This window comes from Muscardinus avellanarius (assembly GCF_963383645.1).
Source record: "Muscardinus avellanarius genome assembly, chromosome: 14".
NCBI lineage: Eukaryota > Metazoa > Chordata > Mammalia > Rodentia > Gliridae > Muscardinus > Muscardinus avellanarius.
The window spans coordinates 81,729,347-81,800,205 of NC_137800.1; the positions used below are offsets into that span (position 1 = coordinate 81,729,347).

The window sequence follows — 70,859 nt, forward strand, 5'->3', positions numbered from 1 at the left end:
GCTGATTTATGGTGATTATGTGCCAGAAATCTATTCTGAGTTAGGTTGCAAGTTCTCTCTCTCTCTCTCTCTCTCTCTCTCTCCCTCTCTCTCTCTCTCTCTCTCTCTCTCTCTCATTTTATTTTTTGGTACTGGAAATTGAACCCAGGGGTATTCTATTTTTTAGCTACACCCCAATTCCTTTTTATTTTTTTATTTTTATTTTTTGGTGGTACTGGGGATGGAACCCTTCTACATCCAGGCTACACTCCCAGACATATATATATATATATTTGTGTGTGTGTGTGTGTGTGTGTGTTTGTGGTACTGGGGGTGGAACCCAGAGGCTTTCTACCTCCGGGCTATACTCCCAGACCTTTTTTATATTTTATTTGGAAACAGGGTCTCACTAAGTTGCTGAGAGCCTCACTAAATAGCTGAGGCTAGCTTCGAACTCGTGCGATTCTCCTGTCTCAGCCTCCCAAGCGCGGGGATTACAAGCGTACGCCACCACGCCCGGCTTATATATATTTTTAAATTGGAAACAGGATCTCTTAAGCCAGAGAGCTGGCTTCAAACCTGCGCCATCCTCCTGTCTCTGCCTTGCAAGCGCAGGGATTACAAGCATGTGCCACCATGCCCAGCTTTTTTATTTTGAAACAGGGTCTCAGTAAGTTGCTGAAAGCACTGAGTCTGGCATTGACCTTGCAATCTTTCTGTCTTAGCCTCCCAAGTACTAAAATTACTCAGCTTGTTCTTGTTTTTCCTTCTTGATTTTGTTTATTGGGTTGGTTGGCTGAATGATTTTGTCCTTTAGTCTATTACCTCATCCTTATTAAACCCACTGGAATATTTCATTTGGACTTTTTTCTAATTTGCTGAGTCTTTTGCTTTGGGGTTTGTATTTGTGTGTGTGTTTAGTACTGGGGATGAAACCCAGGGGCCTTCTACCTCCAGGCTACACTCCCAGACCTATTTTATATTTTATTTGGACACAGGGTCTCTTAAACCAGCTGAGGCTGGCTTCGAACCAAGCATGGGGATTACAAGAGTGTGCCACCATGCCCGGCTTATTCTTCTTTTTTTTTGAAGCAGGGTCTCACTGAGTTGCAAAGGGCCTCATTAAGTAGCTGAGGCTGTCTGGCAACCGCAATCCTTTGGTCTCAGCCTCCTGAATGCTGAGATTACAAACATGTCACCATGCCCAGCTGCTGAGTTAAGTCCTATTCTACTTGAAGGTTTCTGTGAGTCTTCAAGTCTTCAGGTCTATAGCTAGTTGGGTTTTGTGGGTCTTTTTTGCTTTTTTTTTTCTTTCTTCACAAAAATAAAATTCAACAGGAAGTACTAGACTGAAATGAGTATTTAATATCCTGTCTTTGGCATAAGTTTTTGGGTAGGCTTAACAAAGGAACCACTCAGCAGAAGTTTGGAAGATCACTGGGCATGTGAAGTCGGCCAGGACCAGTCATCCACACCTTCCTCACATCAGTATTACCTTTAATCAAAGACTCTTTGAAAAAGAGAATATAATAGGAAGAGTCTGGATGCAGGATGTTTTGGAATGTCCTTCTGATGATGCATATATGGAGGAGATGATATTGTTATTTTAAACATCTTGGGTGCCTTCAGATCTTTCTAACAGGTGACCGAGGGGAGGCACTGTACACAGTCACCCAACTGAGCCTCTGAGAGGTAAATGTCTCCAAAGTGGACAAAGGTTGGCTTTGTAAAATCACTCTATCTACTCTGCTCAAAGCAGCTCCTATGGTAGTGACAGCTGCAGACTCTCCCTCACTGTTTGTGCAGGGAAAAGAAACCATGACATAAAGCCCTGAACTAGAAGAGGACAGTGTCTTGAGGTCCAAACAGTTCTTAAGACTGAGGCAGGTTTCTGTCCTTGTGCTGGTCTAGAACTTCAGGAGGCCAGGGCCACTGAGGAGGTGGCCCAAGGAACAGAAAGTGAAGCCCTAGGCCTGCTGGTTTCAGGTTGGACAAGACGTACCCCTCAGAAATGAGACAATTGAAGCTTCTGTCAGAATAAATCAAGCATTTGTTTTTTTGTTTTTGTTTTTGGCGGGTCTGGGAATGGAACCCAGGGGCATTCGACTTCCAAGCTACACCCCCTGCCCTATTTCTTATTCTTTATTTTGAAACCGGGTCTCACTAAGTTGCAGAGGGCCTCGCTAAGTAGCTGACGCTGTCCGCGAACCGCCATCCTCCGGTCTCAACCTCCTGAATGCTGGGATTACAAGCGTGCAACACCACGCCCAGCTTAAATCAAACATTTCTAGCAGAAAAGACTGAGTGTGGCACTGGGAAGGGCAGGTGGGTAGAGCAGGGAGAGTGCATGTAATGCTGTCTTTTGCTCTTTGGGATCTCAGTTTGCTTGGCATATGGGTCTCCTTGTGCTCCAGGATCAAGGTTCTTTTTTCTTCCCTTTATATTTCCTTTCCTCCTACCTTCTTCCTCTGGCCATTCTTCTTGTCCTTCCTTCTTTCTTACACAGAAAGAGAACTGTAGAAATGCATGGAACTTGCGGGTTCTGTGTCCCTGGGTAGTGCCCACCTGCTTCTCCTCCGTGCTGTAGCTCCCACCACCAAGAGCTGATCTTCTAAATCATGGTGGCTGAGGTACCATTGCCATTTTAGCCAACCCCTGGTCCTCCTCCCTAGGCCTGGGCTCTAAGCCCCTAATCGAAATGAAAGGCCATGAGGATGGAGGCATCCGACTGGAGTGTACATCTGGAGGGTGGTACCCAGAGCCCCATGCAGTATGGAGGGACCCCTACGGTGAGGCTCTGCCTGCCGAGGAAGAGGCCTACACTGCCAATGAGGATGGCCTCTTCACAGTCACCACTGCCGTGATCATCAGAGACTGCTCCGTGAGGAACATGACCTGCTCCATCAACAACACTCGGCTCGGCCAGGAGGTGGAAACTGTGATTTTCATTCCAGGTTAGCCTCTGCTCTGTGCACACTCATTGTGTGAAAATAAGATTCTCTGCAGACAGACTGAGGCGTGGAGTAGTGATAGAGGACAGGAATATGGGTGGAAGGGTCCTGGCTGGGAAGAGCTGGGCTACGTCCTCTTCCTCTGTCACACGGGAAAGTCAAGGAGTTGGAGAATACATGAGTTTGGAGCTTCTCCTCCAAAAGAAAACGTGATCCATTTTTCTCTAAGGTCTCTGTGCTGCAGCAAATTTTACACAGTAAGAGCAATCATTAACTGAATACTACACGGGCCACAGGCACACTTCAGCTTTATTCTGAACGAAACAAGAAGCATTTGAGGGTCTTAGCAAAAAATCAACATGCTGTCTAGCTCCTCTGTTGAGGACAGACTGCCTGCCTGAGAGGCTGTCAGGGCAGCATCATGGCCACTTAACTCCCGGAGCTCCCCGCACTCATGTAGCTCTGGGAGTTTCTGTTTCCTGCTTCCTGGGTCCCAGCCATTGTGTAGCCAGCCAGTGTCTTTCCTCCTGGGGTTTCTGCAGAATAAGACCCAGCCAAGAGGGGCCTGCGCAAGCTCTTCAGATGTGCCACCCCCACTCCCGTCCTTTTTCTCTGTAACCGGGCTTCTCCCTTTTCAGAACCCCTCGTGTCCAGCGTGTCTCCCTGGATGATGGTGTCCCTGGTTGTGGTCCTGCCTATTCTGGTCCTCCTCATGTCTGGGAGCATCTGTCTCATCAGGAAACGTCACAGGGAAAAGGAGATTCCATCCGTGGAAAAAGAGACTGACCACGAAGAGAAAGAAATTGCACGTAAGGAAACTGGGGAAGAATGTGTAGGAAAAGAAAAAGATGTCAAATAAAAAGTAAAAGAACTTGGGCGTGGTGGCACACACTTGTCATCCTAGGACTTGAGAGGCTGAGACAGGAGGATCGCAGGTTCGTGACCAGCCTCAGAAACTTTGTTGAGACCCTGTTGCAAATAAAGAATAAAAAATTGGGCTGGGAGTGTAGCTTGGAGGTAGAATGCCCCTGGATTCAATCCCCAGCATCACACACACACACACACACACACACACACACACACACACACAGAGTAAATAAAAGGAAAAGAAAAGAAAGAATGGAAAGAAAGGAAACCATTCCAATGGCCAGTGGCGGGGGCTTGGAATGCCTACATTCCAGTAATTAACCTCTCAGAGCATTCTTTCCTCCATCCCAGCACCATTGCACCTGTTACCTGGCAGAAATAATGCTGCTACTACCCTGCCATCTGGTTTCTAATTTCTGAGGGTTCCCAGAAATTAGCATGGGAGGAAGGCTGACAGAAAGAGTCAGTCCTTCATATATATCCAAACTCTACTCAGAACATTATTTCATATCTGTTTCTTTTTCAGAGCAACTTCAAGAAGAACTGCGTAAGTTTCATCTTTCCTGACCTACTCCTTGCACAGTTTGTGTTCTGCTTGGTTAGCTGTTGTCTCATGGCCTTCGCCTCTCTGTTGCTTGCAGGATGGAGAAGAACCCTCTTACATGCTGGTGAGTGCCCCTGGCTCCTTTAGACCCTCAGCTTTCTCCTAGAGCCAGCCAACAGGACTCTAGTGGTGAACAAGGCCCACGGCCTTGGGGTGGACTGCAGGGCGGTTTACCAGCAGGCGACTCAGTGCTGGCCCTTTGCCTTTCTGTCAGAAAATCCTCCCAGTTTTTAATGGTCCCTATAGTTTACCTCCCACAGTCTCCCCCCCCCCCCCAGTACTGGGGATTGTACCCAGGCTCATTCCACCTCCAACCTATACCCCTAGGCCTATTTTTAATTCCTTATTTTGAAACAGGGTCTCACTACATTGTAGAGGACCTCACTGAGTAGCTGAGGCTGGCTGAGAACCTGCTGTTCTCCTGTCTCAGCCTCCCAAGTACTGGGATTACAAGAGTGTGCCATGCCTGGATTTTTTTTTTTTTTAACGATGGTACTAGGGATTAAACCCAGGAGTATTCTACCTCTGAGCTTCACCCCCAGCCCTTTTTAATTTTTTTTTTTTTTTTTTTGTCTTGAAACAGGGTCTCCTTAGGTTACTGAAAGTCTCACTAAGTTGCTGAGACTATCCTTGAACCTGTGATCCTCCTGTCTCACCCTCCCAAATACTGGGATTACAGGCATACACCACTATACTCACACACTCCTTCCTTTTTAAAAATAACAATGCCTAAACCGGGGGTGGTGATGCATGGTTGTAATCCCAGCATTCAGGAGGCTGAGACCTGAGGATCGCGGTTCGAGGACAACCTAACTACATAGTGAGGCCCTCCGCAACTTAGTGAGACCCTGTTTCAAAATAAAGATTAAAAAAACAGGGCAGGGGTGTAGCTCGGAGGTCAAATGCTCCTGGGTTCCATTCCCAGACTCACAAATATTAAAAATAAAAAATAAATAACAATGCCTAGCTGGGGATAGTGGTGCATGCTTGTAATCCCAGTACTTGGGAGGCTGAAACAGGAGGATTGCACAGGTTCAAAGCCAGCTCAACTACTTAGTGAGGCTCTCAGAAACTTAGTGAGACCCTGTTTTCAAATTAAATATAAAACAGGTCTGGAAGTATAGTCCAGAGGTAGAAAGCCCTTGGATTCTAACCCCAGTACCACACACACACACACACACACACACACACGAATAACAATGCCTGATTACCAAAGGTCTCCCATACAAAGCATACCTGCTTAACTTAGATCCTGGATTAGCGTGAAAGAAGGCAGGCTGTTTTGGCTATAACCTGGGAGATGGTTAGACTCTGCACAGTTGAAATCCTTCAGGGGAAAACACAATAAACTTCCTTGCCCTTCCTCAATGGTGCACAATTAGGTATCAGAAATGCCTCCTTCTGGACGAGCACTGTATCACCTCTGGGACACAATCATAGCTTGTCACAGTCAGACATCATTTCAGCATAATAAGAAAAGTAGACAGAATAAGCAACAATAATACAAATGGGAGAGAGTGGAGTTGGAAACATTTTCTATTCCCAGAGATGAATTACTGTCCACTTCAGAGCTGTGTTGTTAAAGCAAAAGCAAATGAAAGTATCTCTCCCCTGCACTTTCTCTCAGGCAGCAGGTTAGCTTTGGGGGACATCTGCCTGCCTTCTTCATCCTATGGAGGGTGCGCATGTCCATCATTTCAATCAGCTGTCACCTGATTAAAGAACACAGGGGACCAATAAAAAGACCCTGTATCACTGAGGACTGTATAATGAGAATCCCTAAGTATTAACTGATTCTTGTTTGGGGAGAGTAGGAGATAAAGCCTCTTTGCTGGTTCAAGCCAAATTGGATGGTTTCTAACTAAACTATCCCAGAGGTCATATATTGTGAATGGTCAGGCAGATCTGAGGATGGTAATGAGAAATAGGAACCATTCCTATTGTTCAGTTGCTAAACTGGGTTCTGTGGAGCCCCAGCTCCACCGAGGGCAGTGTTCTTCCCCTAAGACATGCAGCTTCAGTAAGGCTCAATCTATGAACTGCCCTTGATCAAAGGGCGTTTTTGTGGAAAAGGATGCCACCCATCAGCTCTCCAGGATGCTCTGGGGACCAGAAGTCTTAGACCTCCAGGGATCCTCAGCCCCTGGGACTAACTCTGAGACTTCTCTGCAGCTGATGTAGTCCTGGACCCAGACACAGCTCATCCCGAGCTCTTCCTGGCAGAGGACTGCAGAAGTGTGAGGCGAGGGTTCCACCGGCAGAGCGTGCCTGACCACCCTGGGAGGTTCGACTGTCGGCCGTGTGTCCTGGGCCGGGAGGGCTTCTCCTCAGGGAGGCACTTCTGGGAAGTCGAGGTGGACCATGTGATGGTGTGGGCTGTGGGGATTTGCAGAGACAGCGTGGAGAGAAAAGGCGAGGCCTTGCTGACTCCTCAGAATGGCTTCTGGACTCTAGAGCTGTTTGGAAACCAGTATCGTGCCCTGGCCTCCCCTGAAAAGATCCTTCCTGTGAGAGAGCGCCTTCGCCGAGTGGCCATCTTCCTGGACTACGAAGCTGGTGATGTCTCCTTCTACAACATGAGAGACAGGTCACACATCTACACGTGTCCACGAGTGGCCTTTACTGGGCCTCTGAAACCCTTCTTCAGGCTGGGTTCAGATGACTGCCCCCTATATATCTGCCCTGCACTCACAGGGGCACGGGGCCTCACAGTACCTGAGGGTGGCCTGATCCTGCACAGAGCCGGGACCCCCCACCAGGCACTGGACCAGTTCCTTGATCTCAGAGCCATGTAGGGAAGGCAAGGATGCTGCACAGCATCCCTTGGTGGGATACAGACCCCTCCTCCTTCTGGTTGCTAAGGACATCTTAGCTGCTTCCTTTACACCTAGTTAGATCCCATCCTGTTCTTGAGTTTACTGGGCTGGGTTAAGTTGCTCATTTGTTTGCAAGTGTAGGGCAGTGCCCAGTCTAAGGGAATAGGTGCTGGGGCAGCCAAGAGAAATGTGTGAGAGGGCAAAGGCAGGAGATCTGTCAAAACAAGGTCGGGGCACACACACTGGACACTGTGGATTTGGGCCAGGGCAATTGGATACACCAGGAAGAAGAAGGCAGGAACCACAGAGCTCCTGAGAGAAGAACCCCAAACAGAGGTCAGAATTAAGGAAGGAATCAAGAGAATCAAGGAGCCACTACCCAGTGGTTGAGTGCAGTAGAGGTGGGAGGGTCAGGATCCAGGCTGGGCAGATGAGGCTGGACCAAGTTAACTGCAGGACTCAGAACCAATGAGAAAGCTGGGCATGGTGGCGCACGCTTGTAATCCCTGTGCTTGGGAGGCTGAGACAGGAGGATCGTACAGGTTCAAAGCCAGCCTCAGCTACTTAGTGAGGCTCTCAGCAACTTAGTGAGACCCTGTTTCCAAATAAAATAGAAAAAGGTCTGGGAGTATAGCCTGGAGGTAGAAAGCCTCTAAGTTCCACCCCTAGTACCACAAAAAAAAAAAAGAGAGAAAGAAAGAAAGAAAGAAAGAAAGAAAGAAAGAAAGAAAGAAAGAAAGAAAGAAAGAAAGAAAGAACCATTGAGAACCAAAGTCTCAGCTCTGGCTTCAGGATGCCTGCAGATACTTAAAAATTATTGATGGAATTGGGCGTGGGACTTACGCCTGTAATCCCAGCATTTGGGAGGCTGAGACAAGAGGAAAACAGGTTTGCAGACAACTTTAGATACTGAGTGAGGTCCTTTGCAACTCAGTGAGATCCTGTTTTAAAATAAAGAATAAACTGGGTGTGGTGGCGCACGCTTCTAATCCCAGCATTTGGGAGGCTGAGACAGGATGATCTCAGTTTGCAGACAGCCTCAGCTACTACTTAGTGAGGCCCTTTGCAACCCAGTGAGATCCTGTTCCAAAATAAAGAATAAAAATTAGGGCTGAGGGTGTCGCCCAAAGGTAGAATGCCCCTGAATTCCATCCCCAGTAACGCAAAAAGAAAGAAAAGAAAAGATTAAAAATAGGACTAGGGGTATAGCTTGGAGATAGAATGTCCCAGGTTCCATCCCCAGTACTGCAAAGAAAAATAAAATTATTGAGGGAGCTGTGTGTGGTGGCTCACTTGTAATCCCAGTACTTAGGAGGCTGACACAGAAGAATTGCAAGTTTGTGACCAGCCTCAGCTACTTACTGAGGGCCTCTGCAACTTAGTGAGACCCTGTTTCAAAATAAAAAGAAAATTTAAAAAATAGGTTTGGCGGTATACCTTGGGGGTAGAATGCCCCTGGGTTCAATCCTCAGTACTGGGGGAAAAAAATGAGGATTCCAAAGATCTTTTGTTTACTTAAATTAGTATCTGTTATTTATGCATTTGAGATTGAAGTTGAGAAGCATAAAAAAGCTATTTATTAGCTGGGCATGGTGGTGCATGTTTTTTATTTTATTTTATTTTTTGGTGGTACTGGGGTTCCTGGAAGCCCTTCTACCTCTGGGCTACACTCCCAGACCTATTTTTACATTTTTATTTGGAAACAGAGTCTCAAAGCACGGCTGGCTTCGAACCTGCGTGATCCTCCCGTCTCTGCCTCCCAAGCACGGGGATTACAAGCGTGCGCCACCACGCCCGGATAATGGTGGTGCATGTTTTTAACCCCAGTACTTGCGAAGCTGAAATAGGAGGATTGCAGGTTTAAGGACAGCCTCAGCAACCTAGCAAGACTGTTTCAAAAGAAAAAAATAAGCTGGGTGTGGTGGTGCAGGCTTGTAATCCCAGCATTTGGTAAACTGAGACAGGAGGATCATGGTTCAAGGACAGCCTCCCCTACTTAGGTTCTTTGCAACTCAGTGAGGCCTTGTTTCAAAATAAAGAATAAAAAATAGAGCTGGAGGTATAGCTGGGAGGTAGAATGCCCCATAGTTCCATCCCCAGTACCGCAAATAAATAATAAATAAATAAATAAAACATTAAATTAAATTAAAAGGGCATGTGGGGATCTAGCTTGGAGACAGGACACCCCTGGGTTCGATTCCTGGTGCCACAAAAATGTATTTATTAATTTATGCTGAAACAACAACAATAAACCAACTATTGACTAATCTAAATGACATGTCTTATGAAAAGTAAAATATTTTACTGAGAAGTGTGAAATTCAGTTTTTGCAAATCTAATACCTAGCTTAATAAAGATAGCTAGATTCCTGTATCTGACCTTCATTTAATCTGTTGTCTATCACAGGACTTACAGGATCTAGGAAACTAGTGTACACTAGGGAGAGAATGAATGAGGACAATATCTTAATATTATATGAAAAGCATATCAAGTCAGGCACAATGACACATCTGTAATCTCAGTATTGGGAGGCTAAGACAGATAGATTTCAGGTTCGAGGACAACCTCAGGAAAGAAATAGCAGCAACCCAGCCAGATTTTTTTCAAAACAAAAAATAAAAAGGTGTAGCTCAGAGGTTGCATTCCCCCTGGGTTCAATACCCAGTACCACATAAACACACACAAAAAGAATAACAGATTTGCAGACTGGAAGTGGTATCAGAGATCCTCCGAGAACCAGGATAAAGAATCCTGGAGACAAATCAAGCATCAAAAAAACGCTGGTTTAGCCGGGCGTGGCGGCGCACACTTGTAATCCCCGCGCTTGGGAGGCTGAGACAGGAAGATCATGTAAATTCGAAACCAGCCTCGGCTACTTAGTGATGCTCTCAGCAACTTAGTGAGACCCTGTTTCCAAATAAATTATGAAATGGGGCTAGGGGTATAGCCCGGAGGTAGAAAGCCCCTGGGTTCCACCCCCCAGTACCACCAAAAATAAAAAGGGGAGGGGGAGAAATTAAAATCAAGAACATTTCCTTATTTTTTGTGGAGACCCTGTTTCCAAATAAATTATAAAATTGGTCTGGGAGTATAGCCAGAGGTAGGAAAGCCCCTGGGTTCCAACCCTCAGTATCACAAATAAATAAATAAATAAATAAATAAATATAAAAAGCTAGCTTAAATGGTAGTATTTTGGATTTTAGACAATTCAGTTATCCAGTTGTAAAACTAGGCTTTAAAAGTTCTTATTAGTCCAATATTTTATTATTGGCTAAAAATGAATACAATGTGGAGAGTCTTGAAAACTGAAATAGCTGATTTGTGAACAGGGTTGTTTATACTTATATGCATGTCTTAGTTCATTCAAGTTGTTATAACAAAAAAAAATAAGATAGGCCTAGTGGCTAATAAATGTCAGAAATTTATTGCTTACAGTTCAGGAAATAGGAAAGTCCAAGATCTAGGTGCCAGGAGATTCCGTGTCTGTTGAGGACTCACTTTCTCTTTTTGCTGTGTCCTTAAAGGGCAGAAGCTCTCTCTGTTTGTGCTCTTCCGCATCATTGCACTTTCACCACAATGGAAGGACGGTGTAAAATTAAGTTTGACCTGACGATGCCTCCATACTTGAGACTTTACGTAAAAATTTGCAGCCTCACTGCCTGAACGCAAAGCCTGAAGTAGGGGAACCTCAGGGTTGACAGAGCGGAGCTCCGGCCAATCACGGAGGCAAAGCCCCAGCCCATCCCCTCCTCTGAGTTTCAACTAATCCCAGTGGCCGAGCTCCAGCCAATCACAGAGGCCCCTAGCCGCAGGCTTGCAAGCTGGTGGCACTGGCCCCACTACACGCTTCCGCGTAGTCACGTGGCGGCGCCTGGCTCTGCATTGGATTCGCTGCATTGGATTTTAAGCTTCTCTTGTTAAACTGCTGGAAGTAATTTTCATGAAGTTCTTACCCTCCCAGTGGCGGGCTGTGGGTGGCCTCTGTTCCACGAGAGTTGAAATGAAGTTAGGAGTGAGTAAACCGGAGAGGGTTGCGGTGCCTGGCAGGAGAGGGGCCGAAGACCTGGCTCGCACACCGGAGGAGCTGGCGCTGGGGAAGTGTGCGGGGAGGTGGCAGTGGGCAGGAAAGGCTAAGGACAGGAGCCTTCAGGGTTTGGGATGGTGACATGAATGAAATAACTTGTCGGCTGCGTGCTCTTAGGAACTAGTAATGGTCAGAAAGGAGTTAACAGCTCTTCCAGTATCTCCTAGTCATCTTCGGGAGTATATTCCAAGAGATTTGCTTTAAAGATGCATATGTATATTGAAAACTTCAAAGCTCCACATTTTCCCAATGCCAAGCTATTAGTGGCACTGGTTCCTGCCACAAGTTTCCCTTTTTGCCCACCCCTGCCTGTGATCTAGTGACCTCATCTTTTTTTTTTTTTTAAACTGGAGATTAAATCAAGGGGCATTCTACTTTTGAGCTACACCCTCAGCCTTTTAATTTTTTTTTTTTTTCGTACTGGAGATTGAACCCAGGAACTTTCTACCTCCGAGGTACACCCCTAGCTCTATTTTTTATTCTTTATTTTGAAACAAGGTCTCACTAAGTTTCGGAGGGCCTCACTAGCTGAGGCTGTCCTGAAACCTGTGATCCTTCTGTCTCAGCCTCCCAAGTACTGGTACTATAAGCGTGCACCACCATGCCCCCCCCTTTTTTTTGTGGTAGTGGGGATGGAACCCAGCAGCATTCTACCGCTGAGCTATACCCGATTTTTTATTTTGAAACAGGGTCTCGCTGAGTTGCAAAGGGCCTCTTTAAGAAGGAGCTGAGGCTGTCCATGAATCATGATCCTCCTCTCTCCTCAGCCTCCCAAATGCTGGGATTACAACTGTGCACTACCACACCCAGGGCTCCACCATGCCCTTTTTAAAATTATGAAATCGGGTCTCTCTGTGGTGCTGAGGCTGAGCTTCAACTTGTAATTCTTCTGTCTCAGCCTTCCAGGTACTGAGATTACATACGTAATCTCATGCCCAGCTGCTTCCTCCCATCTTTTAACCTTGTTTTCTCTTCTAATTCACACCTTCACCACTGTCTCTTCTACTCACACTCACTTAACATAAGAATCATCCTAACAGCAAGTATTGAATTATTATAAATAAAAGGAGGCTGTCTTTTAGTGCAGGGATTCCCTCAAATACACAGACAGGTATACAGTGACCTACAGGATACTAAACCTCCCTCCCATCTGTTTTGCAAAGACTGCATATTCGTTTTGTTGTTTTGTGAATGTTCAACTAAACTAATGAAGACACTTAATGATATAATGTGCTTGAAAAGTGAGGAGAAATTTTTCCAATACAAAACAAAAACATTTAATGCAAAAGGGCCTAGTTTATCCTTTTGTGAGTGCTGGGCCAAGGTAAGGGAGGGGAGGGGAGGTGCTATGGTGGTGTGGACTGAGAGTCTTCCGTAGACAGGATGAACAGAGAGGCTTCAGCTGCAAATAGCCAGAGCCCTCCAGGGTAGCAAGAACTGCTAGAGGGTTGTGGAGAATAGAGGGCGTGGGAGCCCATGGTTTTCTCTTGATTTGTTCTTCTCTAGGCTGAAGCTCCTGGCAGACTCATCAGTATCCTGCCGCCTCAGAAAGGATGTGAATGGCAGTGTCCCCAAACTTTCCTCATGTGTCTGCTCACCCTCCTTCTCCTGCATCTGCCTCAACTGGATACAGGTAGATCTCTTCGCTTCCCCAACCCCTACCACCTCTGCTTGCTGGGTTAAAGTGTTTCTATAAATATAAATAATCACATAGTTCTTCCTGGCAGTCCTTACTGGGATTATTCCTGAGGTGAGAAATAAGATGTGTGAAGGAGTCTACCTTTTGCCTGGGCCTAGTCCCTGTCTCGCATCCTATCAGATCCTGCTCCTCATTTTCTAGCAGGTCACTTTGAAGTCCTTGGACCTCTAGAGCGCATCCTGGCTTTGGTGAGTGCAGACTGTGCTGCCCTGTCACCTTTCATCCAGGGGGAACCCAGAGCACATGGAGCTACAGAGGTTCCGGAGCACCTTCTTCCCGGCCATGTTAGCATACCATACCATCACGAGCAAGAGCAGAAGGAAGACCAGATGCTGCGTACCATGGAGAGCGATGCTGGTAGAGGACATCATCTCTGCAAGATTTGCCATGGTGAGCATTCACAGCTTCAGGGCCTTTGACGGAGGGGTATATGGGTCTTCCTTCAGAGATAAACAGTCCATGGAGAAGGACTGCAAGTTTCTGGTGAGTGGATGGATTTTGACCTCTTCAGTGACACCAACAGTATATGTGAAAGTGCTTTATAAACTTTAAAATCATAACAGCATTTTGAAGCATTATCACTATGCTAGTAATGTGCTAAGAAACAGAATCTGTACATACCTTAGTACCTTTTGATATTTGTCTTTACTTGATTTCTAATTTGAAAACTATCTTGATGAAATCAGGATCTTTGATCCAGAAAAACGGGCCCTTGGTCGGCAGCAGTGTGTGTAGCTCACAGGTTTTTATATGTAGTGAAAAAAATTATCACGGAAATTACTTCTGAAAGCCTTAAGGTCTGTTAACTCTTGAAAGAAATATACGTGTGTGTGTGTGTGTGTGTGTGTGTGTGTGTGTGTGTCACACACACACACACACACACACACACACATAAATTTGACCAAATACCTAATGGCTTTATTATGAAACTCCATACATGGTTTTCTATGCCCCAAGTACTGGAATTACAAGCATGCACCACCATACCTGGCCCTCTATTTGTGTGTGTGTGTGTAGTACCAGGGATGGAACCTAGGGACATTCTACCTCCAAGCTACACCCTCAGTCCTATTTTTTATTCTTTATTTTGAAACAGGGTCTCACTGAGTTGCAAAAGGCCTCACTAAGTAGCTGAGACTTCTGCGAACCAGGATCCTCTTGTCTCAGCCCCCCAAATGCTGAGATTACAAGTGTGCACCACCACGCCCAGCTCCTCTATTCCCTTTGAAATGTCTCTACTCCCAAATTTTTATGGGCTACTGTTTTTCTCCCTATAAATATTATAGCCTTGTAAGGCTCCCAGAAGGATACCCACTGAGAGATTAAGACCAGCCTCTCTCTCCACAGCTCTGGACTCTGACCCTCACATCAGTATGGAAGTTCAAGAGAGTGGCAAGATCCTGCTTCACTGCGTCTCAGTGGGGTGGTGTCCATGAGCCCTGATGAGGAAGGCCTGTTCACTGTGGCAGTTTTCATGATCATCAGAGACAGTGCCATAGAAAACGTGTCTTGCTGCATCCAGAACGTTCTTCTTGGCCAAGAGAAGGAAGCAGGATTTCCATACCAGGTCAGTGGGACCAACGCTGGATTCCTATGTTGACACAGCTTCAGGGCTGCAGGACCTGAGACACTTGCCCAAACATAACTGCATGGAAGACTTGTCCACTTTTCCATTCAGTTCTGCAAAGTCTGCTGCCCACTGTCTTGAGGGAAGTCCCACATATTTCACTAGGTGTATAAGGATTCCGAAGGTTTAAACTTCATATAGATCTCAAAGAGATTCCAGCTTTTACTGGAAAATAATACTCAGAGAATATAATAGCCCTACCACATCCATTGGTTTTACATCCATGAATTCAGACAATTATGAATAGAAAATATTCATTAAAAAATTTGCATCTAGCTGGGCATGGTGACCCACGCTTGTAATTCTAGTACTTGTGAGGCTGAGACTAGAGGATCCGGGTTCGCAGCCAACCTCAGCTACTTATGAGGCCCTCTGCAACTTAGTGAAACCCCGTTTCAAAATAAAGAATAAAAAATAGGGCTGGGGTTATACTTCAAAGATAGAATGCCACTGCTTTCCATCCCCAGTACCATACACCAAAAAAAAAAAAAAATTTTTTTCCATCTAGCGGCGTGTAGTGTGAATGCCTGACATTCCAGGGCTTGGGGAGCTGAGACAGAAGAATCACAGGTTTGCGGCCAGCCTCAGCAACTTAGCAAGACCCTCAGAAGCTAGGCATGGGGACAGATGCCTGTCATCTCAGTAATTGGGGGGCTGAGACAGGAGGATCATAGGTTCCCAACTAGCCTCAGCTACTTAGTGAGAGCATCTTCAATTTAGTGAGACCCTGTTTCAAATTAAAGAATAAAAAAATAGGGCTGGGGGTGTAGCTCAGAGGTAGAATGCCCCTGGGTTCTATCCCCTGCACACCTATAATTCCTGTACTTGGGAGTCTGAGACAGGAGAATCCTAAGTTTGAGGCCAACCACAGCAACTCAGTGAGACCCTGTTTTGAAATTAAAAGTCTGACTTTCTCAAAATTCTGTAAGTTAACTCTTGCTTACAGCTATCCTATTCAAGAAAAACTGTTGAACCTTAAGAACAGAAAATTCTGTCAGTGCAATGTGCCCTATTCCATAACTGTTCCACGACTCCCAGCACCCACTGCACCTACTGTAGATGTGGCCCTGGGCTTCCAGTTCCCGGGTATAACTAAGTCTTTCAGCATGTAAAGCCAAAAGGAACTTCCTGCAGATTTCAGAGAACAAACTGAAAGAGTATGTTCATGGCGATTTTTCAGTAATCAGATATCCACAGAAGAGAACAGTTGTTTCATTGTATGCTTTATTCAGGTATTCCAGTTTCCTTCTAGCATCTTTAATATAAATGATAATTGGCATAATTTTGTTTTCTAAGGGAACTCAGAAAAGGGCTTGAAAAACTGAGTTTTGGTCTCCGATGTTCCACAAACATTTCTTACACCACCTCTCGCTGCAGAACAGGAGAGGAACAATCGTGTGTTGGCTCTACACTTCTTAGTTTACTTCCCAAGCATCCAAAGCCTCAGAATACATGAAAATGAGAAATCCTTACAGCCTCGCCATTCTTTTTTTCCTTTTTTTTTTTTTTTTACAGCTCTGGGAATGGAACCCAGGGGCATTTGACTTCCAAGCTACACCCGCTGCCCTGTTTTGTTTTTTTTTTTGCTTTTTTTTTATTCTTTATTTTGAAACAGGGTCTCACTAAGTTATGGAGGGCCTCACTAAGTAGCTGAGGCTGTCCGCGAACCGTGATCCTCCGGTCTCGGCCTCCCAAATGCTGGGATTACAAGCGTGTGCCACCACGCCCGGCTCTCTCCATTCTTGAAGGTGGAAAGAAAAAAGAGATGGTGCTCATTTGTCACCTTCAAGACCCTGACCCACAGAGGGGCAGGATTTCAACTTCCTTGCCCTTCCAAGATCATTCTGATCTGGGAGTTTCTAGCTCTACACAGTCACTTGGAAGAGTCCCCAGCAAAACAGAGACCACAACAGTAGCCCAGATATAAACACACCCTTTATTGTTTCTTTCCTGTCTCATTTCAGTCCTTCACAGTGGTTTCTGGGATCACTTCCTAAACAGTTGCATCTGAATCTTTATCTCAGGGTCGGTTTGGGGGAAGCCAACTAAGAGAAGCCATGATTAGGGAACAGTGACAGATTTGATAAGAAAGCAGGGTGACATCCATCCCAAAGTGAGTAGATAGGCTGCTCCTAAAATGTCCCAGTTCTGTTCCTGTCCCACTGTGCATTCCTCACCCCTAGAAGGATACACCCTGCCGGAATGGAGTATCTCACTGGGCCATAGGCAGAGAAAAAAGGTAGGACAAACAGTGATGGAAGATGTCCAGAGGCTGCAGTGGTGGATTCTGGGCTGAACTGAGAGGAGTCCACACAGTTCTGGTCTTCCTCCAGTTCCCCTAGTCCCTCCTAGCTCAGTTCAACCTCATTTTATTGTTGCCCATAAGGTCCCTGTCCATCCTCTTCTTTGTTCTAGGAACCCTCCATCAAGAGTATTTCTAGAAAGCTGACCCAGAGCTCAGCCTCCTGATCCTCAAGGTACATTTGACCTTCCTCTACCCCAACTAACTCATCTTCCACACACACATCCCATGCTATCTCCACACTTCCTCTCCACCCACCCTTCACATGAAAACTCTGCTGTGATATAACATGGTGTCGCCTTGACCTGGGCCTGGTAACAGAAATTATTTCAGTATAACATGGAAATGTCATTAGGTCATTTCTGGCTGTTGCTGGCATGGCACTTGTGCGTGCCCCCAAAAAGAGCCGTGACCACAAGCTCGGGAGCCAGCCACAGAGCACAGCACTAGTGATGCCATTCACTCCGCAAACAAGTGGGATCCCGAGCAACTTAGCGAGACCCTGTTTCAAAATGGAAACCAAAATAGGGTGGGGGGTGTAGTTCAGAGGTAGAATGCCCCTGGGTTCAAACCACAGGGCCAGAAAAACATGTAGATAAGTTTCAGATAAAACAAGCATTTAAAGAGGTGATTTCTGGGGAATGAGGAGGCATATGTAGGAAGTGAGGCTGCACTTTGCTTAAGGTCTCTTACCCTGTTTGGGGTGTGTGTGTGTGTGTGTGTGTGTGTGTGTGTGTGTGTGTTTCACTAAGCATTCTACCTCCAAGTTACTCTCTTAGCCCTATTTTATATTTTATTTTAAAACACTGTTTTGCTAAATTGCTGAGGCTATCTTTGAACTTGCAATCCTCTTGTCCCAGCCTCCCAAGTATTGAGATTACTGGTGTGTACCACCATGCCCAACCCATTTGTTTGGTGTGTGTGTGTGTGTGTGTGTGTGTGTTTACTGGGGAGTGTATGTGTGTGTGTGTACATGTGTGCATGCTTTTTACTGAGGACCGAACCCAAAGGCATTCTATCTCTGAGCTAAACCCCCAGCCCGATTTTATTTTTTATTTGGAAACAAGGCCTCTCTAAGTTGCAGAGGACCTTGCTAAATTGTTGAAGCTGGCTTTGAACCTGTGATCCTCCTGTCTCAGCCTTCCAAGTACTGGGATTACAAGTGTGTGTCACCACACCCAGCTTTTCTATTTGGCTTTTTAAGTTCTCTCAAGATAAATTTTGCCCATCCCATAATGAGAATATAAAATAACAACCCTTGGTGTTAGAGGGATTAGGTGAGAAGGACACATCATTGGACAGTGGGCCGGGCTCAACATTTTAAATTTTATTTTGTGGTTTTTGGGTATTTAGCTCAGAGGCATTCTACATCAAAGCTATACCTGCAGCCCTGTTTAAGGAATCGCTGACTGTCCTATCACAAGTTGCTTTGGGATAGGACTCAGCAGGGAAACGGCTTGGCCTCACCAGGAGCTAGTGGATTAGGTCACTGGCACAGAAGCTTCCATGGGCACAAGGAAGGAGACGGCTGCATGGCAAACCTGAGGCTGCTGCTGTGACCTCGACCCTTTCACTCTTCAACCCCCAGAAATAATAACAATAAAAATTTACCTTCTGTTTTTCTACCCCTCAGAAACCCCCTCCTTCCCAGAATATACACACCAGGCCACCTGGGGGCTGGCTTTCCTGAGAGCACCTCCCCTTCCTTCTCCTGCTGGCTTTTAACTTTTGCCCCTGGGGCCACAGCTGGCCTTTTCAGTTGGTAGCAGAAGCTTCTTGGCTATTTCCTCCAGGATTCTGAGGTCAGTAGGTGCTCTTAGCTCAGTCCCTTTCAATGAACATGGAAGGGCTAGCCTCTTCTGCCTTTCTTCTTCCCAAGTCCCAGGCCCTCTGCACTTCCAGCTTTCCTTTTTTTGGGGGGTTGGGGGGGCACTAGGTATTAAACCTAGGAAAATTCTACCTCCAAACTAGACCCCCAGCCCTATTTTTTTTTAATTTGGAAATAGTGTCTCACTAAATTGTTGACAGCCTCTCTTAACTGCTGAGGCTGGCTTCAAACCTGCGATCCTCCTGTCTTAGCTTTCCAAATACTGGGATTACAGGCATGTGCTACCATGCCCCGCTATTTTCTCCCATCTTTCTCTCTTTCTCCTCCATTTCATACCTTTATGGCCATTTATAAATGTAAATAACAGATTATTGTAAAGCAGGCTTTTTTCTTTTTAAATGCAGTGATGCCCAGATTTGTACATTTAGATGCAAGCCTCTAAAGGGCACTATGGCTTGTGGCTCTTGAGACCAAGTGTGCTCAGGGGCCGAAGACCCAGTTTGTCCTTTCGTGCATGCATGGCTATCCTCAGGGAGGTGAGGGGGCAGGTGCTGATGGTGGTATGGACTGAGAATCCCCACTTGACCCGAGGAATGGTTTCAGCTACAAATGACCAGAACACTCCAGGTTGGCAAGAACTGCTGTAGGGCTAGAAGCCGATGCTTTTCTCTGGACTGTTCTTCTCCAGGCTTAAGATCCCGGTGGACTCACATCAGTATCCTGCTGCCCCAGAGAGGTCTGAGATGGCAGTTTCCCCGAATCCCCTCCTGGAGTGTCTGCTCACCCTGGCGCTCCTCTGGCTGCCCCAGCTGGGTGCAGGTAGGACTCCTCCCTATTGTCTCACTCTGTGCCCTGCAGGGCTGAAATGTCCCAATAAATATAAATGACCCCATTAGGTTCTCCTTGGAAATTTACAGGTATTGGGGTTAGGGTTAATGGACTCCTGAGGGTTGTCAGAGGAGTCGGGACACAGTTCAAGGGACAGTCTATGTGCTCCTGGCTAGTCTCCACACCTGGTCTGACTCTATTTGTTCGGCAGCTTACTTCGATGTGGTTGGACCCCCGGAACCTATCCTGGCCATGGTGGGCGCGGACGCTGAGCTGCCCTGTCATCTGTCCCCAAACCTGAGCGCAGAGCACATGGAGCTGCGGTGGTCCCGGCAGGCGCCGTCGCCAGCCGTGCTCCTGTACCAGGACCTGCAGGTGCAGGAGGGAGAGCAGATGCCTAAGTACCGCGGGAGGGCAACGCTGGTACAGGACGACCTCTCGGTGGGCCGTGCAGCGGTGAGGATCAGTGGTGTCAGAGTGTCCGACGAGGGCGAGTACCGCTGCTTTTTCAGGGAGAACAGGAACTACGGAGAGGCCAGCGTGCATCTGAGAGTGGCCGGTGAGCAGACCCGAGGGCTTGGACTTTCTTTGGTGACTCCCATGTGAATATATCTTTCCTTGAGCCAGTTACCTTGGAAACCATCAAATTTACCCTCAACACCCCTTTTAGGCTAAAGAGAGTTGAGGGACCTAGAATAGGAGACAAGCGGAAAGGTTCTTTTAGAGTTTTACTTCCATCATCTCTGCCCTTTCCCCTCAAGGAAAGCTTAAGAATCCCCCATATGAAATTAATAAAATACTTGTAGGATGTAATGGCCATATAGCATATTTTTTTTTCTTTTATCTTTTTTGGTGGTACTAGTGTTCCTGGAAACCCTTCTACCTCCAGGCTACAATCCCAGACCTATTTTTTATATTTTTATTTGGAAACAGGGTCTCTTAAGCCAGCAAGGCTGGCTTCGAACCTGCGGGATCCTCCTATCTCCGCCTCCCAAACAGAGGGGTTAAAAGCGTGCGCCACCACGACCGGCTATATAAGTACATCATTATTTACTCAACCAGTATACAGAATCAGACACATAAGCTGTGACTATTTCCTGCCGTTTGTAAGGCCGCAGTGCGCACCTGCACGCTTAGAGACTGCTATATGGATCAGTCTGTAAGGCCTGGCACCATAAAACATGCCCTTTGCTAACATTTTCAACCCACCTGGAAAGGGGTCTACTTTGATTTTTTTTTTTTTTTTTTTTGCTTTTGCTTCAAGCTGAAATTCAGGGAGACACAATAAAGGAAATGGTTAGCATTCTGGAGAAAAGTATGCATCCTGGTATGGCTTTCCCACACAGGAGTGACTGGCTTTAAGCACATTTCTGAACTCTTTTCTGCTGTAAAACTGGAGAAGCATTTGTTCAGCAAAGATTTATAAGAATGAACTAAAACCAGACAATCTATAACAGACTGCCTTGTCAAATCTAAAATCATGATATAAAATCATGTAAGTTATTATTACTGTGTCTTTGACTACTCTAAATGTATAATATAGCCAGGTGTGGTGGCACATGCTTGTAATCCCAGTACTTGGGAGGCTGAAACAGGAAGATCTTAGGTTCAAGGATAGCCTCAGCAAGTAGTGAGATTGGAATTAATCTAGCAAGACCCCGTTTCCAAGTAAGAAGTAAAAGTTAGGCTGGGGGTGTGGCTCAAAGGTAGAATGCCTCTGGGTTCAAACCCCAGTACCACCAAATTAAAAAAAAGAAGAATAAAAACAGGGCTGGAGGTGTATTTCGGAGGCAGAATGCTCCTTGGTTCAATCCCCAATGTCACACAAATTAAATGTATAATATACAAATATATACCATATATATGGCAATACATATCTATGTATATACATAGATATATACATATATGTACACCATATATATCACTACATATGTATATATACATGTATATATATAATCTATCATATATGATTTTCATTTCATTTTTAGGGAACAGGTTTTTTTTTTTTTTGCGGGTCTGGGGATGGAACCCAGGGGCATCCTACCTCTGAGCTACACCCCCTGCCCTATTTTTTATTCTTTATTTTGAAACCAGGTCTCACTGAGTTGCAGAGGGCCTCACAAAGCAGCTGAGGCTGTCCACAAACTGCAGTCCTCCATGTCTCAGCCTCCTGAATGGGATTACAAGCGTGTGCCACCACTCCCGGCTAGGGAACAGTATCTTAAAGCTTAAGAGTGGTTGTAAAAGCGTAGGTTTTTTTAGGAAGGGGCACTGGGTATTGAACTCCAGGGGCATTCTACCTCTAAGCTACACCCCCAGTTCTATTTTGTTTTTATTTTAAAACGGTCTCACAAGGTTAATGAGAGTCTTACTACTTGCTGAAGCTGTCCTTGGACCTACAATCCTCCTATATCAGTCTCTCAAGTACCGGGATTACAAGTACGCACATTGGAATTACAAGTGTGCACCACCATGCCTGGCTCAAAACCTAGATATTTGATGCCATAAAACAGTTGCTAAGACCGGGCATGGTGGCATTTACCTGTAGTTCCAGTACTTGGGAGACTAAGAAGTATTACAGATTCAAGGCTAGACTCAGCAACTTAGTGAGACCCTGTTTCAAACAAAAATAAAAGGGGCTGAGGGTATAGCTCAGAGGTAGAATGCCCCTGGGTTCAATCCCCAGTACCACAAATAAACAAGACAAAAAAAAACCCTTCTAACTTTTATGAGAGATAGACACTTTTCAGTATCTGACGAAAGTGGCAGCCCCAAGAATATACATTCTTATATAGACATACAAATTTGGAATATAGTCAGTTGTGGACATGTATTTAAGGATTCTTCTCTGTAACTCTGTTTTTCTGTACCCTGGGGAATTGTTAATTTTTTTTAACTGATAGAAAAAGCAACTTTATGGTGATTTTTGCTAGAGCATAGTTATGTGAGGAAAGATGAAATTAAAATCATTTAAGAAAATTCCTGAATCAGTATCACAGGTAAAGGAAACTTTAGTCATCATCTACTATCTCAGAGAAAAAAAGTCCTCCAACTTCTTTTCTCTTTAAGAACACTCTTCTATTTATCTTTAAATTTTCTAATTCTAATTCCCCTCCTCTCCAAAGCCATTTGATAGTAACTCCAATCACAGTTTTTTCTCATATCTGAAACTCCCAGCCTATACTAGCACCCACCTCTGAACTATTTGTCTTTCTGTTCCTGCTGGCTGAACAAGCGTCCATCTAACTCCCTCCCACATTCCAAAGGCTAGATCCTGATAAGGCACTCATTTCTGATAAGATAGATATATAAATTCCTTTTATTGATATTATAGTCTCCTTGTGTAATGAAATATGGGAAGGAATCTTGCCCATTTTCAGTTCACTTTTGCTTTTTTTTTTTCTATTTCTCAAACTATAGCCGTAAGACTCCCAGAAGAGCCAGGCTTGGTGGCACATGCTTGTAATCTCAGCATTTGGAAGGCTGAGACTGGAGGATTGCAGTTCATGGACAGCTTCATCTACTTAGTGAGGCCCTCTGCAACTTAGTGAGACCCTGTCTCAAAATAAAAAATTGGGCAGGGGGTGTAGCGCGGAGGTAAAATCCCTCTGGGTTCCATCCCCAGACCTGCAAAAAAACCAAAAAACTCCCAGAAGGATACCCACTGAGAATAAGACCAGCTTCTCTCTCCACAGCTCTGGGCTCTGACCCTCACATCAGTATGGAAGTTCAAGAGAACGGAGAGATCCTGCTCCAGTGCACCTCAGTAGGATGGTATCCACAGCCCCAGGTGCAGTGGAGAACTCCCAGTGGAGAGAAGTTTCCTTGTATATCAGAGTGCATGAACCCTGATGAGGAAGGCCTGTTCACTGTGGCAGCTTCCATGATCATCAGAGACAACTCCATAAAAAATGTGTCCTGCTGCATCCAGAATGTCCTTCTTGGCCAGGAGAAGGAAGCAGGGATTTCCATACCAGGTCAGTAGAACCAAGGCTGGATTCCTGTGCTGACCCAGCTTCAGGATTGCAGGACATGAGACATCTACCCAGATGTCAGTTCATGGCACAGTTTTTCATTTCCCACTTGGGCGCTTGCCCACTGACATGAGGAAGCCCCACCACCTTCACTAGAAGAATAAAGATGCTGAAGGCATAGATTCTACCTAGATCTCATAAAATTTCAGACTTCTCATTTGAAGAGAGCTCTCGGAGATAGAGAAGCTTTGTATCTCGTGGCCTTTCTGACCTCAGTCCATTTCTCCTTTTCCACCCTTACCATCTCCTCGCCTCATCCCATGCTAGAGTTGAGCCTAGGTTTTCAGAGTCTTCAAGAAAGTAGATACTCTGGTTCATTTTTTATTTTTTTATTTTTAATTTTGGCTGCAGTGGGAATTGAACTCAGGGGTATACTACCTCTGCGTTACACCCTCCAGCCCCATTTTATTTTTTATTTACTTTATTTATTTATTTTGCAGTACTGAGGATGGAACCTGGGGTATTTTACCTCCGGGCTACACCCCAACCCTATTTTTTATTCTTTTGAAACAGTCTCACTGAGTTGCAAAAGGCTTCACTAAGTAGCTGAAGCTGTCTGAGAACCATGATCCTCCTGTCTCAGCCTCCCAAATGCTGGGATTACAAGCATGTGCCAAAACCCCCAGCTTTTTATTTATTTATTTATTTATTTATTTATTTATTTATTTATTTATTTATTTATTTTAAACAGTGTCTTGCTAGGTTGATGAGCGTTTTCCTATTTGCTGAGGCTGTCCTCAAAGCTGTGATCCTCCTGTCTCAGCCTCCAAGTACTAGGATTACAAGTATTTACCACCACACCTAGCCTACCTCTGGTTTAGGCAGGAATTTTTTTTTTTGCATTTGGTCAATGTGTCCTACTTTGATACCCACAGAGGTGACCTTTCTTCTTCCTAGTTACCGCCTTCATCCCTGTGGCTCTTATTCTGCATTGATAATTAAGGAAGGATCTCTATAATAACATGATTTGGTCCATCATATGTTCTGCCCCTAAGTGACTCCTGTGTTTAGCCAAAGGTCATTTTTTTCTGAGAAGCTTAGAGTTGCACTGGAGGGACTGTTTTGCCATGGGAGGGACAGAGGTGGCCTGGGTCACCCCTCTTCCAAACCCCTTAGCATCAGGAAAGAAGCTGGATTTGCTCAGTTTCCCAACTCAAGAGTGTCCTTCTTGGGGGGTTTGTTTTAGCTCCCTTCTACCCAAGGTTGGCTCCCTGGATGGTGGTCGTGGCTGTCTCCCTGGTGGTCTTAGGACTTCTTACCATTGGGTCCATATTTTTCATTTGGAGACTATACAAGGAAAGAGCCAGAGAGAGGAGGAGCGAGTTCAGCTCTAAAGGTAAGTCAGAGAATCCACAAGGTGACTTGCCAGGAGTGCTTCAGAGAAAGTTTGAATACATGCCGTTAGGATAACTTCCTAGAGGAAGATAAGATTCTAGGATTCTGAAAGTTGCAAGGAACTCTAAGGCTTCTGAAATCTTAGATAACTAATATGGAGAAGAGAGGTTCGAGAGGTTCCAGGCACAAAAGAGTCAAAAGCAATCCTAATAGGCACATGTACACTTTGTGTGTGTGTGTGTGTGTGTGTGTGTGTGTTACTGGGTATTGAACCCAGGGGCTTTCTACCTCCGAGCTACACCCCACCCCTATTTTTTTTTTTTTTTTTTTTTTGGTGGTACTGGGGGTGGAACCCAGAGGCTTTCTACCTCCGGGCTATACTCCCAGACCTTTTTAAAAATATTTTATTTGGAAACAAGGTCTCACAAAGTTGCTGAAAGCCTCACTAAGTAGCTGAGGCTGGCTTCGAACCCGTGTGATCCTCCTCTTTCAGCCTCCCAAGCGCGGGGATTACAAGCGTGCACCACACCCGGCCTCCCTATTTTTTATTATTTATTTTTAAACAGGGTCTCACTAAATTGCCTTACTAAGTAGCTAAGGCTGGCCACGAACCTTTGATCCTCCTGTCTTAGCCTCCCAAATGCAGGGATTACAAGTGTGCGTAACCACACCTGGCCCAGTTGGCATTTTAAACTCAGTGCCAAGCCCTGGACCCTACTTCCCACCCCCTCAATTCAGTTTCCCAGTAATGATCATGTTATTGAAGATCTGGTTCCAACCCAGTAGGAACTTCCTGCATATTTCCTAGAAAACAAAACAAAATCCTGTTCTTGATGTATTGATAATATTTCAGGTATCAGGCAGTCATGAATTAAACAGTTCCTCCTCTTTGTTTTTCTCTAGCCAGTCTTATCCCCTCCCTTGTGTCTATTATAAAAAGCCATTGAGATACTTTTTTTTTTTTTTTTCAGAAAAACTTCTGGAAGAACTCAGTAAGTTCTATGTTTTTGTCACAATTTTATCTGCAAGGTTTTGTCTCTCTTACTTTGTAATTTGTCACTGACAATCCCTCTCTTTCATTGCAGAATGGAAAAAGGCTACATTGCATGCAGGTCAGTAGCTCCAAATATCTCAAGGCCTCTCCGGCCCTGTCCCCAGGGACTCAGAGTCTTGTGGGACTTGGACCTGGGAATACTGACACACTTCTGTGTAAGAGGGTAAATGGCTAGGATACAGCCCCCTTTGACAGTGTCCCAGTAGACAGTCAGTTCTCACATCACCCTGTGGCCACTGATGAGGAGGGAGGGAGCTGGATGGAGTGAAAATTGCTGGGAGGCCCTTGGGAGGCCAGCCACCTTAGCACACCGCTGTGTGTTCTGGAGAAGAAGGGACAGGCCCTGGGACCTCTCACATCCACTGATGGTCATGCTCTTTCCAGTTGATGTGACTCTGGATCCAGACACTGCCCATCCCCACCTATTTCTGTATGAAGATTCAAAATCTGTTCGACTGGAAGATTCCCGTCAAAAACTGCCTGAAAATCCAGCGAGGTTCGACTCCTGGCCCTGTGTGCTGGGCCGCGAGGCCTTCACTTCCGGAAGACATTACTGGGAGGTGGAGGTGGGAGACAGGACCGACTGGGCAATTGGCGTGTGTCGGGAGGACGTGACAAAGAAAGGTTTTGACCCCATGACCCCTGACAATGGGTTCTGGGCTGTAGAGCTCTATGGGAATGGATACTGGGCCCTCACCCCGCTGCGGACCCCTCTCCCATTAGCAGCCCCCCCTCGCCGGGTTGGGATTTTCTTGGACTATGAGGCAGGAGACATCTCCTTCTACAACATGACTGATGGGTCTCTCATCTACACTTTCCCCAGCCTTTCTTTCTCTGGCTCTCTCAGGCCCTTCTTTTGCTTGTGGTCCTGTGGTAAAAAGCCCCTGACCATCTGCTCGGTTGCTGATAGGCTGGAGGGAGTCACTGTGGTTGCTGAAGTCCAGGACCTTTCTCAGGACATCCCATTGACCCCCGTTGGGGAGGACTCTGCCCCTGCTGAAGTAGACACTCTGCATTTTAAACTCATCCCTCCCCAGCCCAGCCCAGGAGCACCCTAAGGATGACCCCAGCTCAATCGCTTTTCTTAGCTCTCACCTCTTTTACCCTGTCTCCTCCATCAGCTCCCAGCCTTATGCCACCCCTGCTTCTTCCTGCTGGATAGTGATTGATTTGTCTTGGGGAGGTGGTGCTGCTGCTGCTACTAGAGAGCCCGGGGAGTGGGACCATCCTATCTGTTTCTGTTCCAATATTTGGGGGATGGAGGTGACTTAAATTGCATCGAGTGTTCTCCTATCCCTTAAGACCAAAACCTTCAGAGAAAGACTTCTAGCAAACTCAGAGGTCAGCTCAGGTGAAGATGGCTTAGGTGGGCACGGGGTAGTGGTAGACATCTTGATATCCAGAGTAGACGTATGTGGAGGAACAAAGTTTAGGTGAGCAGAAAAGTGGGAAAGGAAGGTTGTAGGCATTATAATCCCCACAAAGGAATTTAGAAGCCAGTCGTGTATACCTGGCTACCCCTAGAGTTTGGGGACCTTTATCATAAAATTTTCTAGTCATGTCCTATAGGTTAGAGGAGATTGGCCCTGCTTTTGTGGAAGCTGAGCTATGGGCAGAGGGGATACAAGAGGAGTTGAGATGAGCATGGCAGGAGGCTGGACAGAAAGTGTAACAGGGAGAGAATTTTGGATGAAGCTCAAGGGTTGCCTGCATGGTCCTGCCCCATTCTTCTCCCTCCGGTTCTTCCTTGCCTTGTGGTCATCCAACCATGTGGACTCCACAAGTTTCCAGTCTTCTTCTTCTTGGTCTTCCATCTTTCAGTGCTATCCCCACCTTATCAGCCACTGTCTGGCTTCCCCTTAGCCCTCAGGGCCCAGTGTCCAGACCCTCGCTCGGCACACAGCTTCAATGAGCTGCAGCTGCCACCTGCTGCCACACAGTGCCTTTCTCTGTCTTCCCATCCTCGTCCTACATACAGATTCTCCCCAGGGCCCCACTGAATTCTGCCCCCTGGGCTCAGCACAGCTGGGATCCTTGCACCCATTTGTATTCGTCCTGAACATTTCTGTGTATCCTGTGGCCTGTCTTCACAGTGGACTGTAGACACCCAGCAGGTTCACACCTTCCATTTCCATTGTATTTTTCCACTGCCAGGATGGATGTTGCCCATGGTCTGTAACTAATAAATAAGTTTGTTTGATTACTTAAGGCAGCCTTGGAAATTCTTTTTCCCCAACATGTGGGACTGAAACAAAAAAAGCAGAGAGAGGAAACCTGCATGGGAATGCACCTGGCCAAGGCAGTGCTATTCTTAATGATCCAGGGCCCATCCCTAGCCAGACAGCAATGGTTCCTCCAGGCAGGTGCCTGGAGCACCTCGCTGCTTACAAAAAGGCCACGGTGCCCATCCTGCTCTCGGCCCTGCTAGGGAAACGGCTCTGTTTCTGCTGCCGCAAAGGTAACGGCCCTGGGTATGGCAAGTGAAGCCACCTCTTTCATTTCATAGCCCTTTTCCAACAGGAGGAAATATTTGGGAAATCTATACTGGTTATGCCTTGCATGAAAAAAAAAAAAAAAAGCTGGGTGTGGTGGCACACACTTGTAATCCTAGTAGGTGGGAGGCTGAGACAGGAGGATCCCAGGTTCGAGAACAGCTTCAGCAAGTAGTGAAACTCATCAACCTAGCTAGACCCTGTTTCTAAATAAGGAGTAAAATTGATCGGGGGTATAGCTCGGAGTAGAATGGCTCTGGGTTAAATTCTCAGTACCATGTGCACACACACACACACACACACAAAAGAGCCCAGTATGGTGGCAGTGTAATCTGGAATCCTGGTACATGGGAGACTGAGATAGGATCACAGGTTCTCGCCCAGCCTCAGCAACTTAGTGAGGCCCTCTGCAATTTAGAACCTGTTTAAAAAAAAAAAAAAAAAGCCAGGTGTGGTGGCACACGCTTGTAATCCCTGCATTTGGGAGGCTGAGAAAGTATAATCACGGTTCGCAGACAGCCTCAGCTACTACTTAGTGAGGCCCTTTGCAATTCAGTGAGACCCTGTTTCAAAATAAAGAATAAAAAATAGGGCTGGGCCAGGCATGGTGGTGCATGCTTGTAATCCCCGCGCTTGGGAGGCCGAAACAGGAGGATCGCGCAGCTTTGAAGCCAGCCTCAGCTGCTTAGTGAGGCTCTCAGCAACTTCGTGAGACCCTGTTTCCAAATAAGATATAAAAAATATATAGGGCTGGGAGTATAGCCCGAAGGTAGAAAGCCTCTGGGTTCCACCCCCAGTACCACACACACACACACAAAAAAAAAATAGGGCTGTTGTGGTAGCTCAGAGGTAGGATGCCCCTGGATTCCATCCCCAGTACCACACACACACAAAAAAGGATTGGGGGCATAGCTAAGAGGTAGCTATGAGTTCAATCTCTAGTGAAAGGAAGGAAGGAAGGAAGGAAGGAAGGAAGGAAGGAAGGAAGGAAAGGGAAGGGAAAGGAAAGGAAGGATGGATCACTGTCCCGAGGAAAGGCAGTGCACTCTCACTTGAAGGTACTTTAGAGATGTCCACTTTCTCTCCTGTTGCCCCAGGGGAGAGGTACATGGAGGATAGCTGTGCTGTGAATGTAATTTAACCCCTCTGCTGCCCAAGGGGGCAGCATGTGAATCTCTGAAGGTTCACCAAATAGTGGGAAAACCATCTCATTATTCTCCCACATTATATTTCTCATGATTCATCTAAAAACCAACTTTTCACGCCAGGCGCGGTGGCACATACTTGTAATTCTAGTAGAGTGCTTGCCTAGAATGCAGCAGGCCCTGGGTTCATCCCCAGCATGATCCCTGAAAATATGACTTTGGAGATTACGTTCCCTGCATCTGAAACCTAGGGGCCACATTCATACCATAGCGGGTACCTCCCTCTGTCATCTCAGATTCTCGCACGCAGTGCCTTCTTTCCTTTGGCCCTCTATCAAACACTAGCAACCTCACTCTCCTTGCCCTACACTATACTTGAAGGAGGAGAATATCCTCTGTCTCTTCTGTAAAAGCATTTACAATTCAAAGAAAAACACAGTCCAAATGTCCTTAAAAAATACTTTGAGATACCTAGGAGTGGTATAGCTGGATCATATGGTGGATCTATTCCCAACTTTCTCAGGAATCTCCACACAGATCTCCATAGTGGCTGAACTAGTTTGCACTCCCACCAACAGTGTAAAAGAGTTCCTCCTTCCCCACATCCTCGCCAGCATTTGTTGTTGTTTGATTTCTTTATGCTTGCTACTCTGACTGGGGTTAGATGGAATCTCAGTGTAGTTTTGATTTGCATCTCCCTGATGGCCAGTGATGAAGAACATCTTTTCATGTATCTATTAGCCCTTTGTATCTCTTCTTTTGTGAAGTGTCTATTTAGTTCATTTGCCCATTTCTTGATTGGGTTGTTTGTTTTGCTAGTGTAGTTCAGAGAAATACAGCAACGTATGCATACCTATGTTCATAGCAGCACAATTTGTAATAGCCAAAATATGGAACCAACCCAGATCACCATCAACAGATGAATGGATAGCAAAACTGTGGGAAATACACACAATGGAATTCTATTCAGCCATAAAGAAGAACAAAATTACATCATTTGCAAGAAGATGGAAAGCCCTGGAGAACATCATGTTAAGTGAGATCAGCCAAGCACAGAAGGAGAAGATACACATGTTTCCTCTAATATGCCCAAACTAGAAAACACAAAGGATACCAGTAGGACCCCAGATATTAGAGGGGAAATACTAGCTAAGTTTTAATGGAAAGATAGGAGAGGAGAAAGACCGATCTGGATTAATGAGGGTCTACACCTGAACATGTGTAAAATTATGAATAAGACATGGTTAACCTGGACAACCATTGGTGGGGGGGGAGGGGGAGGGGGGAGAGGGCACCAAATATAGTATAAATGTATACTACTTATGTTCAATAAAAAATTGTTTAAAAAAAATACTTTGAGAACTTCAGGCAATTTCGTGCCTGGTTTGATGCATAATGTATATCCTAAAATGTATCTGTATGGGAGGCTGAGACAGGAGGATCGCGCAGGTTCAAAGCCAGCCTCAGCCGGGCGTGGTGGCGCACGCTTGTAATCCCAGCATTCGGGAAGCTGAGACCTGGAGGATCGCGGTTCGCGGACAGCCTCAGCTACTCAGTGAGGCCCTCTGCAACTCAGTGAGACCCAGTTTCAAAATAAAGAATAAAAACTAGGGTAGGGGGTGTAGCTTGGAGGTCAAATGCCCCTGGGTTCCATCCCCAGACCCGCAAAAAAAAAGAAAAAAAGAAAAAAAAAAAGCCAGCCTCAGCTAATTAGTGAGGCTCTCAGCAACTTGGTGAGACCCTGTCTCCAAATAAAAAATATAAAATGGGTCTGGGAGTGTAGCCCGGAACTAGAAAGCCTCTGGGTTCCACCCCTAGTACCACCAAAACCATAAATAAATAAAATAAAATGTATCTGTAAAGCTCAGCCAGAATACACAGGGCTGTCACAGGCATCCCTCTCTGAGATTAGAGAGAAAAAAAAGTTTGAGATTTTAATCAGTTCTATGGTTCCTCTTCTTTTTCCCTGTGATCTTCAAGGGAAATGGTCACTGCGTGCCATACTGAGCTGCTGGCAGGTTATCAGGGAACGCTGTGTTCTTCCTTCAGATGTCCCAGTTCCAGCCTCTCTGTGCACACTCCAAGGAAGAATTAATCTGATAAGACTGAGAGCCTGCCAGGGGCTTCCTATCCAGCTGGCACCAACTACTAGAATGAAGCCCCAAGGATGAGGAAATTCCTGGTCTCTGCAATTCTAACTCTATTTCTAAGTCTCCTAAAAGAGAAGAATTGTTACCTGGCTCATGCCTGTCTGAGTCTCCTGAGGCAAAGTCAGAGATACTGTGATTTCAGAAGTACCACAAAGCTCTCTTCCTCCTCCACAAACAAATGCATTATTTTTTAATATCTGATTTTCCTTTTAGGCCAAAAACAAAAGCCATTCCACTCCACCGCTAAATATCAGAATAAAAGTGCACATATCACTAAGATGATAATATATGACTTCATCTCAGACAACCAAGTGCCAGCTCTGGTAGTCGCATGTTTGAAACTTTTAAATAACAGAGTCACTGCCTGACTCTTTTTAAAAGGTTTTGTGGAGCCGGGAGTGTTGGCACAAGCTTGTAATCTCAGCATTTGGGAGGCTGAGACCGGAGGATCACGGCTCACAAACAGCCTCAGCTACTATTTAGTGAAGCCCTTTGCAACTCAGTGAGACCCTGTTTCAAAATAAAGGATAAAAAATAGGGCTGAGGGTGTAGTTCGAAAGGTAGAATGCTCCTGCATTCCATCCCCAGTACCACACGCAAAAAAAAAATAAAAATAAAAAAGTCTTTGTGAGATAACTGAGCTCAAACATTCAGATCAAGAGAAAAGAGTTGTGTGACCTCCCCTCCCCACTTATCAGCAATTTTTCCGCACACATATCCCTCTGTCCACCTCTTTACCCTCAGATCTCAAAGTGCCCACTTGAGAGCACAGTCCCTAGAAGCCCACTCTGACCTTACACACGTTTACTTTTCCTCTTCTTACAGTATCTAACTAGGTTGATGAGAGTCTTACTACTTGCTAAGGCTGTCTTAGCATCTCAAGTACTGGGATCATAGGCTGAAAGTGTATTTATTTATTTATTTATTTTTATTTATTTATTTATTTATTTATTTATTTATTTATTTATTTTGTGGTAGTGAGGATTGAACTCAGGAGCATTCTACTTCCAAGCTACACTTCCAGCCCTATTTTTTATTCTTTTATTTTGAAATAGGATCTCACTAAGTTGCAGAGGGCCTCACTAAGTAGCTGAGGCTGGCTGTGAACTTGTGATCCTCCTGTCTCAGCCTCCCAAATACTGGGATTATAGGTGTGTACTACCATGCCGAACTGAAAGTTTATTTTAAAAAGTAAAAATGAAAATTGAAAGAAAAAACAATCCAGATGTGGTGGCACACGATTGTAATTCCAGCACTTGGGAGACTGAGACAGGAGGATCGTAGGTTTGGCAATTTAGTAAGGCTCTCAGCAAACTAGTGAGACCCTGTTTTCAAATAAGATATGAAATTGAGCTGAAGGTGTAGCTTGGAGGTAGAATGCCACTGGGTTTAATCCCCAGTACCAAAACAAAATAAAACAAGCCAGGGGTGGTGGCAAATCCCTGTAATCCCTATACTTGGGAGGCTGAGACAGGAAGAGCTTAGATTTGAAAATAGCCTCAGCAAGTAGTGAGACTCTCATCAACCTAGCGAGACCTTGTTTCCAAATAAATAAAATCGGCCTGGGGGTCAGCTCAGAGATAGAATGACCTTGGTTCAATCCCCAGTACCAAATAGAAAGAAAGAAAGGAAAGAAAGAAAGAAAGGAAGGAAGGAAGAAAGAAAGAAAGAAAGAAAGAGAAATAAAGAAAGGAAGAAAGAAGAGAGAAAGAAAAAAGGAAAAGAGAAAGAAAAAACAAAAAATATAAAGAGAAAGGAAAATAAATGAAAAGTAAAAATGGCGTGATGGCACTCGCTTGTAATCCCAATACTTGGGAGGCTGAGACAGGAGGATTGAAGGTTCTAGATCTGACGCAGCAATTTAGGCCCTCTGCCATTTAGTAAGACTCTGTTTCAAACAAAAAATAAAAATAAAATAGGGAAAGCCGGGCGTGGTGGCGCATGCTTGTAATCCCAGCATTTGGGAGGCTGAGACCTGGAGGATCGCGGTTCGCCGACAGCCTCAGCTACTTAGTGAGGCCCTCTGCAACTCAGTGAGACCCGGTTTCAAAATAAAAAAAAAAAATAGGGCAGGGGGTGGAGCTTGGAAGTCAAATGCCCCTGGGTTCCATCCCCAGACCTGCCAATAAATGAATAAATATATATATATATATATATATATATATATATATATATATATATATATATGGATGGGGTGTAGCTCAGAGATAGAATGCCCTTGGGTTCAATCCTTGTACACACACACACACACACACACACACACACACACACACACACACACACGTCCAAAATGTCATCACACAAATGACCCAAAGCCAAAACTTGGTTTTCTCCTTTCCTTTAAGAAAATCTATGATCGATTTCAAAATATTTAAACTAATTGTGCTCTTGTAGGAATGAATTTCACAGCAGTTTGAAGTAGTACAAACCGGGTGGCTGTGACCACATAAAAAGAAATGTAAAGAGACGCATTGATGGAGGATAGCGGCAAGCGCAAAGAACATAACAGGCAGAACTAATGGCTTCTTTTTTTAACTTTATTTATTTAGTGGTACTGGGGTTCCTGGAAGCCCTTCTACCTCCGGGATACACTCCCAGACCTATTTTATATTTTTGAAACAGGGTCTCTTAAGCCAGAGTACCTGGCTTCAAACCTGCGCGATCCTCCTGTCTCGGCCTCCCAAGCGCGAGGATTACAAGTGTGCGCCACAAGCGTACACGCCCGGCTCTTTCTTTTTAAGATGTCTTTGCTTCTATCCCATGTGACAGACTGGTAGGTAGATTCCACCGAAGTCTGTTCTTGCCTGGTGCCCTAATGTTAAGGACTCCCAAACTTTAGGTAGACGCATGGCCACCCAGAATGAGGTCGGCCCTGTCTGTAGGTTTATGTGCCCACAGACGGTTCTGGTAGACGGCATGTAAAAGCAATCGCTCCTTCTGGGTTCTCTTCAAGGCAGCGCCTGACCCTCCCTTCCCTGGTCCTGTAGCTTGTCCTGAAGATGGGGTGCTCACCCTGGACACAAGGATGTGGGCAACAACAACACCGAGACCGACAGAGCCGAGCTACCGATCTCGCCCAGCAGAGCATCCGTCATTCTTTCGTAATAGAAATATGTTGATATTTTGATCAAGCCACAGTTATTTTGAAACTTTCTCCGGGATAACCGAAGCGTTTATCTTAAGTAATATACATTCCCCCAAATGACTCTTGGTGTAAAAAAAAAAAAAAAAATGGATTGAAAATGCCTGGACTAGTCCATTTGGATGTATCTGTTTAAAATGGCATTTCGCATGACTGGGATGTTTATAACCTGTAGATAAGGTTTCCAGTTTCATTTGCATATCCGACGTGGTATCGCACGGCAGGTGGCAGGGAGCGCCGAGGAGCCGAGACCATCCGGGACGCGAGCGCGGCGTCCGCGCTGCGAGGGGAATTTGGCTCCACAGCGCCAGCGCCGGGTGCGGCTCTGCGTTCGGCTGGGCGCCCGCCCGAGGGCCCACTCTGTGGCCGGGCAGGTGCCGCGTCCACCTCGAGTCGAAAGTTGAATACGTCTCAGAAGAGACAGAAGTGAGTTCTGAAACCTGGGCTACCAGTTGTCAGGATGGCCGAGCGGTCTAAGGCGCTGCGTTCAGGTCGCAGTCTCCCCTGGAGGCGTGGGTTCGAATCCCACTCCTGACAAGTCTGCTTTTTCCCAGCAAATGTCTAATCTATTTCTGTGTACTCAGGTAATTGTGGTATGCGTACGTTTTAATTACTGGGAGCCTCCTGGAGTGGGAATAAAATTCGGATACTGCATCTATTAATCTATCATTATCTATAGTTGTCTCCTCGTTCACATGCAGAGTTAATTGAATATTAATTCCAACTCAAGGCCGGTTATCATAATTGACTCTCATTTATTTATATATACTTTTTTCTCTGTCCTCTATCTCATCCCTTGAAGCCCCCATAGAAAACTGCTGGAAAAGTCTACCTGCCTTCCTCCTCCTCTTTCTTCTTCTTCTTCTTCTTCTTCTTCTTCTTCTTCTTCTTCTTCTCTCTCTCTCTCTCTCTCTCTCTCTCTCTCTCTACACACACACACACACACACACACACACACACACACACAAAGGAGAGAGAGGAGAGAGAGAGAGAGAGAGAGAGAGAGAGAGAGAGCGAGAGCGAGCTGGGGATTGGACCCAGGGGGGGCTTTCTACCTCTGAGCTATACCTCATCCACTAAGTTGTGCAGGGCCTTTCTAAGTTGCTGAAACCGGTTGTGAACCTGCAAACCTGTCTCAGTCTCCCAAGTATTGAGAATACAGGTGTGCGCCCACCATACCGGCTAACCCTTTCTTTCTATATGCTCCTGTAAAACTTACATTAGTAATTTGGGCACATGCATTTTGAATTTACACAATCTACACTACGATAGATCTCATTCCATTTCAACTGTATTTCCTGGTTCTATTGGTACTACTCTTTGGAGCTTCTGCCATGCACTGATGTAGACCATATCCTGACTAAATGCTCTTAGCTGCTGGTAGAGGTCTGCAGTGTGCGTTTCCTGCTCCCTCTGGGTGACTCTCAGATTGTGTTCAGCACTTGGCAACTACCAAACAGGCTTCTACCAGTGCATGTCTCACATGTTCCATTGTGATGCTGTGTAAGGATCTGGGATACAGCAGGAATGAAGTGCAGGCTATGCGGCTCTGACAGCTTTATTTTACCGTTCAGATTATGATCGAGCCCATGACTTGGCTTCTAAATGACTGTAAAACTGATAAGCACTACCAAGAGATAAAGAAATGCAAAGAGGCTCACTACCTGCAGCAAGGAAGGAGAGCTCTAGAGTTTCACCAAAGAGTAAAAGAAAGGGTAAGAGGGAGGCAGAAAAGCCGGGCGTGGCGGCGCACACTTGTGATCCCAGCCTTCGGGAGGCTGAGACAGGAGGATCGCGGTTCGCGGACAGCCTCAGCTACTTAGTGAGGCCCTTTGCAACTCAGTGAGACCCTTTTTCAAAATAAGGAATAAAAATAGGGCTGGGGCGTAGCTCGGAGGAAGAATGCCCCTGGGTTACATCCCTGGTACTGCACACACACACACACACACACACACACACACACACACACACACACACACACAAGGAAAGAAAGAAAGACTCCTGGACATTGCCACCAAGGACTTTCCAGGCAAGTGGCTTCGCATCCTTACTCCTGGGTACCCTCTTTTTTAAAATGGAGGAAGTAATTGTGCTTTACCTCATAAGTACCCTGTGAAGATTGCATGACTTAGCATATATGTAAAGTGCTTATAAGAGTGTCTGTCAAATAATAATTGCCTAATAAATGGTATTTTTGCCATAATTGAATACCTGTTTTTATTACTCAGGATCCTCCAGAGATAATCAAAAGTATATCTATCTATTTTCTCTGTCTCTCTATCAGACACACACACACACACACACACACACACACACACACACCTTTTTTAATTGAACCTCAACTTAGAGCTTTCTTTCTCTCTTTCTTTCTTTCTTTCTTTCTTTCTTTCTTTCTTTCTTTCTGTACTGGGGATGGAACCCAGGGGCATTCTACCTACAAGCTATACCTCCAGCCCTACTTTTTGTTCTTTATTTTGAAACAAGGTCCCAAACTGCTATCCTCCTATCTCAGCCTCCCAAAGGCTGGGATTACAAGTGTGTGCCACCATGCCTGGATATATATATGTGTGTGTATGTATGTATTGATGGACTGATAGCCTGATTTATTATAAAGAATTGCCTCACACAGGCATTAAGGCTATGAAATACCATGACAAGTAAGTTAGAGCCCTAGCAGGGCAGGTGGTGTAGTTGAGACCAAGCGAAAAGGCTTGAGAACCAGGGGAAGCAGATGATGGGAGTCCCAGTTCAGGACCAGCGGCGAGGAGATGGGAAGTGAGGGTGAGGATAGGGATGTGTCAGGGCAGGTTACTTCTTCCTCAGCCTTTATTCTATTCTGACCCATAGATGGAATGGTGCCCAATCACTACAGCAAGGGCAATCTTCTTTCCTGAGTCCACCAATTCAAATGCTAATCTCTGGAAATACAGCAGTGAACAGCGCGGCTACAGCCCCTGCCCCAAGCAGGAGACTTGACAGATCTGAAACAAGTGGTGGAATGTTGCTATCCGAGATGAGGAGGCACACACCATCCCTTCCTAATCCATCTGCTCCACGCAGAGCCTCAGCCGCCCAGCTGGAGGCCCTATTAACCCACACCATAATTTGTAAATTCATATGCATCTGTACTACTTTGATAATGCTAGGTTTTCTTAAAGGCAAGCAAGAAACACTTCGCTTAACCATCAAGTCTTATCTGTGAACTGCAGGAGGTCACAAAAGAAGAGGCTGCCCCAGGGCCTTTGGTCATCTGCAGACTGGAAAATAACAAGACCTGCACATACTGTCCCCTAACTGCTTTCACTTCTAGGAACTGAGCACTCTCTTTGTTATATGCTATTCTCTCTGCCCAGAGTATCTATTCCTCTTCTTCTCCCCAGCCTACTCTCTTGCCTGGATAAGTTCTGCATCCCTCCTTGTGGCTCAGTTTGGGTGTCACTTCTTCCATGGAGCTTCCACATCATTGTGCCTCCATCCAGTCTAGATTAAGTGTCCAGATGGGGGTCCATGCACCCTGTACTCTGAGTGGCATTACATCTCACTATACTCTAATTAATGTTGAATTATCTGAACCTCCCACCAGACCCCTTAGGCCAGCTCACAACCCAGGTGTGGTTAACATGATGCCTGCGCAATAGGCCCTCAGCAAATAACCATGAAATGGATATATAAACATTGGAGTCAAACCCATTCCACTTATACACACAAATTGCTTCCATGATTTATTAATACGTGAAAAGTTAGGGAGACTTAAGGACTTTTGGGAAAGAAGACAAGACTCTTGGAATATTCTATAGTTTCCATAGCCACTATCACTACTTCAATGGGCAAACCATGCAATCTGTCAAGGGCTAGGCTTGGAAACATCTCTGAAAAGGTGTTCCTGGAGCCTATCAATGTCAAATAAAAATACTGAGAAAAGCCGGGCGAGGTGGTGTATGCTTGTAATCCCTGTACTTGGGAGGCTGAGACAGGAAGATCGCGCAGGTTCAAAGCCAGCCTCAGCTACTTAGTGAGGCTGTCAGCAACTTAGTGAGACCCTGTTTCCAAATAAAATATAAAATAGGTCTGGGAGTATAGCCTGGGAGTATAGCCTGGAGGTAGAAAGCCTCTGGGTTCTACCCCCAGTACCACCAACCCTGAGCCTGGAGGTAGAAAGCCTCTGGGTTCTACCCCCAGTACCACCAACCCTGAGAAAAACCTCCAATAAATGAACCTTTATTTGGGAATAAAGAATAGGATGCAGCTGGGACATGCATAAACAGGCCAGTGTGGTTCTAGGATGCCCTGAAACAAGGGAAAGGTGGTGGTTTTATAGAACAGAGAAGCCTATACAAGCTATTGTGAAAAAAAAGTTCATCGACAGTTTTGGTGCTTGGGGGAGCTTAGGAGCTCTGATCAGCTCTATGAAGCAGTTATTACATAAAGCTAGTTTTAAGGTCATAGTTGACGGTTTCATTGACAGCTGCTAAGAAGGAAAAAATATATATATAGTCTTTAGGATAAGAAGGGCTGCTCTGCTGGATTGGTCCAGAGGGGCAGTTCCTAGAATAATTATTTATGACCTGAGCACTTTTTCCCTGTGGTCTCTGATCTTTATAACAAATGGGCATAACACGAATGTTGTTTGTGTGCTCAATTTCCATGAGCTTGGTGGAGGGGGGTAAAGACAGGTTTGGAAACCAGGTGAAGCAGTGGTCTGGTGTTGCCTTTGCATCCTGTCTCTTCATTTGAGGTAGGTCAGTACCCTGAGCTGGAAATCGAGGATTTCTTTTTTTGTGGGTCTGGGGATGCAACCGAGGGACATTCTACCTCTGAGCTACATCCCCTGCCCTGTTTTTTATTCTTTAGTTTGAAACAGGGTCTCACTAAATTGCAGAGGGCTTCACTAAGTAGCTGAGGCTGTCCGGGAACTGTGATCCTCTGGTCTCAGCCTCCCGAATGCTGGTATTACAAGTGTGCGCCACCACACCTGGCTGAAATAGAGGATTTCATGAGCAGAAGAAAGACCTGGTGAAAGAGTCTGTCTTACCAATGATGTCTGATGCTTCCAAGGAAAAGTAGGAAATTAAGTTGCAGAGTAAGGGCAGAAAGTCTCTCTGTAGCAGCTCTCTGAGCTAGTCCTCAAAATATTGAGATACCTTATTTCTACAGTTAGGACAAGAGGACATATTTCCACCTTTGACATGAAATATCCTGTTCCTTGGGTAAAAGTAGGCTATGGGGACTTTCTGTGCTAGGTGCAGGGGCTAGATCTCTGGGGATGAGCAGAGGGTCTGTAACTGCTCCACTGGGCTTCTACAGTCTGTGTTTCTTTGTGAAGAGTCTCACCCAGAGTCACTAGGAGTCTCACCAAAGAGCAATCTGAATTCTTTACACCTCTGGCTTCTTCTTGGAGAGTTGGTTGAGGGAAAAGGAGTCTCCATGCAAGTTTCTTTGTATCTCCCTTTTCTGAATTGTGTTACCAGATCTGTCATAGACAATCAAATGGATGCTTCTCTTTGACAGATTTTCTAAAGTCACTGACACAAGTACTTGTTTTCACTTCGATTTTTTTTTAAATCACAGCTTGTTTTCTCTTGTGAAAAGTTAGTGGCTACTCTGAATGGTCAGAGGTTCTGCAGTGTTTTCAGAGGTAGATTTACCAATCACTCCAAAGGCCGATTTTTCTTTTAAAAACAAACAAACAAACAAACAAACAACAACAACAACAACAACAACAACAAAAACCCTTAACGAATGTGAGAGTACACCATCTGGGAAATCCCAGGAACAAAAATAGAATAAACAGGGGTTATGATGTTGCTGTAGTTTATATTTGGTGGCTTTGCCTTCTTTTTTCCCTGATTCCTTTTGTATTTGCTAAAAATTTGTATGTGCAGTAAAAATGTAAGAAAACCAAGAAATGGTGAAATTCGTTGTTCTGAGAGAATCACAAAGGTCATCTCTACCTTTCAGGGTTTTTCTTTTTATAAACAAGTAGAGACCACTGTCAGGTCCACATAAAACATTTCTGTGAAGCCCCATATTAGGTAGGGGGTAAATTACTTAGTGGGTTACATTTTGATTGACCATCTTAATTAAAGGAAATCAGGAAAACCGCAAAAAAAGGCCCCGCTGGGATTCGAACCCAGGATCTCCTGTTTACTAGACAGGCGCTTTAACCAGCTAAGCCACGGAGCCGGCATGCCTGCTGCCTTCCGAATTAGTTAGGAAAAGGAAAGAATTTTGCCTTCGTTCGGTGTCTTTATTGATTTGATTGCTACTGAAGAGCAGCCCAGACGCTTCCCCAAGACCTGGATGTTGAACCTCGACTTAAAAGACCAAGTAACTGCGGGGCTGTAGGAAGGCCGAGACCCGACCCGGGCCTGACTCGGGCGCAGCCTCCGCGAAGAGCGCACCGAGGTCCCGCCACTCGTCCCAGGCTGGGGGAGAGGCGAGCGGAGCCTGGGGCGGAGGAGCTTGGGTCGAGGCCTTTGCAGAGGGCACGCCCGGGGCAGGGCACGCCTCCGCAAGACACTCCCAGCACTCAGCACCGATCCTGCCTCTTACCCCCTGGCTTTTAAATCAAACTGGAATCGTCAGTAATTCCTTGCCCCATTTTACAAGCTTCACCTGCCTGCTTATGCTTGCACAATTAACTAGTGACACCCACAGTCGGGTCTTCAAAAAGCAAAACTTCTTATTTGACAACCTAACCTTGGAAGGAGATCAAGAAGAGGTCGCGCTCCCGGCTTGTAGCCGTAAAGGGAGAAGGAGGTCTGGGGTCCCAATTCTGGTCCCGAGGAACCGATTTGATAAGATGTCAGATTGGGAGTTCTCGCAAGAACTTGAGTATTGTTGTGGAGGCTCTTGTTTATACCTGTTCCCAGCTTCTTCGGCTCTCTGTTAAAATGTCTGTCCTTGGGAGCACAATTTGAATTAAGGGATTTAGTGCAACCGTGTACAAATTGTCGCCATGCCTGCAAAAGTTACTTCTCAAATTAACCCGTAATTATGTTTGGCCGTTTTGCTTGAGATCTGTTGTCTTAGCGATTATGCTGAATTTAACATTTCTAAGCTCTATCTATTTATCGGTCTATCTATCTATCCATCCATCCATCTGTTTTGTAGTACCAAGAGCCTTCTACCTTCAGGCTATATCCCTAGCCCTATTTTATTTTATTTGGAAGTAAGGTCTCGCTAAATTGCTAAGAGGTTGACTTTGAACCTGTGATCCTCCTGTCTCTCCCTACCAACTACTGGGATTACAAGTGTGCACGGCCATGCCTCGCTTGTATAAATATTTGAAAGACTTCTCTGTCTCTAAGGTAGCCATTGGCACTTACCTTCACCTGTGTACATGCTGGGGGAAAAGTTAAAATCCATGACTGCTACATTTCTTACAGAGCCAATAGTATTTGCTTTGAATTTTCCTTTGACTGGCAGCAAACGACGTTTGCACAGTTTCTAAGAAGTCAAAGGAATTATTTATCAGAGACAAGTCTCTGAAGAAGATGGAGGCTTTAAGCAATTCTTTACAGAGATCTGCATGTGAATCCTATGATCCACTCAGTTTCCACTGTGACCTTTGGGGATCTGAGCCCTAGGACTTAGGAGAGAAAGACCTGGAAGAAGAACACGGACAATTGCTCCTTTAGCAACTGGCAAACTTTCCTCCAAGACACTGCCTTATTATATCCTATGCTACTTGCTTCTTGTGACATTCTGCAAGGTTAACTGAGTTTACAGAACAAAGCATTCGCAGAACAAGGCCTATTTTTATGAATATATAAAATACTTAATACACTTGCAAGGCCATCAGATAGGACACATCCCAAGAATGTTACCTTCTTTCCCACAGGCTATTTTTAAGGAGGGGACAAACACTCAAGTTATAGCAGGGACTTAGATATGATCAGAAGCACAATCCTGCTGCAAGCCAGTAAACAAGGGTGGAGAGAAGAGCAGTGAATTCACCCAAGAGTCCAGAGGGTAACCGGACCTTTCTCATGTTCTCTGTTGAGACTCTAAGCTGAATCTTCCATTCCTTATAGGCTTCATCCATGTCTTCCCTCAGTGACCAGAAAGGCTCATGGTTGGCTCTGCTTCACACAGCTGAAATTGGGAACCTAATTTCATCCCTGTGTCACAGGCTGCTGACAGTCAAGAAACGTGGGAGTGGCCCACAGTGCAGCTCTCCTTACACCTGGCAGCAAAACAGAGAAACGGTGCACTGGGCCATAGAGGGGAGTCCACCACTGTGATAGTTATGTGTCAATTGGACTAGGCTATTAGAAGACACAGCTATTTAATTAAACACTAATTTACATGTTGCTCTGAAGGTTTTTTGTTGTGGTGCTGGTGGTACTAGGGATTGAACCCAACAGCATTCTATTACTGAACTGTACCCCCAGCCTTATTTCTCTCTTTATTACCTATGATCCTCCTGTCTCAGCCTCACGAATGCTAGGCCTTCCCCTGAGGCCCAAATGCTCTAAAGGGTACCATTTACAGTCAGATAACTTTATTTATTTATTTATTCATTCATTTATTCATTTATTTTGGTGGTACTGGGGTTCCTGGAAGCCCTTCTACCTCTAGGCTACACTCCCAGACCTATTTTTACATTTTTATTTGGAAACAGGGTCTCCTAAGCCAGCGCGCATGGCTGGCTTTGAACCTGCGCGATCCTCCTGTCTCTGCCTCCCAAGCGCGGGGATTACAAGTGTGCGCCACCACGCCCGGCTACAGTCAGATAACTTTAAATAAAGGAATTTATTTTCAGTAATGTACGTGGGTCTCATCCAATCAGGTAAAAGGCTTTAAGAACAAACCAGAGGGTTTTTTTGGTTTTTTTTTTCAGTACTGGGAATTGAACCCAGAGGTATTCTACCTCGGAGCTACGCCCCAGCCCTATTTTATTTTTTATTTTGAAACCGGGTCTCACTAAGTTGTGGAGGGCCTCACAAATTGCTGAGGCTGGCCTTGAACCTGCAATCCTCCTGTCTCAGCCTCCCAAGGACTGGGATTACAAATCTGTGCTGAGCTTGAACCAGATGCTTTTCTGAGAAAAATTCTATTTCAAGACTACAACAAAGCCGTGCGTGGTGGCACACACTTGTAATCCCCACGCGTGGGAGGCAGAGACGGGAGGATCATGCAGGTTTGAAGCCAGCCATGCTGGCTTAAGAGACCCTGTTTCCAAAAATTAAAAAAAAAAAAAAGGTATAAAATAGGTCTAGGAGTGTAGTCTGGAGGTAGAAGGGCTTCCAGGAACCCCAGTACCAAAAAAAAAAAAAAAAAAAAAAGACTACAACATCAACATGTGGCTGTTTCTTAGCCTGCTGGTCTGCTCTATCAGTTTTATATCCGACCATCATGCAAGCCGATTTCTATAAATATGTGTGCACATACATACGTATATGTGTAATCACACACAAATATGCATATGCATATGATACCTACTGTATCTGTCCTCTTGGATACTCTGTTCCTCTTGTACGATTTCTGAAGAAAAGACTAGTGGGTGGAACTAAGTAAAAATGTGCTCTCAATAGAAAGATTACCCCAAACAAGGTGGAATCATACCTTGTGGACATGCCTAAGAAATTTGAGATAGCCAAGGAATTTGCAAAACAAGGGAGGCTTTTATAGACAAGTGCCAAGGAAAGTGAGTGTGGACAGTGCTCTCAGCCAACCAGATTAAAGTCAGTTTGGAGATACTGGATGGGACCTGCAACTTAAAGAGATGACCTGCAGTCTGGCCTTCACAAACTGGGGATGCGATGAGGATAACATGGAACCAGGAAATACCCCAGTTCACTTCATTTCAGTCTCAGTTCTTTTTTTGTTTCCAAACTTCTACAGAACAGAAATCGCTTGATTTTTTTTTTTTTTTTTTTTTTCTTGTGGTACTGGGGTTTCTGGAAGCCCGTTTACCTCCGGGCTACTCTCCCAGACCTATTTTATATTTTTATTTGGAAACAGGGTCTTATTTGGAAACAGGGTCTCTTAAGCCAGTGTAGCTGGCTTCAAACCTGCGCGATCCTGTCTCCGCCTCCCAAGCGTGGGGATGACACGCCCGGCAAATCTCTTGCTTTTTATAGGGAGTGATCTGTGAAGTTGGAGAGGAAAAAGTTTTATTTTGACTGACTCATTACTGAAATTTTATGTTTTCTTCCGTTATGAATGGAAATCACAGCGGTATTTCAGTCCTCTTGAGAAGCCTTATTGGAAATCCCAAGTACTTTCACATTAAAATATAGCTGTCAAGTTCTTAAAATATCATTTATGCTCATTACTGCTTTGAAATGACAGACCTAGACTGGATATTATTATGTAGCGCATTAACAAAGGAGCACAAATATAATGTCATAATTTCAACATATTTTGAAACCATATTTAATATGGGCATTTCCTTTTGAAATCTTATGTGTTTTTCCTTTTAATTAAAAGTATTATTCTGAGATGGAATGCAAAATACCCACCAGTACACACACACACACACACACACACACACACACACACACACACATCACCAAACTGTCCTGGTGGTCTTGGCACAAAACTTGGTGAGAAGATACCATATCTAAGGAAGGCATTCCTTGGTAAGGTATCTTGGTGAGAAGATACCATCTAAGGAAGGCATTCATAAGGACGTTAACTTATGCTTATGAAGAAACCAGAAATGGTTTTTTGTTTGTTTTTTTCATAAGAGCTGTTGAAATGGTAAGAAAACAAATATTTTCTAATCTCAACACGTATATTCTCAATACTAGGCGGTTTATTCTTGTTTAGTAGCCCTCTACTTATTTACAATGCTCTCTAAGGGTAGGAATAATGGTTGCTTCTCAGAAATAAATATACGACTGAAACGTCCACACTGGTGACACTTGTTTGCTTTGAAATCATTCTTGTGTGTGCGAGTTGACGATATTTCTTTTACAGATATCAGCTTCTGAGACGCAGGTCCTGCGGTAGGAGCGGCACGCAGCCTAGACCAGTCTTGCTTAGTAAATATTTGGGAAAGGAAAATTTTAGCGACCTAAAGAAAGATCATGCCACCCTATGACGATTTCCAGCTTCTTAATTTTCTTTCTCTGTTTTATTATTCTTTTCTCCAAAGCTTGTCACCAGCATTTTTATTTGTTGCTTTATTATCTGTCTTGCCATTGCCAGGACCCCCCCCCCCCGCCCCAGGAAACAAAGGTAGGGTTTGTTTTCCTCTGGGCGTCATCTCTAGGGTCTTGCGCAGCAGTATTGTTTGAAGGCACGAATGGAGTGAGGCAGAGCTTGAACGTGGATGCGGTGCTGGTTGGCACTGCCACTTTGGGGCATGCAGAAGCACCCTGAAAAGAGGTGTGCAAACCACTGGGCGCGTGCGGGGACGTCTCCGCGAGCGCGCGAGGCGAACGCAGGCCTTCGGGCAGGTGCAATGCACCCTGATCATCCAAAGGCCGTGGGAAGATTAGCACCGCAGCCTGATTTCTATGAAGGGACGAAGCCGCCTCCCGACTCTCCACGTGTGGGCCAGTGGCGCAATGGATAACGCGTCTGACTACGGATCAGAAGATTCCAGGTTCGACTCCTGGCTGGCTCGGATTGCACGTGTTTATTTTGCCACTTTCTTCCCCAATCCCGCGGGAGCTTTAGGCAGTAAGAACCCAGCCAAGGTGCAGCTGTCCCTCTTGAGGTTCAGGAGCAGAATCCATCCTGTGGGTCATGCAGAGGCGATCCCACCTAGAGGTACAGGCGGAGGGACAGCAACCGGGGCCGCCACGGTGCAGAGCTGGTTCCGGATTGAGTGAGTCGTGGTAGCATCAGTGGCGCCGGGCTGGGCTGGCTCGGGGCAGAACCGGAAAGGGAGGTCCTTTTAAGCAAGAGTCACCGGAGAAGGTTATTAAAGTCTCCCTTCCGTTCTCTCCCAGGTGGCCATGTGTAGAATCAGTGATCGTCAAGTCGGCCTCTGCTCTAGACCCACCAACGAGGCTGGGCCCGAGCCAGCGCCCAGACATTGGCTCCCGCCTGTGCGCTCCGCGGTCCGCGAAGGCTCAACACTGTCGCGAACAGACTGCCGCCTGCAGGTTTCCGTAGTGTAGTGGTTATCACGTTCGCCTCACACGCGAAAGGTCCCCGGTTCGAAACCGGGCGGAAACAATGTGATACTTTTCTTATGCATATATAATTTCTTAAAATCTATTTTCAAAACATCGTCCACCGTTCAGCTCCGTGGTTTCTCCTTTACCTTCCCGTCTGATCGGGGCCGCAGCGCGGGGCGGGGCCCTCTGGGTGGCGGGGGTCCCGCGGCCCGGAAGCGCTTCCCCGCCGCCCCGCCTCCCGCTCCGAGGCCTCTCTCCCGCAGCACCGAGCCGGGCGCAGGCCAGGCCCTGCGGGGACCTGCGGGATCTGCCCTCTCCTCCCGGTCTGCTCCGGGTGACAGGTGCGATCTGCCCTGGGGGTCAGGTGAGATCCTCCCTCTACGCACCCTGGATCCTCCCAGTCCATCCTGGAGGGACAGGTGGGATCTGCCCTGGAGGGACGGATGGGATCCATCCTGGGGGTGACAGGTGGGATCCGCTCTGGAGGGCAGGTGGGATCTGCTTCGGGGGTGACATGCAGGGTCCTCCCTGAGAGTAACAGGCGGGAATCCAGGTCTTTTTCTCCTTTCCTTTATACTCGGCCCTGCCCCTTCTCTCTCACTTTCTAAGTGCCTGCCCTTTTTTGGGATTGAACCCAGGGACGTTTTATTTTTAATCAGGATCCCACGAAGTTCTTGAAAGGGCTTCGCTAAGCTCCTGAGACTGGGCTTCAACCCGTGGTCCTCCTGCCTCAGCCTCCCACGTGCTGAGATTATAAGCGTGCACCACTGAGTGCCTAGGGTGCTTTGAAAGATGTAGAATAGGCCCCTAGAGTGACTGACCCCCTGTGACCTCTTGCTTCTACGGTGATCTGCATCTCCAATACAGATCTACTTTTATTATCTCCCGCACTCTCTCCTTCCTGAGCTTGGAGTTAGTAACATTCTTCCAGGTCTTCACCCCGACCCCTAAGGCACTGTCTTCCAAACGGTAGGAAGGAAGAGGGTAGCTTTCTGATTTTGGAGTGGGATGGAGAGTACAACCCAAATTAGAACCACTTCCCAGAAGCCCAGTTCAGGAACCAGTACCGCAGCCAAAGGGTGCTGCCAAAGCGTGCCTTGCATGTGTTCATGGGGATGGGGTAGGCGTAAGTGTTGGATGAGGTTGGATTTAGTCCACGGACATTTGAGACAGACTCACTGTGAAAGAGGAAAAACAAAACAGGAAGACAGCATTGGGGCGGGGCAACAACCATCAGCGCTCCTGTTGTCTCTGCCCTAATTTCTTCTTATAAGGACACATCACACTGGGTGAGGATCTATCCATATGGCCTCACTTTATCTCCATTTCTTCCTTAAGACCTCATTGTCGAGTACAGTCAGTGTGAGATACTCTTGAGCCAGGACTGTATGTGAATTTGGTGGGGACAGAATTTAGCCCTTAACACCTTCCCATTTCTGAGGACAGAAATTGCTATATTATGCTACTTGCTGATGTTATTTCCTGAAATGAGTCTCACACAAAATTTTAGCCCCCTCTTTTGTCCTCATGTTATCTATCATTTGCATATTCTGTTGAAGAATAATACACTTACTGGCCAGGCCTGGTGGCCCACACTTATAATCTCAGTACTTGGGAGGCTGAGACAGGAGAATAACAGGTTTGAAGCCAGCTTCAACAACTCAGGAGCTCTCAACAACTTAAGGAGACCTTGTTTCCAAATAAAAGATAAAATGGATCTGGGTGTGTAGCCTGGAGGTAGAATGCCCCTGGGTTCCATCCCCAGTACCACCAAAACAACAACGACAAAAAACTATTGCTTTTTATTCCTCAGTTTTCTTTTCATTTCTTTTTTTTTTTTAAAGCTATTTCTGCCAGTTAATTTAAACCTCACAGGTCTTTTCTAATGAAAAATACAAGCATGCATAGCTAACAAAAAGATTCAAAGAAAGACATATTTTCCTTTTCCTCTATAGCTGCTGAGGGAAGGGATACTTTTCCATATTATAAAGTTGATAATCTGCTTTAGGTGTAGCTTAGTGGTTGTACATTTGTCTACCATGCACAAGGCTCTGGATTCAATTCCTAGCACCAAAAAGGAAAGCCTTGTTTAAATGAGAAAGTGAATTGGGAACTCTTATGAGAATTTCAGTTCTGTGTGAAGTCAATGATTCAAAACTTTTCACTAGCTTGTACTGTTTTCTGCTAATATAATTTTGTCCTTGGAAGAGTTATTTTAACAAAGAGGAATTGTAAAACTTTCATTATTGCTATGTCTTGAGAAAATAACTTCAGTTTCTGTCTTGATAATTTCTTGCCCTGATGGTACCATTAAAAACTATTTCTTTAGCCAGGCGTGGTGGTGCACACTTGTAATCCCAGCATTCAGGAGGCTGAAACAGGAGGATGGTGGTTTGCCAACAGCCTCAGCTACTACTTAGTGAGGCCCTTTGCAACTTAGCAAGACCCTGTTTCAAAATAAAGAATAAAAAATAGGGCTGGGGGTGTATCTCGGAGGTAGAATGCCCCTGGGTTCCATCCCATCCCCAGTACCACAAAAAACAAACAAACAAGCAAAAAAACCCAACTATTTCTCTGTGTTCCTAAAAGTTATATAATAACTTGTAAGATTTATCTGCCAGTTAATAATTTTTCTTTTCTTCCACATGCATGAACAAGTATTTGCAATGACTTTTTTCTTATCTGTGTATCTGTCATCTACATTTGTAAGGTCTCTGGAGAGTCAGCCACCTGCATCAGCTTCCTGAAGGTGAGGTTCAAGAGACTACTCCATATTCGCATACTCAGATACAGCATGCAGGCAGTAGCCTCTTTTTCCTTGAATTTAGTTTTTAACCTGCAGTGTCTTGGCCTTTGGCATTTGGAGATCATGGCCCCCTACTTGGGATGTATAGCAAGAAGACTGATCCCAGAGGCAGACTGTGTGAGCGTCCCCATACCCAGAAGTGGATTGAGACACACAGTTTTTCAGAATGGCATGGAGTGTCCATTCCTTAGAAAGTGTGTCCTGGGTCAAAAGCTAACTCTGGTTAAACGCTCATTCTCAGGTAACATAAAGGCCTTGAAAAATATATGCAGAATATTAAGGATGATCTTATCATTGTTGTTCAAGTTGGGACACTTTTGAGAATTACAGGGAGTATTACTAAAAAATCATACTAGGGCAATAGGTATAAATCAAGTCACCCTAATATTAGACTAACTGATATTTATTTATTTATTTATTATTTATTTATTTATTTTTGCGGGTCTGGGAATGGAACCCAGGGGCATTCTACCTCCGATCTACACCCCCTGCCCTATTTTTTATTCTTTATTTTGAAACAGGGTCTCACTAAGTTGAGGAAGGCCTCGCTAAGTAGCTGAAGCTGTCCATGGACTGCGATCCTCCGGTCTCAGCCTCCTGAATGCTGGGATTACAATCATGCGCTACCACGCCCGCCCTAATTGATTTCTATACCATAAAATAATTCTTAACCAGCTGGGCATGGTGGCACACACCTGCAATCCCGGTAGTTGGGAGGCTAACGCAGGAAGATTACAGGTTTGAAGCCAGCCTTAGCAACTCAGTGAGGGCCTCCACAACTTAGTGAGACCCTGTTTCAAAATAAGAAATAAAATAGGGCTGGAGGTGTAGCTCAGAGGTAGAATGTCTCTAGGTTCAATCCACTAAAGGGAGTGGGGGAAATCTTTTCATCTTGGTTCCTTTGTTTTAAGAATAGCTCTTTCTTTCACCCATTCCTTTTTAGTCATGCTGTTATCATACCCAGTTTGACCTGTGTGATCCCTGGCATCCTTCTCAGTTATTTTCACTAAAAATTATTTTTCCTTAACCCATGGGTTCAATCCCCTGTATACACACATACCCACACTTCTTTTTCCTTATTATGTCCTAATTAACATTTTGTGTGTGTGTGAAACTGTTTCCAAATAAAGAATAAAAAATAGGGCTGGGGGTGTAGCTTGGAGGTAGAATGCCCCTGGGTTCCATTCCTAGGACCACAAAAAAAAAAAAAAAAAAAAAAAAAAAAAAGTTACATGGTGCTCATGAATGCCAGCCATAGGCCTTGGTCCTAATTACCCTGAATCACTTCTTTGTGTTCCCACTTGTGTGGCAGATTCTATACTCTGGACTGCTTGCCTTCCTTCCTTTTTTCCTTCCCTTTGTGGTATTGGGGATTGAATTCAGGGGCATTCTACCTTCAAGCTGTGCCCCCAGTGCTATTTTATTTTATTTTGAAACAGGGTCTTACTAGGTTGATGAGAATCTCACTACTTACTGAGGCTGTACTTACCTAGCTTGTTTTTTAGTATTTCTTTCACTTTTTTTTTTCCCTCCGAGCTACATCCCTGCCCTATTTTTTTATTCTGTATTTTGAAACAGGGTCTCACTGAGTTGCGAGGGCCTCACTAAGCAGTGAGGCTGTCCGCGAACCCCGATCCTCTGGTCTCAGCCTTCCAAATGCTGGGATTACAAGCGTGCACCACCAAGCCCGGCTTTTCTTAAGCAGATCATTTTCTTTTTTTTTTTCTGTGTAAGATATAAAGAATACATCAGCCTTGGGCATTCGTACCTTCTTTCAAAGAAGAGAATGCCACCCTCACTCTCTTATCTCTGGACTTGTTTTCATGTCTTTGCCAACCATCTCCCTTTTCAACCCTTATGGGGTGATCACTGTCCCAACTTTTATTTTTTTATTTTTTATTTTTGGTGGTACTGGGGGTGGAACCGAGAGGCTTTCTACCTCCGGGCTATACTCCCAGACCTTTTTTATATTTCATTTGGAAACAGGGTCTCACTAAGTTGCTGAGAGCCTCACTAAGTAGCTGAGGCTGGCTTCGATCCTCCTGTCTCAGCCTCCCAAGGTGGGGGGGGAGGGCATGCGCCACCACGCTGGGCTGGGTCCCAACTTTTATATTTATTTATTTTTATTTGTTTTTAGTTTTACTGAATGCTTGAAGCTAAACTTATTATAGTTTCACACATATGAATGAATCTATCCTGTATATATACTTCTGCATTTTTTGGCTCAGCATTATGTTGAGATTTGTTTTTGCATGTAACTACAATTTATTTCTGCTGCTCAGTAGTGTTCCTTGTATATATTTTGCCAAAATGTGTCTGTCTATTCTATTAAAGGAAATTTGGGCGATTTGCAGTTTTTTGAAATTGAAGAATTGCCATACAACTTCTTAGAGCGGTCTCCTATGCACAGCTCCAAGAATTCCTCTAGGAAAAATAGAAGTAAAATTGATTTATGTAATAGGACTTTTTTTCCAAAGTGAATGCACTAATATGACCACATATATCCCCAGCAGTGTATAAATAAGTGTTTTGATTGATCCACATCTGTTGAGCCCTTGATATCGTCAGGCAACTTAGTTTGCGTCAATTTGATGGGTGTGAAATGTTGTACCTGTGGGGTTTGTTTGTTTTGGTGGTACTACGGATGGAACCCAGGGCCTTCTACTTTGAGGCTACACCCTGGCCCTATTTTATTTTTTTATTTGGAAACATGGCCTTAATAAATTGCTGAGCGTCTCACTAAGTTGCTGAGGCTGGCTTCAAACATGCGATCCTCCCGTCTCAGCTTCCCAAGACCACCATGCCAGGCTATCCTGTGGTTTCAGGGTGTATTTCCCACGTTAGGTATTTTTGTTTACTTATTCTCCACGCATGCTTCTTGAGAGCATTTATTAACACTTTTGTCCATAGCTTTATTTTATTTTATTTTGGTACTGGGCAGTGAATCCAGAGGCATTCTACCTCTGAGTTACTCTCCAGCCCTTTCATCATCATCATCATCATCATCATCATCATCATCATCATCATCATCATTAGTGTGTGTGTGTGTGTGTGTGTGTGTGTGTGTGTGTGTGTGATATTGGGGCAAAACCCAGGGGCCTACCTTTGGGCTATCCTCCCAGTTCTGTTTTAATATTTGTTTGGAAATGGGGTCTTACTAAGCTGCTAAGAGCCTCACTAAGTTGCTGAGGCTGACTTAGAACCGGTAATCCTACTGTCTCAGCCTCCCAAGTACATTAAAAATCATATTTTTATTTTTCTTATTTATAATCTTATATTTATTTATTTATTTATTTATTTATTATGTTGTGGGTCTGGGAATGGGACCCAGGGGCATTCTGAGCTACACCCCCTACCCCATTTTTTTATTATTTTGAAACAGGGTCTCACTAAATTGCGGAGAGCCTCACTAAGTAGCCGAGGCTGTCCACGAACCCGCGATCCTCAGGTCTCTGCCTCCCAAATGCTGGGACTACAAGCATTGGCCACCACACCCGGTTTATTTTTTATTTTGAAATAGTGTTCTGCTAAGGTGCCGAGAGTCTCTCTAAATTGCTGAGGCTGACATCAAACCTATGGTCCTCCAGTCTCAGCCTTCCAAGTACTAGGATTATAGGCATGTATCACTACACCCAGCTTGCCCACAGCTTTTACATTTTTATTTTTTTCTTTCCTTTATTCTTGGTTCTAACCCCTTGCCAATTACATATATTACAAATATCTTTGACCATCTAGTAATATATTCCTTTATATTTTTACTATCTTTTTTATTTGCCCAAGTTGTTAACTTGAATAGTCAAATATGATTTTTAATGTTAGATTTGTCTATCTTTCCCTTTGTGGTTTACATTTTTTGTAAACAACTCTTGCCAGGAGCAGTGTGAGAAAGACAAAAGCACCTGGTGTCGTCCACTGTTGCCACCATGCCCAAGAGAAAGGCAAAAGGGGATGCTAAGGAGGATAAGGGGAAAGGAAAGGGCGAGCCCCAGCGGAGATCAGCGCGGTTGTCTGCTAAGCCTGCCCCTCCAAAGCCCGAGCCCAGGCCGAAGAAGGCCCCTGCAAAGAAGGCAGAGAAGCGGCCCAAAGGGAGAAAGGGGAAAGCAGGTGCAGCCAAGGAGGGGAACAGCCCTGCAAAAGACCGAGATGCCTCTGCAGTCCCGACGCAGAAAACGGAAGGCACAGGAGCTGCCAAGTGAAGCGTGCGTTAGCTGGGCCCCGCTAGTGACTCTGCTGTTTGAAATGCTATTTTTTTAACCAAGTTTTATAAAAATGTGGAATTCTGGTTCTTTTTTTTAAGTTCTGTTGCTAAAACCCAGAACACTTTGTTCTTGTCTTTTGTGGAGAGAAAAAAAATGCCACGAAATAAAGTCTGTCCCTGAAGCCGAGTTGAAATGAAGGAAATACAGTTTTCTACCTGGTGTTTGAAGATTGCTCACGGTTCCCAGGAAAGTTTCTCTGACATCCACCGGTTAGCCACTTGGGCACAGAGGACTTAAGAGTGTGAAGCAGCGCCCTGGGTCTTCTTCCTGGACGCCATCAATGTAGACTTGACTGTGTTAAAGCCCTAGTCCTGCCGTGGCCTCGGCACCCTCAAGTCAAGCATGCTCCGGCTTCCTAGTGGCCAATGGAGCTGGCTGCACTCCAAGGAGCCATGCTTTAGTTTGCAAATCATCCTGTCGAGAAGCCTGGAGGTGTTAGTTCATTTCCTCACGTCAGAATTGGCCTTTGCAAAGCTCTTACCAGCCTCACGTGACACGCCCAGACTTTCTGTGAACTTTTTCTGTTCAAAGCAGCAACAAAAGGCTTTGTTGACTTTTACGGTGACTTTTGGGGGAGGGCATTTTGGAAGTTGTAAAATGTTATAGGTCGTTGTCCACGTCCTTCTGGAAGTAACTGTTTTTGAAGAGTATCTTAAAAAGTTAGATGCCAGTTGACTTTCGTGTGTGCACATATGTGTGGGGGTGGGCGTCAGTTTCTATTCAAAATTTAAAGATATGCTTTACTGCTTTGTAAATGTTTTATCGTTTTGCCTTTCCTGTTTGTCATTTATTATGCCTTGAAATAATTTTTGTGAAAAGTGTGAGGTAGAAATTCTATTTAATATTTTTCCTTAAGGATAAGTAGGGGTCCCAATGCCATTTATTGAAAAGTTCATCTTTCCTAACTGATCTATAACGCTGGCACTTTCATAAGTCCAGTTTGTGTGTCATTGTGGGTCTGTTGATGGTTCACTGGCCAATCTTTCTAACCTGTGACAGTACTTTACAATTCTAATTACTGCAACTTCAGAAAAAGGTCTTAATAAAAACCAAGATGCCTCCACATTTTATCATGACATTGGCCAATCCCCTCTAATATCAATACCAACTTTTTCTTTCTCAGGAGTGTCTTAGCTATTATAGTCATTTGTTCTCGCATACAACTTCTAGAATTAGATTGACAAGTTCTAAATCAAGCAAAGCATTTTGGAATTTTGATTGTATTTGTATCAAACTTATAGATTAATTTGGTAAACCATGTCATCTTTCTAGCTTGAGTCTTCCAGTCCACGAACATGGAATAACTCTGTTTATTTAGGCCTTTTAAATGTCTTTCAATAAAGTTTTATAATTTTCTCCATAATGTCTTCTGTTAATATTTCCTAGAGATTCTATGCTATTTAATGTTATTCTATCTAGTATATTTTTATATTTCCTGGTTTTAATTAATGTTGATTTTAATTTTTGCAACCAGTGACCTTGTTAAACTCTCGTGAATTTTCATATCTGTATTTTCTTATAAGTTTCTATAGACAATCATGTATTCTTTCGTGTGTGTGTGTGTGTGTGTGTGTGTGTGTGTGTGTGTGTGTTTGTTTATACTAAGGATTGAACCCAGGGGCATTCTACCTCTGAGCTATACCACCAGCCCTATATTTTATTCTTTATTTTGAAACAGGGTCTCACTGAGTTGCAAAGGGCCTCACTAAGTAACTGAGGCTGTTCACAAACCGTAATCCTCCTGTCTCAGCCTCCCGAATGCTGGGATTACAAGCGTGTGCCACCACGCCAGGCGAAACAGGGTTTTACTAGGTTGTTGAGAGTCTTAGTACTTGTGGAAGTTCTCCAATCTCCAATCCTCCCATCTCAGCCTCCCAAGTACTGGGATTACAGGTGTGCACTAACACATCTGTCTGACAACCATATATTCTGTGTATACAAATTTGTTTCATCTCCGGTCTTTTATCATATATTCCTTTTTCTGAAGCTCAGTATAGTCCTGGTGCTGGAGATTCAATAATAAACAAAACAGTGTTTCTACATCCTCCAACTTTGTGTTCTAGATTGGGGGAGGGTAGAGAAAATACATAAATTTATATGACAAGGGAATTTAGGTGGTTAGGAAATCCCTTTCTGATAACATTTGAACAGAGCATTTAATGACTGATGTAAAAGAACAAGAGATGTTTCCAGGCATGGTGCCTCACGCTTGTAATCCCCGCACTTGGGAGGCGGAGACAGGAGGATCGCGCAAGTTTGAAGCCAGCCGCGCTGGTTTGAGACCCTGTTTCCAAATAAAAAATATACAAATAGGTCTGGGAGTGTAGCCCGGAGGTAGAAGGGTCCCATCCCCAGTACCGCAAAGAAAAAAAAAATGTGGCTCTGAGGGGACAGCACTCCAAGTGCAAAGAGACATGAAAGTCTGAGTCGAATGGTGAGGATGAATTAGAAGGCAGAAATAGTTAATTCGAGTGAGAGCAAGTGATAGTTGACTTCAGAGATATAGCTAGAAACCCAAGATTCAAAGGGAAATTATTTCTGTACAGGGATGCCAATTTTTTTTATAGCTAAGAATATTGCTGAAGTGAGAATTGGATTGGAGGAATGACTTCCAATGTTCTATAGCACAGATATCTGCTATCTACAGTTGACAACAATTAATTGAAGATTTCAAAATACCAAGTAGAGAGGATTTTGACATAGATCTGAGGTGACAGAGTTGCCAGTTACCCTGGTCTGATCGTTATTCTTTGTATCTATGTATTGAAATGTTACGCTATTTCCATACATATATACAATTATGATGTCAAAATTTATTTAATAAGAAAAAAATGTATATCCCAGAAGTGGAGAACAGCACATTAGGGAAACATAAATTAACCTTTACAGGTCCATTTGGCACTTTTACCCCTATCTGTAAATTCATAAATTAACATCCAGGATTATAACTACTTGGGTGAATTTGCGTGCCTGACAAGAACCAGTCTGAGTGACCCAAGGTTTTTAATAATATTTCTGACGCTCCAACCCAAAGCGCTGGCACTGGAGAAGTAAAGAGGGAGCGGGCCGGCCTGGGCACTTTCCCCACCCACAGACAGACTAGTCCTGCAGGCCGGCGGGCCTCAACCATCCCTCCCACCCAGCCGCGCGGCTGCGATCTAAAGAGCGCTCTCAGTGCCCCCAGGCGCGGCCAGAGCGCCAGAGTCAGCCCGCCAGAACTTCCGGCCGCTCTAGGAAGGCAGGAGGCCGGCCCTCTCGGTGGTAAGCTTTTCATTTGCGTAGATACTACTGTATCATATATGCCGCATATATAGACATATATGACATACTTTTAAAATTTGATCTAGTCAAGGACTGACAGAATGCTCACAGTCAGTTCCTACGCTTACCAGATAAATATCTTAAATATTCTACATTTGGGTCCAAACCCAACACTTTCAAAAGTAAGCAAGAGATGTGTTGCTGGGGCTTGTGAAGGAGTAATTGAATCACCTTTTCAACTTTAGACCACTGAATGTGAAGCGAGGGGCAGGAGGACCCGCTCAGTTTAGTAGTGCTTGGTTTCAGCTGCTTTTAAAGAAAAAGAAAAAAAAATTTAAAGAAGAGTTCCACTTCTTTTCTTGGTCATATTTCCACGTAGCTCTGTCCCTAATAGCATATTTAGTTAAATATTTAACAAGTGTCCCGTGCCTGGAAGGTTTCCTCCATTTGGAAAACTGATGAGTGTTGTAAGTAGTCAACTCAAGATTTTGCTATACTAAGAAGAATTTATAGAACTGGGGAGAGGAACAAAGAAGTTATGGCGAGCACTGGGGATGTAGCTCAGTGGTAGAGCGCATGCTTCGCATGTATGAGGCCCCGGGTTCGATCCCCGGCATCTCCAGGTTATTTTACCCACTCGCCCTGTCAGAAATGGCTTTTAGATGGTCAAGGCTCTGTTCTTTGTAGCTCCACATTAATAATTGCCCCTGGTGTTCTTTTAGAGTCTGCGAACACGTGTGTGTGTCTGTGTGTGTGTGTGTGTGTGTGTGTGTGTGTGTGTGTGTGTGTGTGTAGCGAGTGAGCCGCATTGCTTCCAGGCATTTTTGAGATTATCTTCTTTACCCCAAACGGAAGGCACCAGGAACAGCAACGAAGGCACTTTACACGGAGGCGGCAGGAGTGAGCGGCGTGCGTTTTCCTCCTGTTCGCAGAAGGCCGATCGTTGGGCGCGGCCGGCCAGGGCCGGGTAGGGTTAGACGCAAGGGGAGAGACGTAGTTCGACTGGTGGGTCGTAGAGCTGGAAGCGAGGCCCAGAAAAATGTCGGGAAAGCACAAGGCGCAACTAGGCGCTGGCGGATCCAGTGGCTCGACTAGCAGCACTTTCTCCACAAAGACAAACTTTCATTCTTATGGTGATGACAACAGCGAGAATCTAACGGCCGGTTAGCTCAGTTGGTTAGAGCGTGGTGCTAATAACGCCAAGGTCGCGGGTTCGATCCCCGTACGGGCCACTTCTGTTTTTTCTTGCTATTGTAAAATTGGGATCACTCTCCCTGAAAAGGAAAAACGTGGACCCCGCCACCATCCCACCCGTCCTGGGGCAAGCCATATACTCTGAGACTTCCCTGGAGTTGCAGAACATGGCAGGACAAATTCGTTTGGAGGAGAAAGGCCAATAGTGTGTCCGGTAGCCATACAAGTTCCACGGTCCAAGCTTATCCCGAGACCGCCACATCCAAAGAGGTGGTGATCGGGAGAAAGCGTTCCTTACATGTTTGATTCTCCAGATCCCCGTTTTAGGGGCCTTCTTGGCTCTCAGCCAGCACATCGGTTCAGGTTTTCCGGCTGGCGTGGCTGTGCTCCGCCCGCGGATGCTCGGTCTCACGAGATGGCCTCTTTTGCACCCAAATCCACGTCTAGCACCCCAATGACAACCAGCCTCTTCTCTTTGCAGCTAGCTCATCTTGTAGTTTAGCTAGGGCCCTAGCCGCAGATCCTGTCGAGTGAATTTACCCGTATTTTACTCTTTCCCGTGGAAGATGCCGCAACCAAGGCACGAGCTCCACGCGGGTTTGGGGGACCCGCAACAGGGCCCGCTAGCAGTCGCATGCTCACACCTGTGGGTCAGCTCCGGAGCCAGTGCAAAGCGCAGCTCCCGGTGCCTCATCTCCAGACCTCGACTCAGCACATTTGAGAGAGACCTCGGGCTTGTGCACGTCTAGCAAATGCCACAGGTGCTTTCAAGCGCCCACTGGGAGATGAGTATTCATACAGTTCTCAGAATGATGTATGGAGGGAGAAATACAGGATATTCTGAGAGCCACATAAACCCAATTTTATTTCTTAAAACAAATGAAAGATAATGCCTACTAAAATTACAAAACTTTACAAGACAGCATTCATTTACCATTTTACGTTTAAAAATGGGAAACAAGCGGGTGGCTCGTTGGTCTAGGGGTATGATTCTCGCTTAGGGTGCGAGAGGTCCCGGGTTCAAATCCCGGACGAGCCCAGATTTTAATACCCTGAAAGCACAACTTTCAAGCAATTCTGCCCCTTTCAGTTACAAATGGCCCAGAGAAATCTTTATAGAGAACTTCTCTCCCCAGCAGCTTTCCTTTCCTCAGTAACAGGAGTCAAAGAACTGCGTCTTTCCTGAGAAGGACCACTTTTTGCCCCCTCCCTAGATGCACCTTCGCGACCAGCAGTTAACACAACAGAAAAACCACTGGACCCTGTAATCACAGAGGTTGTGAAATAAAATACAGTCCTCTCTTTTTATGTGTGCCTGTCTTATGGAGAAGGATAGCAACTGCGCTAGTATAAGAGTTCTGAAGACAAGGCGAAGAACCCCGTGGCGGGCTGGGCCGCGGGGCGGGCGGCCCGGGTCATCCTTAACTGTGTCTCTCCCTGGCGTCTCCTCTGCAGAGGGAGCAGAGAAAATGGAAGATAAAGTGACTAGTCCAGAGAAAGCCGAAGAAGCAAAATTAAAAGCAAGGTATCCTCACCTGGGACAAAAGCCTGGAGGTTCAGATATTTTAAGGAAACGATTGCAAAAAGGGCAAAAATATTTTTATTCTGGGGATTACAACGTGGCTAAAGCAAAGATGAGGAACAGACAGCTTCCTGCTGCGGCCCCAGACAAGACCGAGGTCACGGGCGACACATTCCCACTCCCAGGACCTTCCTCAGCAGAAACCGTCCCTTGTTGCTAGCAAGCTGGCTGGCTGATCAAACAGAGCTGAACTGCATGGATTTTTCTAATTCCCATTCATTTCTCTGTTACCTACCCACGCTTTGTTTCGTTCACGAAGTCATTTGAGACTGACAGCTTCGCAGGTAGCGATAGTGTGTGCTGCTGTTGTAAGGGAACATACACTTGTGGAAGTTTGATTAGTTTAACAGTGCACTGACAAAAAGGACATGTTAGAGCAACGTTAGTTATCTGCTTGAATATAATTGTATATACTACCTAACTCCTAGGAGTTAGGTAACAAGCAAGTTTTACAGTTCTAATGTTTCGGCTTTCCTTCCTTCATCTTAATTGTAGCTTGCTATGTTACTCTAATTTAATATAACCTGTTGTATTGACTTCTTTTGTATTTTCCTTTTGGGTTTTGTAAAACAGAAGTTTAAGACCACAGTTGGAAGAAAGGTCACATGATTCAAACACAAGTAGATGGGCTCCAAAAGACCTGTATAACTACGCTTGAACGTGAATGGCCTTCAACCTGCCTCAGCTTTAACAGTACAATTCTACTTGGGCAATATTTGCCCACTCTGGTGTAACTTATGTGACTTCACTGCTTAGTAGCCGCGTTGAAGCTGGTATTCTCATTCACTTCTGTAGTGTTAAGACCTTCCATGGCAGAGGATGTGAACGGAGTGTGCATGTGCGTCACTGCTGAATTCACGTCTGGGCCATTTTTGTAAATACAGTAGTTTTGCACAACCAAAAAAAAAAAAAAAAAAAAGTTCTGAAAAGGAGGGAGAAAACCTCAGATGTCTTCTCCAGGCTTACACAAAGGGAAGAAAGACTGGAAAATAGTATCTCTTAAGAGACCTATCTGTGAAAGGGGAGATGCAGAGAGGAAGGCCGATAAGGTGCAATTGGCTATATGGGAGGAACAGCTAACTATCGTGGAGAGGATTTTGAGTATTCACAACACAAAGAAAGGATACATATTCGAGATAATAGATATGACAAGTACCCTGATGTGCTTGTTTACGCATTGATTGTGTACACATTTTGAACTATCACACAGTTCCCCATATGTAAAACATAATGTGTCAAAGTATATATAAGATCCTGTCCATTTCTATTTGTTTTTTAAGTGTAAAAGCCCCATCAAACTTAAAGAAAAAAAAATGTCGTGAAGCTTACATATAGATGAGAGATAAGGAACTGGAAGGCTATGTGTTAAAGAGGAAACTAATCGTCCATTAGTTCATAAGGACACCGGTTTGGGTAAGAAACGAGAGCCACTCTTCCTCAAACTCTCCCTCTGAGCCTATAAACTTGTGCTTAGATTGTCTTCCCCATCTGCAGACTTTACTTTTCCAGCGTTTCTGCGTCCTTCTCCCTTCGTCGTTAACCTTTCTGGTGGGGCTTGTGCTTGAGAGTTGGGTGTTCAGAGCCTGTGCCCTCCTCAGACCTACTACCCAACGTGTGCTAGATGGAACTACGGCTCCTGTTTCACTAGCGTGGTGTCACATCGCTGCTGGGCCGGGGAAGTGCGTCCCTAGCGCTGAACCAGTTCTGTGGGAGCTGCACCTTGAGAACTCAAAGCGAATCTTCAACAGTTGGTTCAGTCATAGAATCCATAATTCCCTCAGTGTTCGGTTCTAAATATGGATTTGTTTGATAATAGCGAACTACAGTTTTCTGGAAGTTATTAGACAGTAAGAACACAATTACCATTTGATAGAAAATTCCTGGAGAAGACGCCAAAAGCTAGCGCCCAACGTGGGGCTCGAACCCACGACCCTGAGATTAAGAGTCTCATGCTCTACCGACTGAGCTAGCCGGGCTACTACAGCTTTCCTTCTTCCCTGATGTACTAGGAGAATACGGAAGAGTATTTTTTTTTTTGACCAAGTTAATAGAATTTTAGATTTGACTGTTTTAGTTTTATAGGCAACATTAGATGAAACTCAAAGAATACAAAATAAAAAACTGCAAATATTTCTTAAAGAAAACTTGCCAATGTGGAGCAAATATACTTGTGGTACTGAGGGTGGGACTCAGGGCTTTTCTAACTCCGAGCTATACTCCCAGACCTATTGTTTTGTTTTGTTTTGGTTTTGGTCCTGGGGACGGAACCCAGGAGTCTCTACGTCCGGGGTACACCCCCGACCTATTTTAAAGGGTCTCACTAAGTTGCTGAGAGCCTCACGAACTTTGAGCTTTGAACCTGTGTGATCCTCCTGCCTCAGCCTCCCAAGCGCTGGGATTACAAGCGTGTGTCACTTATGCCTGGCTCAACAACAACAACAAAAAAAACCAATATATTTTAAAATTAACGATCTTAACCTATTATGTCCCATTGTTTTGCATATAGGACACATATTTTTTAAAAACCTATACAATTTTTAGGACACATAAAATTTCTCAGTTTGAGTTTGATGGGTGTCATATAGAGAACTTTGGGAAATAATGGGTTAAGATCGTTAATTTGAAAATATATAGTTTTCGCTCGACTTTGATAGCTTCTTGCTGAATTAAGAGTGATCTAGTTTATCTGCAGGCACCAATGTCAATTTTAAAGGACACTTTAGTATGATACTGAAGAGTTTTATTAGGCCTTTCTTGCTCCTTTTATTATCTCGCTGAAATTCCAGATTAAAGTATTTCAAATCCTGTTCTTTGTGGAGTTGAAAACTGGATATTTACATATAGAATAAAAGATGCTCCTTTCTAAGTCTTTGCGATTCTAGCAGTGCGACTCTCGATTTCTCTTTTTTCCCAGGAACAGTTCGGGATTGTGAATGTCTGTTCCCAGAAGCTGCGGGAATTTAGAGGAAACAGCTGTGGACAGCGCAGGCGCAAAGGACTGGGCGGGGCGGGGAATGGGCACTCGTGGTCACCAGGCTCTTCACAGAGATGACCTCCCAGTGGGAGAAGACTAACGCGGGCCCTTCGATAGCTCAGTTGGTAGAGCGGAGGACTGTAGCGGTACTCTCAGGCATCCTTAGGTCGCTGGTTCGAATCCGGCTCGAAGGAGCTTTCTGTTTTGCCTTTTTCAATTTCTCTATGTCCTTTTTAAGAATCTACTTAAATCTGTCTCGATGTTCAGCCATTCTACGGTTTTAGAATTATTCTCTAACAATTTTAATACAATAAGGCTTAGTCCCCATAGTTTTCATAAACGTCAGTCTCGAGAGACGCCGAAGAGCACGCTTGCCCCCTGGTGGCCAGTACGCGAACTTCAGGCAAGACCCTGGACTACAGGGCCGGCCAATCGACTCAGGGTCACACTGGGTTAATAATTTGGACAGCTGGGTAGATTTTTACGATGTGTCTGAACTTGGGCCACATTGGCGTGAGATCTAGGTGATGGGAGCCTAAGTGATTCCATATGCTTCAAAGTTTTAAAGCACTGCTAGAAGAGAAATGATAATTTTAGGTAAAACAATAAACAAGGGGGTGACGGAAATGTTAGATCAAAATGGCGACAAAATGATTTTCAATGCTACTCGATCAAAGCACAGAAGAGAAGTTGTGTATCAGGATTTCGTGTTCTGTAATTCCTTGTATCTTCCTTTTCACATTTCAGAACGTTTATTCTTTAAGCAAATGGTTATCAAAGTTTGGTTGTGTAAAAATTATCTGGAGAGCTAATAAGGAACAGGAAGTCCAGGCTGGATGAATTAGAGTGTAGTTTGAGAGTCCTGCGTAGGACGCATTGCAAACTACGGTGGAAGGCTGGAGATTGGTCTAAACTGGAGGCTCGCGATTAAATTACTTTTTTGAAAGCGAGCTACAGGCAAAAGAAAAAAATGTTCAATGTTTTCAAAGATAACGTTTGGGTTTGGGGTGTAAAGTTTACTACTGGACAGTCCTGGACTGAGATGCTCGCCACAGCACAACAAATTTCAATCCACATAACTTTTCCACCACATTTCCCCTCACACATTTTAGGTAGAATTCCGCCATATTTCGGCACCGTAGCGCCCTCAGACCACCACCACTCTACATGACTCCAAAAGAGGGAAAAACAATCGAACTCATATAATCTTTGGCTCTCCACCATCTCGTCAAGTGTGCATTCGCTACAGTTATAAGAACGTGAAGTTCTCAATAGGTCGGACAAATGGGAAATAGATTCTGTGAACAAGAAAAGCAATATTAATACATAAAAAATAAAAGTACAGATTTGCGAATCCACTGGGCAGAAATCAAAATTCCAATCTGCAAGTCCTAAAGAACTTAGCTCTATTTACTGTAGGACTGTCTGAAGACAGAACAACAAATGGCTCTTTATGGTCGACAGGGAACCCGGAGAACAAGGCAAATCGTCTATATTAAGAAACGCGCGCTTGTTGTTAGCTGTTGGATTTCAGCAAGATATTAATCAAAAGATGGAAATAAAACAACTGGAGAATGCGGGCATCGATCCCGCTACCTCTCGCATGCTAAGCGAGCGCTCTACCATTTGAGCTAATTCCCCACCTGGCCGAGCTTCCTTTCAACCTTCACCCTTTTTGGTATCTCGAAGTAATTTAGGACTCGCTGCTATTTGAATTGACATTTGACAATGACCAATAGGAGAAAATTCTATCTAATTGCAGATTAGATAGAATCAAACAGCGCCCAAGAAGCCTTCTGCCCCCTCAGCGTTCCCTATAACCGGTTCCACGTCGTGGTTAATAATAGGAGAGAATCAGAAAGTGCAGGTGGGCCAGGGCGCGGAGTCTATAGAAACTCGGGTAAATGGTTTAGGAATGAGTTCAACTCTGGGAGCGTACCTACAGAAACCTGATACCAGAATGAAATCGAGAAGGCAGCCAAGAGAGAAAAACCAAGTTTCCCAAGCACTGAGGCTCGGCTTTGACCGCCATACTGTTTCCCATCAATCTTTGTACTCCTGAAATTTCTACCAGCTGATTCAGTCAAATTCTCCAGCGGGCCTCAAAGCCACGAGGGGGCGTTCGAACTGTTCCGTTTTTCCATTCTGGCTTCTATAGGTCCGATTTTGAGGGGGTGCACAAATTATTTTGCTAAAGTAAATATGAACGAAGCAAAGAGAATGTATTGATGACTGCAGACGTAGAGATAGAGCCCTTGCAAAAAGACAGCAGCAATAGTTGCCTCCTTTTCTTTCGGGCCCATGGAGTACCAGTGCCAAACACTGTTCCCAGGACGGAGCCACTTGCACTGTTCAAGGGAAGCTGGTTGTGAAGAAGGTGGTCACTGGGTATCGCTAGAGGCCCGTCACTTAAGGGGAAGACCTAGGGAAGAAAACAACACCTGCCCATTCCACTGCCTCGTTCCCTGAAATTCCATCATTAGCGACTACTTCTTTTGGATTCACTGTCATGCTCTAAGTCTTAATGAGACCGGGGCAAGTGACTCTATGGTATTCCTGTATTCCATATTCGGATATCGCTATCAGGACTTTCACAGATCTTTAGACTGTCTGTATTACTTGCTCTTCTTTCTTGCCTTTTCATTACAATCAAGGCTGTCAAGAACTGGATAACTTTCTGTGGGAAGAAGCCCCCCACCTTCTGCCCTGCCCCTCCTCTCCTTTAGAAAAGAGAGTTTGAAACTCAGATGTATAAAGGGTGTAGAAATCCACTATTCAATCCAGGTGTGGTGGTGCGTGCCTGTAATCTCAGTACTTGGAAGACTGAGACGGGAGGATCACAGATTCTAGGACAGCCTCAGCAACAAAGTGAGTCTCTCAGCAAAATCCGGTTTCAAAACCAAAAATCTGAGCCGGGCATGGTGGTGTATTCTTGTAATCCCTGGACTTGGGAGGCTGAGATAGGAGGATCACAGGTTTGCGGCCAAGTTCAGAATGCCCCTAGTTTCAATCCCCAGCTCCAAATACACACTCCAGTGTTTATCTAAAAAATTAACTCAAGATCAGCCTTATCCTGGTTTTCACCACCTTCTCCTTACTTGTCAGAACTTACCAGATTGGTCTCCATTTATTCTTTTCTGTTTATTTTCCAGGACTCAATTAAGAATAAGAAAAGTAGCTCAATTTCATAGCTCAGATTCATGGGTTGTGTTTTGGCATTATTGACTTAACTAGGAGTGGTTGGTGTGTGTGGCACTTTCAGCCATGAGCTGGGAGTTCTGGTCTCTAATAACATTGCATTAGGTATTAAACATTCTAACCGCTCAGTTTTCATGGAGGTGAATGATGATCAGGAATATATTTGAATTTACACTGAAGTTTTTACTAGTTGTTAAAATACATGATTTCTCGTTGAACTTTCAGAAAGTCGAATCGCAAATGGTACCAAAATGCACTGGGCATTGCTCTGGTTACAACCCAGCCATTCACTTCAATCCAGTTGTTTCTCTTTAGGGCAAACATATTATGTAGCTGGCAAATCCAAACACTTTAAATAGAGAAAGAAGGAGGTAATCAGATACATCAGCATAATATAGGAGATTTCACCTGAGCTATTATATTCAGGGGAGGAGGACATGGGATCCTACTAGGTATTTTGTTTTGAGATATACATAGGTATCCTGATGTCTTAAATATACAACTCAACCAATTTTACATACTTATAAGCACAGAAAACTATCAAGACCATTATATAAAATACTGGAAATGCCTGAGACTATTATTTTTTAAAATGTCTAATGCAATCAACAGAAACCATTAGTATATTACTGTATAGATTTTTTTCTTTTTCTTTCTTTCTTTCTTTCTTTCTTCTTTTCTTTTCTTTTTTTTTTTTTTTTTTTTTTTTTTTTTTTTTTTTTTTTTTTTTTTTGTGGTGCTGGGAATGGAACCCAGGGGTCATTCTACCTTGGAGCTATACCTCCAGCCCTATTTTTTTATTTTTTATTTTGAAACAGGGTTTCATTCAGTTGCAAAGGCCTCACTGAATAGCTGAGGCTGTCCTCACTGCGATCCTCCTGTCTCACCTACTCAAATACTGGTTTTAGAACAGCGTGCAACCCCCATCGAAGTCTATTTTATGCATTTTAAAGAATAGGTTTTATGTCTCCTTCGATAGCTCAGTTGGTAGAGCGGAGGACTGTAGGTGTGTAGTGTTGGATATCCTTAGGTCGCTGGTTCGAATCCGGCTCGAAGGAGTACTGTTTTAATCTCCAGACTTCATGAATTCTTTGGAACTTGGTAAAAATGGGCTACGCAAACAAAAATACCATCTCCAAATCTAATCTTTCTCTATTAAGTATTCTTTCATCCTTCACTGTAGTATTCACACACAGCTGCGTCTGTCACCTACTGCTAGTCAACCCTCCTTCTGACTACCTAATGTATTGGTAACCATTTCCTATTGGTCCTCCCCAACCTGAGCTAGCAACCAACACCAAGGCCCTTCTTTTACTGGAGGTTAAGTAGGGTAAGCCATCGCCTTTGGGGCCCTCAGTTATCTTGCTAATTGTGGAGAAAGTTAGGAGAGACCATTTCAAATATGCATAAAAGCAAAACGTCCTATCCATCACCCAGGTAAACCACACCAATGCATATAGTCCCATTTGCGCCACCTTCCACTTTTTCCCCATCTTTCTACCCAAATCCGGATGCGCTCCCAGTTCATCCACTGCTGTTTAGAAAAGGACAGTGTTAAAGATAAAAAGAGGCCAGAATCCACTGATTCCAGCTGATCCCACCCATTGGGAGCAAATACCTGAAAAACAGTCTCCCTTAAAATCAAAAGGATGAGTGTTTTAGGAATGCAGTTGAAATCTGTTCAGGGAGAGGAGGTTAAACGCATAAGGTTATTATATTTATGATAACCTTATTTGCTTTCAATAGAGAAAGGCTGCTGAGAAGACAGGACAGCAGACAAGTGTAACAAGAGTGGTGGTCATATCTGCATCACACCTAAAGAAACTGACATAGAACAAGGGTGGTGCTATTTCTAAGAACTAGAGAAACACTTATACAATAGAAAGTACAGATTCTAAAAGGTTCACTAGAACAAGCTTTTATACTCTTTTATAATTAGTACCCATATAAATTTTAGAAATTTTCGAATACTCCAATTTCCTTGAGTTTGCCTGTTTTCAAAATGAAATAAAAATAAAACCATTATCTATCTCTTAAAGTGTTTTAAGTGACATATGTACAGTATCCTTCGATAGCTCAGTTGGTAGAGCGGAGGACTGTAGGTGCTTGATTGTGGTGATCCTTAGGTCGCTGGTTCGAATCCGGCTCGAAGGAGATATTTTTTAAAAAAAGAACCTGATCCCTGACGTCCCCAACTCAACAATTTAATGGAAACTTGGACAACTCAGTGGACAGTTCTCGGCTGACACTTCTCGGTTGAGCCTACAACCTAATTTATAGGATTCAAAATATGGACATTTATGGGGAATATATCAATGCATATGTTTGGAAGGGGCCAAACAAGTTCTTTAAAGAAAATACTGCCACACATTTAAAATGTATTCACAGTGCCAAATGTTGACTATTAAAAGTTCGCGAGCTGAATTTTCAGAAATTAAAACCAAATAAATTCCCAAAATTAAACGTGCAAAGTTAAACCGATTTCAAATTTTAATTTTTTAGAATATTCAAAACTCTGCTCAATTTAAAAAAGGAATTGACGGTTCAAAAACTAAAATTTTGCCGGGCGTCGTAGCATACGTCCGAAATCCCCGTACTTGGGAGGCTGAGATAGGAGGATGGAATGTTCGAAGCCAGCATCAGCGACTCGGCAAGACCTTATTTCCGAATAAAATAGGGCAGAGGGTGTACCTCGGGGATAGGCTTCCTCTGGGTTCAATCCCCAGTACCATTTTTTAAAAATTTATTTTTTAACTTGAAATTTTAATCTTTAAAAGACGAGTCATTTCTCAGTCAGTCGCACTCGCACTCAGATCTTTGAATAAAATGCTATTGTAATCGACGGAACATAAAAATGCCCCCAAACTGTTCTCAAAATCCCCAGAAGAACCTGCCCGAGATTTTTTTGTCTCTTGGGGGCGGCTTAGGAGATGTGACCCTGGGATCGCTTCCTCCACTCAGCCTCGCCAGGCCGGGGGCGCGGCCGGGGGCGGGGGATCCCGGCTCCGCCCCGCCCCGCCGCCCCGCCCCGCCCTCGCGACCCCGCCGCCCCGCCGCCTCTCTGACGTCATCGCCGCGACCCGGCACCGCAGGCGGTCGCACACACTGCGCGTCATCCCTCAGCGACGCTTTGCGACTGTCGTGCTCTGTGCCTCCGCCAGCATGGCGGCCGAAGAGCCGAAGGCAGCTGCTGATCAGGAACCTCTGGAAGGGACAGATCAGGAACCAGAGGCAGAGGAGGAACGAGAGGAACCCCAAGTTGCAGACGGCGGCGGCAAAAAGCGGGTAGTGCCGGGCATCGTGTACCTGGGCCACGTCCCGCCGCGCTTCCGGCCCCTGCACGTTCGCAACCTCCTGAGTGCCTATGGCGAGGTCGGACGAGTCTTCTTTCAGGCCGAGGGTCAGTGCGGTGGCCCTGGTGGTGGACGAGGAGAGTGGCACGTGAGGGGGCGGGTACGCCTGCGTGTCGGGTCGACGGGCTGTGGGGCCTGCGGCTGCTCCTACTTCCACCGACACATCAGTGGTGCGAGTGGTCAGAGCTGGGGCGCCGGGTGGGGGCGAGTGTGCATGGTGGAGCCTAATTCTCGTATTGTTAGCATCTGGGTTCTGATACTGGCACTGCCGACCTCTTCCGTACCGGTTCACTGACTTGTTAAATGAGTAAAGCCTGAATAAAAGTCCCAGCGGCTTTCCTACAAACCTGAGTACATCCCTTATCTTTGTGGCTCAGGTCTAGAAGTTGTAAAATCAGCCCCCTTTCTCCACTACCTTTATACAAGGAGTAATTGGTTTTGGAGTTGGGGCGGTTGTGGGTTTTAACTAGTTTTCAGGGAGGCCTGATTAATAAATTGACATTTGAAGAAAGGATTGACTTAGGCTGGGGGCTGGGGGGAAGGTGCACCTCACGGTCCCAATGGCATAGTTAATGGGAGGTGCGTCCCAGTGGTGTAGTGTGGCCTCCTTGACTCCCTCTCTGTCTTTGGCACACAGACCGGTTCGTGAGACGCAAGAAGAAGGCAGCAGCCGCGTCGGGAGGAAAAAAGCGATCCAAGTATAGCAAAGACTATACCGAGGGATGGGTAGAGTTCCGAGACAAGCGGGTAGCCAAGCGAGTGGCAGCCAGTCTGCACAACACTCCCATGGGTGCCCGCAGGCGCAGCCCCTTCCGTTATGACTTATGGAACCTCAAGGTGAGGAGTTGGACCTGTTTGCTCCACCTTGAATTCTCCCTTCTCCCCATTCCTGGGCCTCCTACCCCTGGCCTTTGTTGCTCCCGGTTTCCTCTCCCTTCTTAATTAGCTCTCTTCTGAACTTTACTTGCTTTCTTTCCCGCAGTATTTGCATCGTTTTACTTGGTCTCACCTCAGTGAACACCTTGCCTTTGAACGCCAAGTGCGCCGACAGCGCCTAAGAGCCGAAGTTGCCCAGGCCAAGAGGGAGACCGATTTCTACCTAAAGAGTGTGGAGCGGGGACAGCGCTTCCTTGCAGCTGATGGGGATGCTGCCCGCCCAGATAGCTCCTGGGCATTTGCCCAGCGTCCCACTGAACAGGAATTGAGGGCCCGAAA

At 45.0% G+C, this 70,859-nt stretch overlaps 5 protein-coding genes across 5 annotated transcripts in view; all 5 read left to right on the forward strand.

Moving 5' to 3' along the window:
* LOC308273436 (butyrophilin subfamily 2 member A2-like) overlaps nucleotides 1-7,196 on the forward strand; it is a gene marked incomplete at both ends in the record, with an annotated part of 9,563 nt that extends 2,367 nt beyond the window's left edge. The window contains 5 exons of the mRNA XM_080710549.1: nucleotides 2,652-2,933; nucleotides 3,569-3,739; nucleotides 4,324-4,344; nucleotides 4,439-4,465; nucleotides 6,574-7,196. Of these exons, the coding sequence (XP_080566675.1) occupies nucleotides 2,652-2,933; nucleotides 3,569-3,739; nucleotides 4,324-4,344; nucleotides 4,439-4,465; nucleotides 6,574-7,196 (1,124 nt within the window). The remainder of the gene's footprint in view (nucleotides 1-2,651; nucleotides 2,934-3,568; nucleotides 3,740-4,323; nucleotides 4,345-4,438; nucleotides 4,466-6,573) is intronic.
* A 12,304-nt stretch (nucleotides 7,197-19,500) lies between these two features.
* LOC308273211 (butyrophilin subfamily 1 member A1-like) lies at nucleotides 19,501-27,066 on the forward strand (the record flags this gene model as incomplete). The annotated part of the gene is made up of 7 exons (XM_080710300.1): nucleotides 19,501-19,576; nucleotides 19,797-20,144; nucleotides 23,281-23,562; nucleotides 24,806-24,955; nucleotides 25,926-25,946; nucleotides 26,040-26,066; nucleotides 26,393-27,066. 7 exons carry the CDS (start codon nucleotides 19,501-19,503, stop codon nucleotides 27,064-27,066), a joined length of 1,578 nt encoding a protein of 525 aa, XP_080566426.1.
* Nucleotides 27,067-53,746: 26,680 nt separating this feature from the next.
* On the forward strand, nucleotides 53,747-54,019 carry LOC308273685 (high mobility group nucleosome-binding domain-containing protein 4-like; the record flags this gene model as incomplete). The annotated part of the gene is made up of 1 exon (XM_080710940.1): nucleotides 53,747-54,019. One exon carries the CDS (start codon nucleotides 53,747-53,749, stop codon nucleotides 54,017-54,019), a length of 273 nt encoding a protein of 90 aa, XP_080567066.1.
* Nucleotides 54,020-60,006: 5,987 nt separating this feature from the next.
* LOC308272753 (cAMP-regulated phosphoprotein 19-like) lies at nucleotides 60,007-60,279 on the forward strand (the record flags this gene model as incomplete). The annotated part of the gene is made up of 1 exon (XM_080709711.1): nucleotides 60,007-60,279. One exon carries the CDS (start codon nucleotides 60,007-60,009, stop codon nucleotides 60,277-60,279), a length of 273 nt encoding a protein of 90 aa, XP_080565837.1.
* A 9,174-nt stretch (nucleotides 60,280-69,453) lies between these two features.
* Nucleotides 69,454-70,859, forward strand: part of ABT1 (activator of basal transcription 1) — a gene marked incomplete at both ends in the record, with an annotated part of 2,687 nt that continues 1,281 nt past the window's right edge. The window contains 3 exons of the mRNA XM_080710301.1: nucleotides 69,454-69,691; nucleotides 70,282-70,481; nucleotides 70,627-70,859. The exon at nucleotides 70,627-70,859 is cut by the window's right edge and continues 144 nt beyond it. Coding sequence (XP_080566427.1) covers nucleotides 69,454-69,691; nucleotides 70,282-70,481; nucleotides 70,627-70,859 — 671 coding nt within the window. The remainder of the gene's footprint in view (nucleotides 69,692-70,281; nucleotides 70,482-70,626) is intronic.